Source organism: Pecten maximus, chromosome 14, assembly GCF_902652985.1.
Source record: "Pecten maximus chromosome 14, xPecMax1.1, whole genome shotgun sequence".
Taxonomy (NCBI): domain Eukaryota; kingdom Metazoa; phylum Mollusca; class Bivalvia; order Pectinida; family Pectinidae; genus Pecten; species Pecten maximus.
The window spans coordinates 5302654-5363601 of record NC_047028.1 but is presented as its reverse complement, the minus strand read 5'-3'; the positions used below and the strand labels follow the sequence as shown (position 1 = coordinate 5363601).

At 35.4% G+C, this 60948-nt stretch overlaps 2 protein-coding genes across 2 annotated transcripts; one reads left to right on the top strand and one right to left on the bottom strand.

Annotated features, from left to right (window-relative positions):
• Positions 1-343: 343 nt before the first annotated feature.
• On the top strand, positions 344-32434 carry LOC117342008. The gene is made up of 28 exons (XM_033903948.1): positions 344-1386; positions 6691-6970; positions 14650-14670; positions 15386-15501; positions 15750-15817; positions 16065-16109; positions 16484-16647; positions 16955-17068; positions 17394-17507; positions 17949-18062; positions 18340-18453; positions 19119-19232; positions 19977-20090; positions 20637-20750; positions 21492-21607; positions 21951-22021; positions 22138-22411; positions 22942-23012; positions 23394-23673; positions 24537-24604; positions 25109-25293; positions 25664-25776; positions 26431-26498; positions 26805-27037; positions 27258-27370; positions 28985-29052; positions 29387-29584; positions 29799-32434. The coding sequence occupies exons 1-27, from the start codon at positions 1285-1287 to the stop codon at positions 29565-29567; spliced, it is 3435 nt and encodes a 1144-aa protein (XP_033759839.1). The 5' UTR covers positions 344-1284; the 3' UTR covers positions 29568-29584; positions 29799-32434.
• Positions 32435-32866: 432 nt separating this feature from the next.
• LOC117342009 lies at positions 32867-53245 on the bottom strand. The gene is made up of 8 exons (XM_033903949.1): positions 52713-53245; positions 43842-44562; positions 43468-43488; positions 39374-39486; positions 38976-39043; positions 38190-38551; positions 36806-37144; positions 32867-36245 (listed from the first exon to the last, which is right to left on the bottom strand). The coding sequence occupies exons 1-8, from the start codon at positions 52836-52838 to the stop codon at positions 35863-35865; spliced, it is 2133 nt and encodes a 710-aa protein (XP_033759840.1). The 5' UTR covers positions 52839-53245; the 3' UTR covers positions 32867-35862.
• Positions 53246-60948: the final 7703 nt, after the last annotated feature.

Sequence of the window (60948 nt, the reverse complement as noted above, 5' to 3'; positions counted from 1 at the left end):
TATACGTAGATAATATATTATTTACATATATATGTATATAACGATTTCCAGACAAAGGCCTATCTCAACATTATGGTATATTAGAGAAAGTTCATTGCGGTGATAGAATGTTCTATTTTTGTAAAAACTCCAGTCAAACTGCTATCACTACATCCTACATAGACAGCCTTAGTCACCGAACCTACAGTACATTTAACCGCGCAGGCGCGAGGTCAATCCTTTTGTCCATTTTGACCCGCGGTCATTCAAAATGTGATTTTATCGTTGGAAGAGCGACAGACGATGTCGTAAACATGTTCATTTCGTCCAGCATTGATGGCCGAAAATAAAAACATCTCGCGCCGGACGTTGTCAGCACTCTGGTCAGTCGACCCACATCTGTCATATTCTACGACTGGACATCACATACCACGATGTCGACCAGGAAACGACAGTATCCCAGAATGTGATGAGGAATAACTGGACATTCATTGACACTCACGGAACCCAATTAGAGAGAGTTGCTAACAGGACAGATTTCGCAGATACTGTTTAATATTTCGTTAAATCGTAGAATATCTGGAAGTCCTGCTGTATGTCCTAACTTTACTTAGCTTATTGACGCGATATTGACGGATACCAAAAAAAACTATTTGTTGACCGATTTATTGACGTGTATTGAGTATCACCCATTGCTATTGTTCTGATGAATTAGTGTTATACGGCAGGTGTGGTAAGGTACATTGTACTAAAGCGTTGATGTGGTGTGTGTGATGGTCACAAGATTTTATTTAGAGCAGTGTGGTCAGTAGCCTATACCACTGTATTACCACATTGCACACTACCTGCGAAACATCTGTAACATTGGGATTTCGGCCAAATGAAACAGATGACAAAGTTTTGCTTCCAAATCCAAAAAGCAGCACGAGAAGGACAGTACACGAGTAAAACTCCCCGGATGTAGATCTTCCTCCTAAGTTACAGGACTATCTTAAGATATAGAATACCTTCGTAATGTTTAATTGATATATACAACTATATTACACAATCCTGGGGATTAATACGACAGTGTAATATATGTGTGAAGTATTTACAGGATACGTTTTCGTTATTCTCGATGTGTTTGTGACGTCGAATACAAAAGATACGGAGTTCCCTTACGGACTACAATTTCGGTTATAAACCAAACGTACAGTGAAGGTGAGGATGTCGTGCTGAATCTGTGGGGCTATAAGAGCAAAGTATCAAACAGTTTATCTGACTAAAGTTATACCCAACTGATATTCAACAAGACACAATCTGAAGATGAAGGAGTTCGAGGAGACAAGCGAAGGAAAGCTGGAGATGGACGCCGGGTCTGACTGGACAAGAAACATGAAGGATGACATTATCTTCAAATCTGATGGGGTAAGTTCGAGCACGGGTAAAATGATACAGAGGGACCTTCAATTAACACCGGGGTCGTCTTCAAATCTGATGGGGTAAGTTCGAACACGAGTAAAATGTTACAGAAGGACCGTCCATTACTAACGGGGTTGCCTTCTATATAATTATAAGTAAATAAGTATCAACCCTTTTACTACACGGTCTCTTCATGTTTATTGCAGTTTTACCAGTGAAATATCTCGAAGTTCGATCACAGATATTATCTACTATACGTACAAACCCTATGATATATTCAGATTTAGTGAAATTTTGCTATTGAAATATCTGGAATAATCAATGAAATTAAACAAAACATTATCAGTGGTTAGATAACTACGGCCCAATGGGGCAAGTCCGAGAACTGACATAATCTAATATACGTACCAACCCCTTTTTATTTTATGATACATTCCGATTTATTGAAATTTCATTATTGAAATATCTGGATTTATCAATGTGATAAAAAAAACCTTTAATATAGCTACTTTGAAATCTAATTACATTACATTCCACTTATCCTATTTATCTTCTACATCCTAATTACATTACATCCCACTTATCCTATTTATCTTCTACATCCTAACTACATTACATCCTATGTTTCTTCTACATCCTAATTACATTACATCCTATTTATCTTCTACATCCTAACTACATTACATCCTGTGTATCTTCTACATCATAACTACATTACATCCCACTTATCCTATGTTTCTTCTACATCCTAACTACATTACATCCTATTTATCTTCTACATCCTAACTACATTACATCCCACTTATCTTCTACATCCTAACTACATTACATCTCACCTATCCTATTTATATTCTTCATCCTAACTACATTACATCCTATTTATCTTCTACATCCTAACTACATTACATCTTATTTATCTTCTACATCCTACCTACATTACATCCCACTTATCCTATTTATCTCCTTCATCCTAACTACATTACATCATATTTATCTTCTACATCCTAACTACATTACATCCTATTTATCTTCTACATCCTAACTACATTACATCCTATTTATCTTCTACATCCTAACTACATTACATCCTATTTATCTTCTACATCCTACCTACATTACATCCCACTTATCCTATTTATCTCCTTCATCCTAACTACATTACATCATATTTATCTTCTACATCCTAACTACATTACATCCTATTTATCTTCTACATCCTAACTACATTACATCCTATTTATTTTCTACATCCTAGCTACATTACATCCCACTTATCCTATTTATCTTTTACATCCTAACTACATTACATCCCACTGATCCTATTTATTTTCTACATCCTAACTACATTACATCCCACTTATCCTATTTATATTCTACATCCTAACTACATTACAACATATTTATATTCTACATCCTAACTACATTACATTCCACTTATCCTATTTATATTCTACATCCTAACTACATTACAACATATTTATATTCTACATCCTAACTACATTACATCCGACTTATCCTATTTATATTCTACATCCTAACTACATTACATCCTATTTATTTTCTACATCCTAACTACATTACATCCCACTTATCCTATTTATATTCTACATCCTAACTACATTACAACATATTTATATTCTACATCCTAACTACATTACATCCCACTTATCCTATTTATCTCCTTCATCCTAACTACATTACATCATATTTATCTTCTACATCCTAACTACATTACATCCTATTTATCTTCTACATCCTAACTACATTACATCCTATTTATCTTCTACATCCTTACTACATTACATTCCACTTATCCTATGTATATTCTACATCCTAACTACATTACAACATATTTATCTTCTACATCCTAACTACATTACATCATATTTATCTTCTACATCCTACCTACATTACATCCCACTTATCCTATGTATCTTCTAGAACCTTACCTTTCTGACAAAGGTAATGAAACTATTTGTTATAATGTAACACTATATTATACACTATACAGAAAAGATTAAAATTGCATTAAAACAATAAAATGTGCTTCAACTGAATGGCTTCTTCTATCACAAGTAATAACACACATATCTTATAGTAGAAACAAATAAGTAGAACCAATATCATACTAAGGGCCGTGAAACATTGGACGCTACATGTGCGAGCTCATCGTAAGCCTTTATCGGTGTAGATTGGTGTGAATACGGAAGGGACAAGGCGGTATCCTGGGACAGTGAATTATTACATCCACTCTTAGATCAGTTTTATCATCTCTTATCATGCTCACATACAGTCGAATATGAATAACCTCGTGTTACAAATTTCCATTCTTGTTGGTGAAACATAATTTCTGGTGGAAAAATTTCAATGTCGCGATAGAGTAGTTGAGTAGATTATGAGTGAGTAGATTATGAGTGAATAAGGATTAAGAAAGTTTTTTAATTTCGGCTTTTTCAACCAAAACGCTTTCTTTTAAAATACGGGTCCGTTCCAACTAGGTGTAAATCGAAAACGGACTTTCCTTCTTCCATAGCTATTATAGTATCAAAACAGCAATTAGTCCTTGCTTGTTACTACAAAATGGCTAATATCTCGCCTCCACAACTTTACAATGCTTTAACAGATCAACCACAAAGGCATATAATGTTCAACTTGGTATTCATATTCATAAGCATTCACGTAATTCCTATTCTGGTCATAGACAATAGCAACACTCACAGCATAACCGGTGGAAACATTTACCTCTATTTCCCTGTGAGGCAGTGAGCGTTCATGTTGCGTATTACCCCAATTGTAATGTACACTAATATTTACGACAAAAGAGAAAATAAGAAAATATCTACAAAATACTTTCTATAGTGTGGACTCTCGTGCCCGCGACTGAAACGTCTCAAGCTCTTTCTCTTGGACACTTTGGAATAAAGTGGAAAGGATCAATCGTAAAATTACTTTATCGTGAATCAGTTCAAATCTTTTCACCTTGTGCATTGTTCTTGTTTAAAATAAAATAGAACCATACTTTCAATAACTGTCATTCTTTTCAATAAAGGTGTTTATTATGTTACATTGCGGAGGCTGTCCGCTCTTTTCGACAACAGTCGTCAGAGAAAATATGGCTGCGGCCTTGTATTGCTGGTAGACTACACTGTATACATGAGTACGGATCGTTTTTCTCTAGATGTCGTGGCTACTGATTTGCATTATTTCAGACGATACTAAAACCATATCGAATATTCCCACAAACACGAGGGCCGGCAAATGGCAGACAGCAAGTGGTGAGATTGAAGCGCTTAAATCTGTGCTATCACAAAGTCTTTATTTAAGTTTTTAACAAGTTTATTCGAATCATTTCACTCGGTAACCCATTTAGCCATTCAGTACCGATTAGAAAACAATATCTCCCCTAAACATTACAGCATATGGAAGTATTCTTTGTCATTTTTCGCCTAATATACAATGCATTTATTGAACGTGATTAATTTAGACCATTTTACACAACTTCGTTCTTGTTTCACCATGAAAATATACCCATTGCGTCAATCCCAACAAACCCAATTTAACTGAGAGAAATGAAATAAAACTCATGTTATGACATAGGTCTAATATCACCAAATATAAACAAATCATCGTCGTCTATTACCCTCAGGTCGGAAATATACATCTACGTCTCCGTTAGGTCTAAAGCCTACATCAGATAACCTGTTCTTGGTGTACTTGTCAAAGTGTCCGAATGCTGTTCTTACAGTATTTTAGTATATTTTAGATTATGTCTCAATTCGCACGACAAATAATAGATCGTAAAGATTGTGAAATATATTTAGGTGGACTTTCGTCCCCAACTGTGATATTAACAGGAGTATATTCGGGTAAGGCACTGTACCCGTAACAGTGTAAAGGAAATAAGTCTGACATATCTTGGCGGTAATCGTTAATTGATTACCAAATTCCTCATGCTAGGTATACAGTTATCTCCTTACCAACCCTGACGTTACGACATGTTGTGTACTCGTGTAGACTGTTCTGTCTTAAATCAGCCCAGACAATGTGACGTAAATAATGCCTTAGGTCAAAGTTCGATTTACACCTGTGATAGTATACATGTGATGCATGTCACATATTAAATAATTCTATACAAGACAAACAATTCCTATTGTGTTTCCTGGAGATACGTCCTATCTACACTGAAGGCGGGGCTGATTTCCGTGTGTGGATCTGATGATATCTACCATAGTTTGTAGATTGTTAGGAGATATGGTTCCTTCCTTTGTACAAACACCTGTACATCTGTGACCGAGCCGGATGGCTGTACACTCCAGGCCAGACTAAACGACCTTATCTGACCGTTACATTATCACGAATATTTTTTTTCAACAAAAATGTCACGAGAGAAATGTTACCTGTATTACCATTATTTCGGCAGGTAACAGCGCTGTTCCCACGGTTTGACACGTGTGTATATCATGGTACTATACCTGTCACTGACCCTAACATGTCATATCTGTAACTATAGGTATATTTTTTGGTATGTGATTTTCGTCCCATGAACTTGGGGAGGGGGGGGGGGGGGGTCATTTTTATATAATGCATCATAAGCACCTTATAGGACTTTAAAGAAGAGAATGGTACTGCGTTCTTATTACATGGTATAGGGACGCGTTTCAAGGGAGGGGGGGGGGGGGGGGGGGGTGGTATATATTATACATTATATAGTAAACAGTATTATGGTGTTTTGTAATCATTATTTCTAAAGAACAGAGAATGTCAGGATAAACTTGTGTAGGTAAGTTATATTACGTAACCTATAGCTGTCGGAGGACTAGGTTCTGTGGGACCAAACACCCAATGTACATACATGTATTACTACGCGCACAACTGCGAACAGTCTTGTTTTCATAAGAGGAGTTAGGTTTACAATATAAAGAACATTATACTATGGAAACTATATATAAACAGTGTTATTTTACATGTAGACCAATCGATATCGATGGCCGTTTCGTTGTCGTTGTTATACGATGCGTGTCTTGGACTCGTTTTTATGATTGCTTAATGACAATAGAGGATACTTTCACCTGCCATGTGTACATCGCCGTCATTTGATGATGTATGTACATGTGGCGGGTCATGTGCAGCTGTGTCCTCCTGCCACGACTCGCTGGGAGTATAACACAATTAATATACACTGGATCAGAGACTATATAAGTCTCTGACTGGATGTATATCAATAAGAATGTACCAATTTATTATCAATAATCTTATTTTTCAATACGTCCATCAGAATATCTGTAATACTGACATCATTCTTGTTGCCAGTCTCACCGCCGATTTGAAGATGACCTTGGAGGGTTTACCCTGACCCCCGTCCTACTGAAGGAGAGGATATACGACCACAACAGTATACATGACCCTGAGCTCTACGACGGGTTCTCCGGCTATGGCTTGTCTACTAGTAGCTCTCGGTCATTTCTCGGAAGGCCTCGGAAAGATCGGGGAACTCAAGGCCGCATCGGCCTTATCCTGGTGCTGTTGATTGGAGCTCTGCTGATATCCTTCGGCGTGGGACTCCTCGTCCATTACTGGTTAATGATGCAAGGTAAAGAAAACGTTAGGGCATCCAATCTAACAAAAGTGTCATACGGCTGGGTCATCATCTCGACATCAGTGTCTTATAGCAGGGTTATAATCCCAACACTAGTGTCATACGGCAGGTTTATAATCCCAACACTAGTGTTATACGACAGGTTTATAATCCCAACACTAGTGTTATACGACAGGTTTATAATCCCAACACTAGTGTCACACGGCAGGTTTATAATCCCAACACTAGTGTCATACGACAGGGTTATAATCCCAACACCAGTGTCATACGGCAGGTCTATAATCCCAACACCAGTGTCATACGGCAGGTTTATAATCATACGGCAGGTTTATAATCCCAACACTAGTGTCATACAGAAAGGTTTATAATCCCAACACCAGTGTCATACGTCAGGGTTATAATCCCAACACTAGTGTCATACGACAGGATTATAATCGCAACACTAGTGTCATACGACAGGGTTATAATCCCAACACTGGTGTCATACGACAGGTTTATAATCCCAACACCAGTGTCATACGACACCATTATAATCCCAACACTAGTGTTATACCGCAGGGTTATAATCCCAACACTAGTGTTATACGACAGGGTTATAATCCCAAAACTAGTGTCATACGACAGGTTTATAATCCCAACACTAGTGTCATACGGCAGGGCTATAATCCCAACACTAGTGTCATACGACAGGTTTATAATCCCAACACTAGTGTCATACGACAGGTTTATAATCCCAACACTAGTGTCACACGGCAGGGTTATAATCCCTACACCAGTGTCACACGAAAGGGTTATAATCCCAACACTAGTGTCACACGGCAGGGTTATAATCCCAACACTAGTGTCACACGGCAGGTTTATAATCCCAACACTAGTGTCATACGACAGGTTTATAATCCCAACACTAGTGTCATACGACAGGTTTATAATCCCAACACTAGTGTCATACGGCAGGTTTATAATCCCAACACCAGTGTCATATGTCAGGTTTATAATCCCAACACCAGTGTCACACGACAGGTTTATAATCCCAACACCAGTGTCATACGTCAGGTTTATAATCCCAACACTAGTGTCACACGGCAGGGTTATAATCCCAACACCAGTGTCATACGTCAGGTTTATAATCCCAACACCAGTGTCATACGGCAGGTTTATAATCCCAACACTAGTGTCATACGACAGGTTTATAATCCCAACAGTAGTGTCATACGGCAGGGTTATAATCCCAACACCAGTGTCATACGGCAGGTTTATAATCCCAACAGTAGTGTCATACGGCAGGTTTATAATCCCAACACTAGTGTCATACGGCAGGTTTATAATCCCAACACCAGTGTCATACGACAGGGTTATAATCCCAACACTAGTGTCATACGGCAGGTTTATAATCCCAACACTGGTGTCATACGGCAGGTTTATAATCCCAACACTGGTGTCATACGGCAGGTTTATAATCCCAACACTAGTGTCATACGACTGGTTTATAATCCCAACACTAGTGTCATACGGCAGGGTTATAATCCCAACACTGGTGTCACACGACAGGGTTATAATCCCAACACTAGTGTCATACGACAGGTTTATAATCCCAACACCAGTGTCATACGACACCATTATAATCCCAACACTAGTGTTATACGGCAGGGTTATAATCCCAACACCAGTGTTATACGACAGGGTTATAATCCCAAAACTAGTGTCATACGACAGGTTTATAATCCCAACACTAGTGTCATACGGCAGGGTTATAATCCCAACACTAGTGTCATACGACAGGTTTATAATCCCAACACTAGTGTCATACGACAGGGTTGTAATCCCAACACTAGTGTCACACGGTAGGGTTATAATCCCAACACTAGTGTCACACGGCAGGTTTATAACCCCAACACTAGTGTCATACGGCAGGTTTATAATCCCAACACCAGTGTCATACGTCAGGTTTATAATCCCAACACCAGTGTCACACGACAGGTTTAAAATCCGAACACTAGTGTCATACGGCAGGTTTATAATCCCAACACCAGTGTCATACGACAGGTTTATAATCCCAACAGTAGTGTCATACGGCAGGGTTATAATCCCAAGACTAGTGTCATACGGCAGGGTTATAATCCCAACACTAGTGTCATACGGCAGGTTTATAATCCCAACACTAGTGTTACACGGCAGGGTTATAATCCCTACAGTAGTGTCATACGGCAGGGTTATAATCCCAACAGTAGTGTCATACGGCAGGGTTATAATCCCAACAGTAGTGTCATACGGCAGGTTTATAATCCCAACAGTAGTGTCATACGGCAGGTTTATCATCCCAACACCAGTGTAACACGGCAGGTTTATAATCCCAACACTAGTGTCATACGACAGGGTTATAATCCCAACACTAGTGTCACACGGCAGGTTTATAATCCCAACACCAGTGTCATACGGCAGGGTTATAATCCCAACACTAGTGTCATACGGCAGGTTTATAATCCCAACACCAGTGTAACACGGCAGGTATATAATCCCAACACCAGTGTAACACGGCAGGTTTATAATCCCAACACTAGTATCATACGGCAGGTTTATAATCCCAACACCAGTGTAACACGGCAGGTTTATAATCCCAACACCAGTGTCATACGGCAGGTTTATAATCCCAACACTAGTGTCATACGGCAGGTTTATAATCCCAACACCAGTGTAACACGGCATGTTTATAATCCCAACACCAGTGTCATACGGCAGGTTTATAATCCCAACACTAGTGTCAAACGGCAGGTTTATAATCCCAACAGTAGTGTCATACGGCAGGGTTATAATCCCATCACCAGTGTCATACGGCAGGTTTATAATCCCAACACCAGTGTCATACGGCAGGTTTATAATCCCAACACCAGTGTCATACGACACCATTATAATCCCAACACTAGTGTTATACGGCAGGGTTATAATCCCAACACCAGTGTTATACGACAGGGTTATAATCCCAACACTAGTGTCATACGACAGGTTTATAATCCCAACACTAGTGTCATACGGCAGGGTTATAATCCCAACACTAGTGTCATACGACAGGTTTATAATCCCAACACTAGTGTCATACGACAGGTTTATAATCCCAACACTAGTGTCACACGGCAGGTTTATAATCCCAACACCAGTGTCATAGACAGGTTTATAATCCCAACACTAGTGTCATATGGCAGGTTTATAATCCCAACACTAGTGTAACACGACAGGGTTATAATCCCAACACTAGTGTCATACGACGGGGTTATAATCCCAACACTAGTGTCATACGGCAGGTTTATAATCCCAACACTAGTGTCATACGACAGGTTTATAATCCCAACACTAGTGTCATACGACAGGTTTATAATCCCAACACTAGTGTCATACGACAGGGTTATAATCCCAACACTAGTGTCACAGGACAGGGTTATAATCCCAACACTAGTGTCACAGGACAGGTTTATAATCCCAACACCAGTGTCATACGGCAGGTTTATAATCCCAACACTAGTGTCATACGACAGGGTTATAATCCCAACACCAGTGTCATACGACAGGGTTATAATCCCAACACTAGTGTCACACGACAGGTTTATAATCCCAACACAAGTGTCATACGACAGGTTTATAATCCCAACACTAGTGTCATATGGCAGGTTTATAATCCCAACACTAGTGTCATACGGCAGGTTTATAATCCCAACACTAGTGTCACACGACAGGTTTATAATCCCAACACAAGTGTCATACTACAGGTTTATAATCCCAACACAAGTGTCATACGGCAGGTTTATAATCCCAACACTAGTGTTATACGACAGGGTTATAATCCCAACACTAGTGTCATACGGCAGGTTTATAATCCCAACACCAGTGTCACACGGCAGGGTTATAATCCCAACAACAGTGTCACACGACAGGTTTATAATCCCAAAACTAGTGTCATACGACAGGGTTATAATCCCAACACTAGTGTCATACGACAGGGTTATAATCCCAACACTAGTGTCATACGGCAGGTTTATAATCCCAACACCAGTGTCATACGACAGGGTTATAATCCCAACACTAGTGTCATACGACAGGGTTATAATCCCAACACTAGTGTCATACGGCAGGTTTATAATCCCAACACTAGTTTCATACGGCAGGGTTATAATCCCAACACTAGTGTCATACGGCAGGGTTATAATCTCAACACTAGTGTCATACGACAGGTTTATAAACCCAACACCAGTGTCATACGACAGGTTTATAATCCCAACACTAGTGTCATACGACAGGTTTATAATCCCAACACCAATGTCATACGACAGGTTTATAATCCCAACACTAGTGTCATACGGCAGGTTTATAATCCCAACACCAATGTCATACGACAGGTTTATAATCCCAACACTAGTGTCATACGGCAGGGTTATAATCCCAACACTAGTGTCACACGACAGGTTTATAATCCCAACACCAATGTCATACGGCAGGTTTATAATCCCAACACCAATGTCATACGGCAGGTTTATAATCCCAACACTAGTGTCATACGGCAGGGTTATTATCCCAACACTAGTGTCACACGACAGGTTTATAATCCCAACACCAATGTCATACGGCAGGTTTATAATCCCAACACTAGTGTCATACGGCAGGGTTATAATCCCAACAGTAGTGTCATACGGCAGGGTTATAATCCCAACACCAGTGTCATACGGCAGGTTTATAATCCCAACACTAGTGTCATACGGCAGGGTTATAATCCCAACACTAGTGTCACACGACAGGTTTATAATCCCAACACCAATGTCATACGGCAGGTTTATAATCCCAACACTAGTGTCATACGACAGGTTTATAATCCCAACACTAGTGTCATACGGCAGGTTTATAATCCCAACACTAGTGTCATACGGCAGGGTTATAATCCCAACACCAGTGTAACACGGCAGGTATATAATCCTAACACCAGTGTAACACGGCAGGTTTATAATCCCAACACTAGTATCATACGGCAGGTTTATAATCCCAACACCAGTGTAACACGGCAGGTTTATAATCCCAACACCAGTGTCATACGGCAGGTTTATAATCCCAACACTAGTGTCATACGGCAGGTTTATAATCCCAACACCAGTGTAACACGGCATGTTTATAATCCCAACACCAGTGTCATACGGCAGGTTTATAATCCCAACACTAGTGTCAAACGGCAGGTTTATAATCCCAACAGTAGTGTCATACGGCAGGGTTATAATCCCATCACCAGTGTCATACGGCAGGTTTATAATCCCAACACCAGTGTCATACGGCAGGTTTATAATCCCAACACCAGTGTCATACGACACCATTATAATCCCAACACTAGTGTTATACGGCAGGGTTATAATCCCAACACCAGTGTTATACGACAGGGTTATAATCCCAAAACTAGTGTCATACGACAGGTTTATAATCCCAACACTAGTGTCATACGGCAGGGTTATAATCCCAACACTAGTGTCATACGACAGGTTTATAATCCCAACACTAGTGTCATACGACAGGTTTATAATCCCAACACTAGTGTCACACGTCAGGTTTATAATCCCAACACCAGTGTCATAGACAGGTTTATAATCCCAACACTAGTGTCATATGGCAGGTTTATAATCCCAACACTAGTGTAACACGACAGGGTTATAATCCCAACACTAGTGTCATACGACGGGGTTATAATCCCAACACTAGTGTCATACGGCAGGTTTATAATCCCAACACAAGTGTCATACGACAGGTTTATAATCCCAACACTAGTGTCATACGACAGGTTTATAATCCCAACACTAGTGTCATACGACAGGGTTATAATCCCAACACTAGTGTCACAGGACAGGGTTATAATCCCAACACTAGTGTCACAGGACAGGTTTATAATCCCAACACCAGTGTCATACGGCAGGTTTATAATCCCAACACTAGTGTCATACGACAGGGTTATAATCCCAACACCAGTGTCATACGACAGGGTTATAATCCCAACACTAGTGTCACACGACAGGTTTATAATCCCAACACAAGTGTCATACGACAGGTTTATAATCCCAACACTAGTGTCATATGGCAGGTTTATAATCCCAACACTAGTGTCATACGGCAGGTTTATAATCCCAACACTAGTGTCACATGACAGGTTTATAATCCCAACACAAGTGTCATACTACAGGTTTATAATCCCAACACAAGTGTCATACGGCAGGTTTATAATCCCAACACTAGTGTTATACGACAGGGTTATAATCCCAACACTAGTGTCATACGGCAGGTTTATAATCCCAACACCAGTGTCACACGGCAGGGTTATAATCCCAACAACAGTGTCACACGACAGGTTTATAATCCCAAAACTAGTGTCATACGACAGGGTTATAATCCCAACACTAGTGTCATACGACAGGGTTATAATCCCAACACTAGTGTCATACGGCAGGTTTATAATCCCAACACCAGTGTCATACGACAGGGTTATAATCCCAACACTAGTGTCATACGACAGGGTTATAATCCCAACACTAGTGTCATACGGCAGGTTTATAATCCCAACACTAGTTTCATACGTCAGGGTTATAATCCCAACACTAGTGTCATACGGCAGGGTTATAATCTCAACACTAGTGTCATACGACAGGTTTATAAACCCAACACCAGTGTCATACGACAGGTTTATAATCCCAACACTAGTGTCATACGACAGGTTTATAATCCCAACACCAATGTCATACGACAGGTTTATAATCCCAACACTAGTGTCATACGGCAGGTTTATAATCCCAACACCAATGTCATACGACAGGTTTATAATCCCAACACTAGTGTCATACGGCAGGGTTATAATCCCAACACTAGTGTCACACGACAGGTTTATAATCCCAACACCAATGTCATACGGCAGGTTTATAATCCCAACACCAATGTCATACGGCAGGTTTATAATCCCAACACTAGTGTCATACGGCAGGGTTATAATCCCAACACTAGTGTCACACGACAGGTTTATAATCCCAACACCAATGTCATACGGCAGGTTTATAATCCCAACACTAGTGTCATACGGCAGGGTTATAATCCCAACAGTAGTGTCATACGGCAGGGTTATAATCCCAACACCAGTGTCATACGGCAGGTTTATAATCCCAACACTAGTGTCATACGGCAGGGTTATAATCCCAACACTAGTGTCACACGACAGCTTTATAATCCCAACACCAATGTCATACGGCAGGTTTATAATCCCAACACTAGTGTCATACGACAGGTTTATAATCCCAACACTAGTGTCATACGGCAGGTTTATAATCCCAACACTAGTGTCATACGGCAGGGTTATAATCCAAACATCATGTCAGACAGTATGTGTATACCGCCAGCCTTATAGTATACATAAACAACAATTTAACCAGAATATAACTGGAGTGAGATCAATCTGTAAATGATGACTTGATCATAACAACATAGAAAGTATAATTAGCAAAGAATCTGTTTAGAGAGCAATATTGTCTAAATGTCCAAATATAAATAGATATACCATTGTCACGTGCTACTTAGCGTCCTTGTAAATCAAACTGACAACACAGCAACAATTCTAATAATCTGCCTTGTGATGACAAAATTGTATTTGTTTTTTAATTTTTATGTTACAGAAGAGAGTCATCATAGCCAGAGTAAGTACACATTTGATCTAAGTGTATGATATTTGCATGCTTTTTTAACCATCGCATCGTTAGTCCATGAAGGGCATAGGCCTTTTACCTGTTTCCTTTATAACTGCAAGCTTAAGCGTGAGAGGTAAGTTTTTTCAGGGAATTCATCTCTTCTCTTTCAAATAAACTGCCTTTATTCTGGCCTGTGCCTTAAGAGGTCACACCTGTTAAGAACGTTACGTGTTCTCTCCCCTGAACGAGACACGTAAACGTCATTTCCTGTTATCTGCTTGTCCTTCAGAACTGGAATGAATTTCTGTACCGGGAGCCAGAACCGACGTATCCTGGTGTTTGTACTGTATAATCATCAGACATATATCATGGCCATATGTCTGACAAGCCATTTCAATAAAAATGGCATTTGTTTCAATGGTACAAATACTAGTTTGACCTAAGAGTGTTGGCAGGATAATTAACTCGGAGAACTAGTCAACAACCATTACCGCTTGCAGCAGGGTAGCAAGTGTAAACACAAATGAAAAAGCCATGAAAAAAAGTTGTGAAGAATTGCAAAGTCGTAATATACAGAAATATCAGTATAAGTTAACGTGATGTGATGTTATGTCATTAAGAATGATATGTATTAGTACCCATGCGTCTCTGCGCTCACTCTACCAATCGACTACCCATCCTTAAGAGTTTCAGTGGTGTAAAACAGCTCTCTCTTTCCCTTCAGTTGAAGCCTACGCCGCCAAACTGTCAGTCCCCGTCCTGAACCAGACATACACACAGAAGTTCCAGGACGCTGCTTCGCCGGAATTCCGCGCAATCGCTCTCCCGTTTTGTAAAGAGGTATACTTCCTGTCTTTGTGCCAATAATACGGAGGTTATAATTACCAACCGTAGTTCTCCAGAAATACGGACGATATAACAAGCAATGACAATAACAGCTTGCGGCTGCTAAGGTAGTAAAGATGTAGCTATTTTACACGTTAAAAGATTCTAAACCATTGTATACAGAGGTATGTATTTATAAATCATTATTTAACGATGTATTCGTAATACATATGATATGAACAAAACGATAAAATCTGTTTTAGCTCGACAAATATTTTGAAAACAGTGGCTTGTCGCTGGATTACCATGGCTGTAAAGTGAGATCTATACGGTGAGTACTTTTATAGGTATGAATCAAAGACAATGTAAATCAGGATCAACTTACAATATTAATACACACAATATTGGCATGTTTATTTTACAAGAACGCCCAAATATGATATGAATAAGTAATTTAACATGTGGTTGAGGTTTTTAAGAAATGTAAAGATATTAAAGAAAGAAGTTATAATGATGAAAACCATGCCTGGAATAGTATTGTTAGGACCCTCTGTGATAATTTTATCGTTTCTGTTTAGACCCGAAGATAACCCGAGAACCTGTCAATGTTCAGGCGCGGTGAGGTAAGTAGGATAGAGGTTCAAATGACAAAGAAGACTGACAGTCGGTAACGAAGGTGATACCAGAATTCGTTTCATTGACATGAAAGGTGTTGCCGAATGTTGATTTTCGATTGATGTTACTGAGCGGTCTTGGAATTCGTTTCTGTCTTCCACATTAGGGGTTTATAACTCGTCAAAATATATGTTCTCTTACCTTGATTAATAACCTGATAAAAGTTAATGCTCACACAAATTTGAAATAAGGTTTCTTATTGAGAAGAAAACTCAAATGAGGTCATATATGTATGAATACAAAACTCAGTAGCTCCTTTTCATTTTTATGTGATACGTGTATTAAAATCTAAATACTACATTCACATCTGGTTCTTATATAGTGTGAGTGACTCGGCATTGACCCTTGACATTGACCTTTCAATGACTGACGCCACACACCGAGCACGCATACTGGACGTTCTTAGGTCAAATGCAGTCAAGGTCGATGTCTCTGGACTCAGATTTGCCTTCATAAACAACTTCCTGGTGGAAATCTCCAAGTTTGGTAAGTGTTTATTATAACAGATCATGTTTGGCTTGCTATGCTCAGGGAGTCCTGAAAACAATATTATCAATCGTTATTTTAGAAGATATAGTGAGAGGTCCCTGGGCTTGTTTCATAACGATGCAGATGGAAAATGATGATAATTTTTTTGATATGTACTCATATGGAGACCATTAAGGATATGTTCCAGAGGTTCTATACTTATCGTAACTTTTTTTTCTCAGTATTAATGTTTCTTTCGTACATTCATTGAACCCTTTATCATTATCAAATTAGAATTAGTTTGAAATCTATTTTAATTTATCAGATGGCGACGAGTGTCTGTCTGATCCCTGTTTCCATGGCGGCTCCTGTGTCGATAACATCCAATCCTTTAGCTGTGTGTGCAAAGACGGCTGGACCGGGCCCACGTGTCTATTAGGTACACTTAGTCTAGATTACACATTTACTTCACATCCGATTGACTTGATTTGCTTTTCCGATACAATACATAGTTGACATGCTACTTCATATGTAATTTGATATTTAAACGTATTACTTAGTTTATTGTTAATATGGTGCTAATTTCGTTTATAGGATCATGACGAGTTTCATTGACTATTCTATTTTCAATCCACTGCTATGTTCTGGTGGGTCTGCTATGATTTAGAATATACCTCTACGAATATAATATATAAACTACTGAATTATATCAATAAGTATCCTATCGCCATACATATTTGAAATATTTTGATAATTTTATTTAGACAAGAATGAGTGTGACGATACCCCATGCGCGAACGGCGGTATGTGTAACAATACCCAGGGTTCGTACACGTGCAGCTGTAGAGCCGGATGGACAGGACATGACTGTACAACAGGTACATGACAGGAAAATACCCACGTATTGATATTTGATTATTTCAGTATTGATAACCAATTATACCAAAGCCATAACTCCTTCTTACAAACCATTACAATAGAGAGGGGGGAAAAGAGGAAAAACAGAATGGAAATTTGTATTTCTCTGAATGAAATGTATGCCAGAATTTACTGTATCTTTATTATTTGCATCAATATCCTTTTATTCAATATATCAAAATACCTATATTTCTTGGTTTTTCTGCTCTCTACATACACGTGAGTGTACCATGCATATTACCTCTTTAAAATTCACCATGCATATTGCAAGAGCACGTGGGAATTTCTATTTTATCCCGTGTCATATTATTTGATAAACTATATATTACTTAAATATTCGTATATTCAATTATGCCAAAGAAAACAAAAACGTATCTGACATTTTGTTTACCGGAATGTAGACGTCGACGAATGTGTGATACTGCAGCCCTGTGCCCACGGAACCTGTATAAACAAGCAGGGATCATTCCAGTGTGTGTGTCCTACTACCTGGACTGGCGCTCTGTGCGACACAGGTAGATATTCATACATTTCGTAGTGTCTTACCTTTACATATATACATATCGTAAGGTCTGATCATTTTCTTCGGCTTCAATAATTGTAGAGGACTCTATGAGATGACAAGGGTGATCTCTGTACAAGATCCACCTGTCGTTGTTCACCCTTATAAAACATATAGAACGTTCCTGGTCAATTAATTAATAATCGACTTTTTCAATTAATTTTCTATGGACAATTTATCTAAAAACTAATGATATTTAAAGCGTTTTTACATTGTTTGTCAATTTTCAGATATGAACGAATGCGATTTAGATCCATGTCAGCACGGTGGAACATGTAGTAATTTGGATGGCAGTTTCGAATGTACATGTCCGAACGGTTGGGCGGGAAATGTTTGTGATGAAGGTATGTAACACAAAGTATTCAACTTACAATAAATATTATCTTTTTGTGAAGTAAAGTGTGCCAAAAACCGTTAGCATGGTATTTGGTAAATGATCAGGTAAGGATGTTTAACACGCATACTATCTGTTATGATAAACGGTTTAACAATCGTTAAGAATGATCAGCTATGAATGTTGTACCTTTATAGATATGAATGTTATACCTTTACAGATATAAATGTTATACCTTTACATATATAAATGTTATACCTTTACATATATAAATGTTGTACTTTACAGATATGAATGTTTTACCTTTATAGATATAAATGTTTTACCTTTACATATATAAATGTTATACCTTTACATATATAAATGTTGTACTTTACAGATATGAATGTTTTACCTTTACATATATAAATGTTTTACCTTTACATATATAAATGTTGTACCTTTACATATATAAATGTTTTACCTTTACATATATAAATGTTTTACCTTTACAGATATGAATGTTTTACCTTTACAGATATAAATGTTATACTTTACAGATATAAATGTTTTACCTTTACAGATATAAATGTTATACTTTACAGATATGAATGTTATACTTTACAGATATGAATGTTACACCTTTACAGATATGAATGTTACACCTTTACAGATATGAATGGTATACTTTTACAGATATTGACGAATGTTACTTCACTCCTTGTCAACACGGGGGAACGTGTCACAATATTGCTGGTACATACGCGTGCCGCTGTAGCCCGGGATGGTATGGACTTAACTGCGAGAACAGTAAGTCACCATACAATTTGTACTGATATGTTCTGTAGTTACCTTTGTATTGTAGTATCATGTATACCAGCTTATATTACAGAGTCGCGTGCTACCGCGTGCTTATCAGTGTAACGCTTTGGATTAATTATTTTGTTTATCTTGGAATCTTTATCGAAACACATAATTCTGTTATAACTCATTATATGTAACTCGACGGAGTCATTACAGTAATCTATATTTCCTACTGCTTAGATAATCTGGAAAATCAAATAAGGGTCTGCATTGGAACATTTCTCTCATTTATCTACATCCCCTATCTTCGTATCTTCGTTTTAACTTCCAATCCCTTCTTTCGTCTAACACCATCCCCCTATTTCGTGTATCACCATCTTCTCTTTCGTCTAACACTATTCCCCTATTTCATGTATCACCATCGTCTCTTTCGTCTAACACTATCCCCCTTTTTTGTCTAACGCCATCCCCATCTTTCGTCTAGTACCATTCTCCTCTCCTTGCGTTTATCGCCACCCCCTCCTTCGTCTATCGCAATCCTACTTTCGTTGCCGTGGTTTTCTTTCTTGATGTGATGTGTCGGATGTTGACCCTTCACAGATAATCAAAGAATAAACAATAGATATGGGATGGAAAATTATTAACAGTTTCAATTAGCCTGAATCAGATTCAAAGTGACTCGCAAAATAACATTCTTAGTTTCCCTTTGCAAACGTCATGAATCAGTCTGATAATATCTTTCCCCTGCAGATTGGAACGAGTGTTCACTTTACCCCTGCGTGAATAACGGGACATGCGTTGATACTGTGGGATCGTTCCAATGCCGGTGTGAGAGTGGCTGGGCGGGGCAGACATGCGCAGACAGTAAGTATCATCGATATGGTCAGTGTAACAGTAGGCATTGGTTAGGAAGCAATTGTTTTATGCTAAACCGTGCGGGTTGACCTAAGTGTAACTTTTCTGACAGAAAGTTTAGAAGGCGGAACTGCTGTAAAAAAAGTGCTGATCGTTTTAAGCGATGGAGTTTGCAAAACTGCGAATGGTGGATAAGATTTACCAAAGAATATAGGGAACATACGAGTGCTTTATGTGTGCGTTGTTGTCAAGGAAGCTGTAGTACACACTTACCGGAATAAGGCTCAGACTTTGCATTTTTAGGTATATCTTACAGGGTGTGGGGCTAGGGTCCATATTAACATGCTTTAGGACACGTGCGTCAAGGTTTTATGGGGAAAGGGGGGCGGGGCTTTTTCAGGGTATAGAGGGACATGTGGAACAGTGGAACAGGGTGTAGATGGGAGGACCATGTTTAACAGGGTGTAGAGGGGAAGGGCCTGTTGTTTACTAAACCATACATTTTAACTATTTGCATGTGTATTCTTTCTCAACGAAACAATCGATTTCTTCCAGATATTGATGAATGTCAGAGGAATCCGTGTATGAACGGAGCGACATGCGTGGACACTCCGGGGACATACACGTGCCAATGTCCTCCTGATTACACTGGCCCTGACTGTGGCAACGGTATGTTAACAAATATTAAACTGGACAGTGATTTATTTACAGGCCATGTTACCCGTACAAACTAGATTTATCGATTTGATCTCAATGGTATTGAAATTAAAGCTTTCATTCAGTTCTTAATCATTCGTTGCTAAGTCCTTTTAGCATGTCATCCAATCTTTATTCTGTCTGCTCGTGTTCCGCTATCATGTATAAACGTCATCATTGTACATTTCCGCAGTAGTTTATGGTCACTTCTCAAATAGTCTTCTTTGATAGGACATGTCCTGAACTAGTCTTTTTTATTATTCTTTCTATATATCGGAAAGATTTTGTAGTGTAACTGACCACGTGTTGCTTGGAACCGATTACATACTACTTGTATTTGAACAGATATACTAAATATCTCACCTTTCATATTTGTTACAACTAATTATACATTGTTATTCCGACTTGATTATTATATTTGATTTATCTCATAGATCAATTGTTCTAATTGTGTATATACGTGTACAGAAACAAAATTTACAAAATGGAAGTTCATATATGTTTAATAACTAGATGTAAACAATGTATTCACACGCCGACAAACCGTGTTTCGCCCGTCAGAACAAAAGCAGGGGGTCCATAATCTTCGTTGGGAAATAAAGTGATAAGCGTTATCAAATTCAATTTGGATGGAGACTATGTGATGATGTACAAATTCATGTATACACGTTTTTGTTTTTTTTTCTTCTCAAGTTTGAATTTTCTTAACTGCAGATTTCGTGGTTGCCTTTCAATACACCTCATTAGTTATAAACAGAACCTTCAGTGGCACTCTCCTGGATACACAATCACTAGACTTCCAAAAACTCGCCAAACCCTTTATTTTCCAAGTGAGTATCATTTCGCGATATACATGTACATGGATAATCCCCCATGATTAACGCTTACATGTCATCGTTGCTGGGTATTATAATTATGTGTATAATACGATAGGAATTCTGCAGCATAGGCTTTCATCATCTGTACACCTTTTCTTATGCAATAAAACATCATCCATCTTGGTCCTTGTCGAGTTTGTAACATTTAAACATAAAATTTAACTTTAAGAAATATGGTTCACAGCAAGATCATGTGTCTTGTGCTTACATTTATCTGTTTATTTATTTTGTATTTCCATGCATTGAAACACTTTGCATTCAAAAGCATTTTGTATATTTCCTGTTCTTCACCAAGGCGACAGTGTCTATGCTAGAAAACCCTCGACTATTCCCAAGCTTCAAAGAAGTAACTGTATCGACATTCAGGTTGGTTTAATTTCCTTTCTATAATTAGACAAAGACATTTAATCTTGTTCATTTGATTAATTCCTATCAACGTTATGTGGTACGTAATTACATGATCGTTTTTTTTTCTATTACAGAGACAGTCCCTTTTCAATTGATTGGGATATACATTTCTACGGAAATGTTTCTTATTCAGTCCGTCAGAAGGCACTGAATCACATCATGACGGGAAGTCCTCCGATTATATACAAAAACACTATCTGTACGCGGATTGGGGATCTGTTGGTGTTTCTGGATAATTATACCGCTACGGAAGTGAGGCTAGACCTACGAGTATTAAATCTGACGACAGATATCTCCGACAGCTCCTCCATTGAGTTTAAGTGGTACGCAAAGGAAGTCTGTGAAGATGTAAGTAATGTAGATTATGCGGAGCAAGATATCAGTCGTAGCTTTAAGGTTGCGAACATTTAAAAGTTTGCAGGTACATGTATGCGGGGTGTACCCTGTGACGAATAACATTTACAAAAACAACAATATTCCGAATAATAATGGAACCATAATTCAAACACATACTTGATAGATAGGGGTTGGGAAGGGCAAATATGGACAAAAATAAGTGTTTTGAGGCTTTCAAAAAAAAATATTGATAAGGCATGAGTTTGCAGGGAAAAAAACACAGGAAGAAGATTTCGAGAAGGAAAGATTTCTTCTGATTTATTGACGAACACCTCAATGAAAATGCAAGCTGTCACGTTCTCAAAACGAGTATTGGGGTGATGAAAACGGAATTCCAGGCATATGAACGATTATCGACCACTTTAAGTTTATGCGAGCCTACTCTTCATCAGCGTGCCTCTATCAAAACCCCGTCAGCTGTCATAGCTTCGACACCTAATGCTCATATCATCGTTACGTCCTATTTTCAATTTCTTTTGCAGATTGTGAATATAATGAGGAACAATTTGACTGCATTTCCCGAGTTCAGAAAATGTGAACTTGTTCGCATTATGTGAGTAGCGAATGATCGAGTTATCAAAACTTGTCATTGTACCATAGTTTGACAGATTAACAATTTATTTTTGTAAAGTCACTCACTATAATAAATATCGTATTCATGTCCCTTCTCATGCATGCTTTGTCATTTCAAATACATCAAATTGATTTAACAATTCTTTGCTTATATAAGCTCTCTCTTTTGCTTATAGAAAACATACGTTCAATACTTGAAGACGTGTTATGATTTGATCATTTCAAAAGATTGTATAGACATTTTCGAATATGGGCAGTAGCATGTTTCCACGTGGTCCGTTTAGGAAGTGTATGAGTCTGATTATTTAAAATATGAGTACCTTTTTACCTATTCATATGCTGATTAAATATATTTCTGCAGAAATGATTCAGTAACACTAGACATAAGGCTGACGTTTGAAGGTGATTTCCCAGTAGATGAACTCCGAACGAACGTTAAACAGTACATCGTTGGATCATCACAATTAGTTGAGCATCAATACTCCATTGTGTACACCCTCGGAACTCTTCTTGTACATTACAAGGATGTGACGTCACAAATATATATGACGTTTCAAGTTATGAACCTGACATGGTCTTCTGATCTCCTCGATGTGACGTCTCGGACTTTCAAACATCATGCTGACTTTTTCGAGGCCGATGTAAGTAACGGTCGATGTTAAAACATGAAGTCGTAGTGTATAAACTGAAAGTAGGAATGTGGACACTGTTTTGATGATATATATGTAACCCTGGTAAATACTAGCCGCAATATACCGCCCGGCTAGAGAGATCTTCTCTTTAGCTCGATCGGTTGAGTGTAAGACTAGTAAGCCAGAGGTCCCGGGTTCGATCCCTAGCGGAGGCAGTGATTTAAATTTAATTAATCATGCGCTCTGTTACACATAGGCAAAACGCTAGTTGATATATATACGATAAAATTGTTTCGATGATATATACAGGCTAAACGCTACTTGATATATATACGATAAAATTGTTTCGATGATATATAGGCTAAACGTTACGATAAAATTGTTTCGATGATATATAGGCTAAACGCTACTTGATATATATACGATAAATTAGAAATATATATTTGCAATGTTAAAGTCATGATATACGATCATTACGTGAAACGTATATGTCAACTTTTCAGGGCAACGACTCTCAAGGTGAATTAAAAAAAACACCTTACATTAATTGGTTTACATTCATTGGTATTTCCGATATAGTTGCAATTAACTAGATATCGTACAATAATTACCTACCGGTTTAAACATAAAACAGCCGCAGGTTTTTCTCCGGGTACTCCGGCTTTCCTCCACCTCCAAAACCTGGCACGTCCTTAAATGACCCTGGCTGTTATTTGGACGTTAAACAAAAACAAATCAGATGATATAACATTGTTATCTTATCAGACATACGAATGGTGTTGCTGTTGTTGCTGCTGTGAATATCATTGTATTTCGTGTCGTGGTTAGTTTGAATGTATTGAATTGCTATTCTTATGCTTTATTACATTCAGATGATGACGTTGCTAGGATCCGATTCACGATCATATCCTTTCAAACAAGTGGACAGTCTATTTTTTCTGTAAGTATTATTATACATTGTAAAGAGACAATGCAGTAAACAAATGAGACATAATTAATCATGGACGGAGAGAAACATGAAAACAGAGGGACACAGCAACAAGGCAATACAGTGGGGCATACAGGCACACTAAAACAGAGCGTAGGGGTGGGGGTGCTTACTCACAAAGACATCTTGGAAAAAATGCAAATGGTAAAAGATGGATAATTTTATACAGCAGAACAAAGGGGCGTAAGTAAAACATTGAAACAGGTAGACAAAGTGAAACTTAAGTAAAGACGAAACAAAGTGACAAAACAGTGAAGTGTGACAAATGATAAAACAGTTAAGAGGGACAAAGTAAGATAAAGTTAGAAAATGAAACAACACCACAGATGATCAAATTTCAAAATAATTAGATAAAACCGGAAAATCCTAATTCTAATGAATATAATATTCACAGGTCGTCCTTATGGAATGAAAAGATAATAAACACGTTTAATGTTTGTATTGTTCTATTTGTAGTAATAATCCAGTTACGGTTACCAGTGTATTGACCTTTAAAGGCAACCATTCAGAGGAAGCACTACTGGCGAACACGTCGGATGTTATATTTCAAAATACTCCTCAATACTCCTATAACGGAAAGATAGTTAACCTTATTGGTGATGTACTCGTATACTTTTCAACCTGGGACAGCATACTCCATGGTAAGTATGGTAAACAGGACTTAATTTTACAACAAAATGCGATATTCGACCAAAAGATATTTAAGGAAAGATAACTCTTGCAAAGACATTGTATTTATTTTGTAAAGAAATAGTATCTAATGGTATATTAAAGTAAACAAGAGTCATTACCTTTACGTTTAAGAGAGAAAATTACAAAAAGGTTTAGGTACACGGACTAAAATTACGATTGAAATTAAGTAAGCTGATTTCTGTACGCATGGTGCTATATTCATTGTGATTTCGTTGGTGTAGCTTGATATGTTAGTGACGATATTGTGTTAGGCGTAAACCACCAAGTACGTAGAACATTGGTATATGTAAGAATATATTGTTGATTATTATATTACAGACGCCTGGCTAGCAAATATGACGCTGTCAATCCATGATTTCATGTATGAGCCTGATCTGGCCGACAAGTCGTCTCAAAACTTTGAGGACTTCCAAAGCGTCTTCTGTAACGACGTATGTATTGGGGAATGTTTTACAATGGCGCTAGTTTCAAATCCCAAATTACAGCTTATATTTCATTGAAAACTTGAGCTATAGTTCTAGTTGTTCTACAGCATTGTAAAGCCCATTCACTTTTTTTTCCAAAATAGCCACAAACATATTTTTTTAAGCATATATGTATAATCCAACCTGCAGATCTGCTTCAAATATTGTACAAATGACCTCACATTCAATTGCGAAGATGCTTTCATTTCAGTAGTGAATACGAATGATATATCTAAATCTGTATTACATGTGACTACAGTTCAACATAAAAATGAATTTTGATAACAGGATTTTTTTTACAATCATATAATGCTAGTGGCAATAAACATCGTGTTAGGAAGTGATGCATTATCAGTTTGTAAATGTAAACTGTCCGATTCCAATAGACAAATACTGATTAGGTATTCACTTATGGTTTTGAGTTCGCCCAAAAAGTATTGTGAAGAATGCGTTCAGAGGAGTTCTGTTAAATTCCTGTGCTGTTATATAGGTGAATATTTCTGAATGAGTTCAATGTTTTTTTGCCATGTCAGTTGAATAATCGGTTTTCGATCCCAGAGATATGTATCCAGATTAAAGTCGTAGTTATTAATAATTATCCTATAAATATTGTACCTACAGATTGATGCCTTTATGACGGCTAGTGAATTTGCCAGTCGATATTACCGGTGTTTCATCACAGATATTGCGTAAGTATTAACATTCCCATACGGCGGGTTTTACAGACAGGCTAGCATTTGTTCCGAAACACAAATTTGCATTAAGCTTTATTCTACATAACATTAAATACCAGTGTGTGAAATGTATCCAAACAGTTAATTATCAGATATACATAATACAATAGTAGTTGATTGGAAGAGCATACATAGGGCGGTATTATTAGTCTTCAAGACGCTCATACTACACAGAATTTCAAAAGGTTTTTATAGATATAAAGTGGTAATTTTACATAAACAATACATAATACATAACAGTTTGCATTTAACGATTTTCAGGAATACCAATCCGGCGACACTGACATTTAAGATGGTTTTTAATGGAACTGACGGGATCCCCGACAGCTCTCTGAGTACAACCCTAAACACTAGTGCTCAGCACATCACTGTAGCCGGGCAGGATACTCTGTATATAGGGAGTAACGTTTTCTCCTTCGGGGATGTACAGAGAGTTGCTGTCAACATATCAGACTATACTACCACGACCGTCCCCACGACAACTGTCCTGTCTGGTACGTACAATAGATCGGGCTAATAACATCATCATTTTAAAAGATACATTGATAAATATAACTTATGTATATGCTTTACACATGCATTAGCATCTGAATAGCTGTTCCCTTTGTATTTTTCTTAAGTTATAAAATTTGCTTTGTGGTTTAATTGGGCTGTTCAATATTGGTTTCATTTTTGAATAATGTGTCACCAAGAAAAATATTCATTTCATTTCAGTAAATATTTTGTTGAACGTGTCTTTCACTGTGCTGAACTTAAACTACACAAGCGACCTCGCTGACCCGACATCAATTGCGTTTCGCAACATACAGAAACCTTTCTGTGACTTTGTAAGTTTTTTTTATATTAATAGTTTAAAATGTCAACTCATTGAACCGCACAACTACTGTAGTTAAACACTTGTGATGGTATAGTATCAACAGTACTATATTTATGTATATGACATTTACAGTGTTGATGGACGGATACTAATGTAATCACTACTAAGATGAACCGGTCAGTTACACATTATATATAATCTAATATGACTGATCTTTCGGTCTGTATAATATATGACGATGTTCATTTCATTTCAACAAATTTTATTGACATGATGTTAATATCAATTGGATCGAATAACAGGCAAGCCTATATAAATTCTTTCCATGGTGGATTGAGTGATCGAATATAATTACAATCTTTTAAATTAATTGGTCTAAATATTTTGAAATGAAATACATAATATAAACAAAGGAATTAAGGGAAGTAACTATTTTTCAACACAAGATAAACACAGAATATGTTACATAAAACACTTGCACACACACATACACACTTTAATATAAATATAAACAAATATAACAGTGATTCAGTTCCGAATGAAATAAATAAACAATTGTAGACATCAAAGTTAATTAATATAGAGACAGTAACAGGTGGCTAGACCAAAAGTCCATGTGCCTATATTGCACAGGTCATCACCACCTGAACTGTATAGGAATTTTCTATGCATATAATTTATGTAATTTTAATAATACTGTATTTAATGACTTTATTCACACACTGATTTAATATATAGAAAACAGGAACTAAAATCAATGCAAGTATATTTTAATACATAAATAAATATCAGCTATGTTCAACTGGGTTCATATATATATATATATATGATATTTAACTTAAGTTAAAAATTATTAATTTCATTAAGAAGTAGTATTTTTCAAGATGAACAGTATGATGGCTTTCTAGATGAGATTTTCCTATAAAATTTTGGACATCATTAAGTATTACTCTGTTAATATTTCCATCACAACTAGGACATCCATTTAAAATAATGTTAATACAAATATGGTTATGGTCAATATTAAAATTATTGAGGGAAGTAAACAAATTTATCCGCAAATCATTATGTAGAGGACAATCTAGAATAAAATGAGAAACTGTTTCACGGTCATCTGAACAATTACATAAAGGATTGTCTGTTAAATGGTCATGGTTTCAATCAAAATTTAGATCACTGCAATAATTTCTAAGCTGAGTTAAAATTATGTTCGCCCTTCTGTTTCCTTCAGTTTTAAAGATTTTAACAGATTCAATTTCCAATGTACAATGTATTGTTATTTAGTTTATGTTTCAAGCTTGCAAGTGAGGGATAATCAGAGTAGTTATGACGATGTTATACGCTGTTTTACAGTGTACTTCTATCAATATATATTACATGTATGTAAAGTATATCTCATCCTTCCTTAATAATACAGTTGCAATAAGTTAACTTCATCTGTCTTCTCCTACAAATATCTATTTTATACGATCGAACTTCTGAAATCTGGATGTGTACAAATTATTTTAGGTAGATCTGTAGATCAAGTACCTATCTGGCCGCATCATTGATATTTATGTTGAAGTACTTAAAGATCCCTATTGACTTGCTGTATCATCATATCGTGATTTATATTTATTTTCAGTTTGACAAGTTATGTGAAAACAGATACCCTGATCAGAAGTATGACGGCTGTAAAATTAACTATTTCACGTAGGTATCTTCTATATACGTATTGTAAAATAATTATACTTTATAAAATGATTTTGTCATGAATTCGGATTTTATCAATAAATTAATTATACCAAACACTTGATAAATGACATCCTTTCGTCAACCATTAAACAGATTACGGGCAGTAAACAAAAAATCGCCTGTTTAATTTATCTTAAGCTATGTAAAAAGACTGCCAAAGAAAGTGTGCAATCCCTGTTTGGATAAATTTGCTAATGGAATAATCATTCCACATACATGTACTTTCATTTTCATTGATGTAAACTCTCTCTGTCTTTACGAGTTTGTATGATTTTATCATTTTTGTCCTCAGAACCAACCCAGACATGGTCAACTTTGACCTTTCCTTCAATGGAGTACCAGACCCTGTGATTCGGAACAACACGTTCATGGCTTTGGTTGAGAACGCACCAAGACGGGACCTTAACAATCAAATTGCGATCATGCTCGGTCCTTTAGCTATATTTGAACAGACGTTGATCACTGGCGGCTGATGAAGATGGATGTCAAGGTATAGGTTTGCTGTTTTTCTGGCTGTAAATGTATCTCTGTCCCCTCTGGGTATCACCTGCAATATCTGGAGGTGTTTGTTTTTTCGTTAATACCTGACCTGGTAATCTGATTGTCATTATATCATCGTAATTATGTATGCTCATTTGTACCTAAATGTCTGTAATTTGCTAATATTGATAAGCATTACATATTTGTATTGTTTTATTTTTTAGGATGATGACGCGAAACTCACAAGTCATACATCTTCATCCTTTATGAGACACATCCCTGTGTTGGTGTTGGAACATATGTCACTATCATTTGACATACTGATTTGGGCGAAGCATCTCTATATTTAATGAGACAAATATCTAGATTTTGTTGGTAACGATGCCGTCGTCGTTTGATATGCTGCCATGGAATAAGCATATTTTTTAGTCATAGTTCATTTTTTCTTTAATTAGCTGCTGCATTCTTACTATGATCATTTGACAGTAATGCTATTGAATTGTGTAGGGTAGACAACTCTGTGTCGATGAAACATATGATGTCGAAGATATTACGTGATGTCATTATTAAAGTACACAATAGTGTGGAGTCCATCGCCAATGGTGCGACTACTACACCCATAGAATGAGTGAGAGTGATTACTTCATACTGACAATTTGTTATATACTGTGCTGTTCTGGGACATTTGACACCTAGGCTATCGTATTTAAATATTCCGGAAGCGTTATAGTTGTGAATGAACGTATCAGCGAATGATCGATCTATCATGATCAGTGTCGTTTATAACCGCATTTCAAGTTTGGGAGGCCATTTTGATTTGTAAGCATTTTACGTTTGTTTATTATTTATGTGTAATAATGATATATTGTTGTATTATCCTTGGGATATTTATATTTATATTGTAATTCATCATCCAAATATTTATACTGTGTTTGTAGTGTTTGGCATCCTCTGTCTTATGTATACTTTATGTATACCGTATTTGTAGCTCATCTGTTAATTTTGTATCATCCACATGATAACCATATAATGTATGTCATACTCAAAATACATATTATGTAGGTCAAGGGATTGATTTTTTGTCATTTCTCTTGTTTATTTATAGTGTTAATAATTCACAGGTTTTATACATGATATATGTTTGTTATCCGCAGGAAATCTTATCCATATTTATTATGTACAGGGTCCACACATACAGACTATCTGTATCTAGGGTATGAATTATCCGCGGAATATCGAATGGCATGCTTAAGTCTTAGGATCTACGATATTCTCATGGAAATACGAAATTGACTCTCAAAATGAATACATCAATTAAAAGATACCTTACCTTACACTGTCAAAATCGTCATAACGGAGATAGTGACGACTGTTTGCCGCCAATTCCTTAGTGTAGTAGCGATTATGATATCTAACGATTTTAATTATACAAAAAACACATTACTCACGTAATATTCAAGGTAATGAAAGTTTCATGCGTTTTTTCTTCGCACTTTACTTAGTTGAAAATAAACTGATGTTTTGCATGGAAATATCGTAGATCGTATTTGTTGAAAGTATATATTGCATTGAATGTAATAAACTATCGTCATAAATACCTGGAAGGACACATTTCTCTTTCTCCTTCTAAAGAAGATATTACGTTCCATGTTAGTTCCTGTTTGATCGACGACTGATGAAATTCGCCAGTTTCATTTATCTATTTATATGATATATGTAGAGGTTTTCTTCTCGTTACTGTTTGGAAAGCATGCTTTAACATTGATTTCGACTCCGAATTAGACACAAATTTCTGTTTTATTGTACCTGTATCATATAGATATGACTATGCTGTCGGGACCTTTTGTTGTAAATCTTGTCTGTATCTATATGTGTAATAAGTGCTAGTACATGTGTCGGTAACAACCCTAGTGCTATTGGTCCAATACTTGTATATATGTTTTAGTTACTCTGGGTGCGCTCAATTTCGACAGTAATATCCAATTGTCAGCCCAAAAAATGTTAAAATATTTATAGATACTATTTCTTGTCACCGGGTGGCCATGATGGTATTATGGTTAATAACAACAGTAGTTTACATTTAATGGTATTTATAACATCTTGTTTAAATGAAGTTTAATTAAATTAAGATGTATCGTTAACTTCGGTGGTATTATTAGCAATTAAATACTACCGTTTGAAAGAAAACAACTATATTCCGCCATTTTCGTATTTCTAATCCATAATTTATTTGAGTTACATATATAATCATGCACTAATTAACATTTTTGTACTTAATATACTATTTCAACAGAATAATGAATATTTATCACTATCAATTATTCTTTTTAATACAATTTTGTCGATAATGTGTTTAAAATTTACTATGATGTAACATTTATAAGTAAGATATTTGAAACTATTTTGTTTTGTTTTATATCAACATTAACTGTAAGCTAACTGACATTGTGGTATTATCAATTCAATCGCGGATGTTTCCTTGAGCAATATTCATAGATCGGTTAATAGAGAAAGGAATTCAAACTGACGAACTTCTCATAATCATTTATAATTAACTTTTCACTTTAAAATTGATAAAAAGCATGCAAAAAGAGCATAATTAATTCAGTTATTTTACACTATATTGCCGAGAACGGTGATTTGTGCGTCTAGCGGGAAATTGGCTCAAATGTTTTGGATATAAAACTGCTGGAAAATCCTTAAAGTTTGAATGTTGACTTGTCCGCTCCCGACATATTTACAAACTTGTTTGATATCTTCCATGTCATATTAACAGGCATGTAGGATTATATTTGTATTCCATTTGTCTGCCTTTTATTAGGGAAAGATGCTCATTAAAAACATTTGACAACACTATGCTTATACGTGTATTCATTCTTTTGTACATATTTGTCGTAAAATATCAGTGGTATAACAAACATCATGACACAATGTGAATACAGCATGGAGGATGCAGTCTTTAATAATCTGTGTGGTGAACGTCACGATATACCTTCCACCCGTAAACAACTTCACTATTTATCAATTCGTTGCTATGTTACATTATTATGTATACAGTTGTGCTGACGATCAATAAATTTTATAGCTACCTACATGTAGGTCTCTGTGCATATTTTCCCTTAGTTCATATTTTGTCATTAAACATAATTGAATCTGAATAGTACAATAATTAATTCAAATCAACGGTAAACATTTGTAAATAATTATCCAACAGCCGGGGGTCAACCATATTTTTTTTTTCATAAATGTGCTTGTAAATGTCGCGGCCAGTGTAAAGACAAAGGACACCACGTACTTTATATTAAATTTATTGGTGTTCGCACAAATCGTATTTATCATATAGATACACTTTGGTTTGCGCTCGATATGTTTGGCACGTGAGCCTCCTGTACTGCCATAGACATTCATTTGTCAAAGAAAAGCAATACGCTATCCCTTATTGTCGAACCAAGTTGTTAGATTAAAGTACCTGTACAGTACCTACTCATTGCAGTTGAGCCTCGTCGTAATTGTTTGTTGATGGTTTACAATGATAATATAATTAAAACAGGAATACTAATTATCGATATACAATATGTATATACCACCATAAATGTAGTGTAGTTTATGATATCAGAAATAGATAATGGTGTACAACATTAATATGTGTATAAACAAAATTAACCTTTTTGAAATCAATACAATACTCTAGAACTGGTATGTAATGTACACATGTACTTAACAATAAGGTCGGTTACCTATTGTATATAATCAATTAGAAATAGAACAAATGTTTGTAAATTTACATTTCTTAAAATATAAACATTTGTACAGTAATACAGTATTTTTTATCATTATTTAATGTTACAAGGCACAAATTGTAACAATACAATAGAAATGTGAACGATTTCTATCATGTAAGTGTAAAATAGTAATACGTGTGCTGGATAATAGACAATCATTAAATACACATTAGTACGGTGTAGACATCAGTTTCAAATGCTGATATTGAATATTGGATTACGTGATTACACCAGTCAAGTTGCTGGGGAAATGATTGAAGACAATGGTTAATAAGTATGATATAATTAAGAATACATCCATCGTGTGATGTGTCATAATACATTTGTCTAACTCAATTATATTCGTTTTAAATCATAAACTAAAACATTAACATTGATAGATCACCGTTACAGGTATATTTTTTTCTTATTGAAGACAGCTTACATTACTACAGGCTAGCTAAATACTTAGGTTACATTTGATGGATATAATACATTTTGTTCGAATGTTAACATAGGAAATGTGTTAGGAAGTCGTGGGTGTGACCAATGTTTGTAATGTAGTTGCCTCTGCACATCCTGACATACGATGTCACGTGGGATCACGATTGCCATAAACAGCACGCTAGTTTTTATTTAAGCTGATTTCATTCATATATTCACAGTTCAAGCCCAGCCCATGTCATATAGGCAGTCGGACAAACTTAACTATAAATCATATTACTCAATGTTAAATGTGTGAACCAGTAAATGTTTTTGTCATAATCAATATTTAACGTATAACAATTTGGAATAAAGAATAGTAATCAATACATTTGGTGTATATAGGTAATATCTGCATAAAAGAGTAGAACTAATGCTTTGCTATGCCTATGTTAAGGACTCATTAAGGTCTTAAACATTTGGCATATATATATACATGGTCTTTATATAAGAGTGCAAATATTGGTAAAATATATATACAAATACGTATGTGATATAATACAACCTAAATATATTGTGTTGCCTTTAAATGACTGTATAAGTATGATAATTTTAGGACAGGCGATACAACAACTATGTATAAGTATGAACAATGTACATTATGCTACATTGGCTCCTTTACTAGCATTCCTTAAATGGCACAAAGACATAACGACAAAGTTTGGTTTAACGTTATCTGTGGGATTGTCAATAATGAAAGGGTATACAAATACTGCACAAAATTACATCACAAAGACAAAATAGTAAGTAGTGAGGCTAAAACGGATAGAATCTTTAACAACAACAAAGCTACAGTTATTACGTAGGATAAGTTATTGTCCCTTGATGCAGTTTATTCATTTATATGACGTTACATTTTGTATATAGTCTGTCATCCATACACCGTGTATTAAATACATATATCATCAAACAAGCACATTGTGGTATCACACCTAATACAATTACACAAGTCCATGTATGTACATTCTAAATAATGTCATTAACAAGAACTCGGTGTTGATAAAGTGTTTTAAAATCTGGTTAATTGATTTTTAAACATTCTTCCAAAAGTTTGCATAATACTAAAAAATAAGCAAACAACAACTGATATAAAGACGTTATGTTAATCATGTCTATATTGTTAGAGAACGTCTTCGTAACACATTATTATATTTGCAATATAATCACTCGTTTATTACTGCGTTTGAATATAACTGAGATTACTTAAGATTAAAAAAGTTAACTCATGGATGTATATATCTAATCATCACAGCTAAATATTGCTCGAAAGTAACCCTTGATGATACGTCAAAACCTTCATTGCAGGATTTATGTAAAATCAATCGATCGCGAATACATGTCCCTTACTAGGGAGCCCGGATGCAAAAACGTTTCCGAGTTCCATGACTAAATACGGAAATAACAAAGGCAATTAATTAACTGGTTGATTAGCACGTATATCTAACTGGTGTGTCTTTTGTTTAATGGGTAGTATGTAGGTAATTAATATGACGTTTAATGTGTGGTCTATGAGGGGGAAAGTACCAGTTACAGGCGGGCAACGCTATTAATCAAACTCCACCCTAGTTAGACGAATAAAACAACATTTTAGAGCAATGAATGACGTTTCACCTCCGAATGTCACTAATGTCCCTTTTCGCGCACGTAATGGCGAAAAAAACTACCATATGGGACACAGACCAGATGGCATTCCTGACGGGTGGTGATAACATTTAATGCACAACACGTTGGATAGTGAATCAACATGAATATCGTAGGTGACATTTTAAGTGACGTGGACAGCAACAATACCTAGTACATTCTTATTCACGAAAAGCATTATGTCTGAATAAATACAAATAATTGTATCCGTTTGATCTTGATCAGCTTTGGGTTTTAAGATGAAAAATCCATTATCTTAGAATGGTCTCCGTCGTTCTGGATATCACCACTTTATACATACATATTTGTATAGCTTTACACTGGGTTATTGACTATTCGACATCTACATAACGATGCTAACGTATGCTGGCGTGATAATCTTATCCCTTATGTGTATTAAACATTATGCTGGTTTCATAGCGTTTGGACAAATGCTCGACGGAGTTCTAAAAACACACGAATTTATCACCGGGTCCCACACAAGACCAACATTGCAGGATTGTATCACCTCACTCCCCGACTCACACTGAATGTATTTTGAACAGTTGTACGGGTGTGGAAAATATCCTCGGACAATTCCGTCACAGGGAACAAGATCAGGACACAACAGTTCTAAGTTCCGCGGGAAAATGCATGCCATGGCTTCGGGGTCGTACACCAGATCAGTCGCACACTTCTGGACCACGCCCTTATTAGGACTGATGCACTGTATAAATTTAAGACAATTGTCAGGGTGTGGAAAAAGTTTCCCAGGTGGTCCCGTCTTACAAGGTGTTCGCGAGTAAGCTGTAAGATACAAAATACCATGTATGTATACTGCGTGCTCATGTAACAAATGAGTTTATAAGGTGTTTGAGAGTAAGCTGTAATCTATAAAATACCACATATATATACTGTGTTCTCATTAAAAAAGTGAGTTTATAAGGTGTTCGAGAGTAAGCTGTAATCTATAAAATACCACATATATATACTGTGTTCTCATTAAAAAAGTGAGTTTATAAGGTGTTCGAGAGTAAGCTGTAATCTATAAAATACCACATATATATACTGCGTTATCATTAAACAAGTAAGTTTATAAGGTGTTCGAGAGTAAGCTGTAAGATATGAAATGCCTCGTCTGTATGTTGTGTGCTGATTAAACAAATGCGTTTAAAGGTGATAAATCAAATGACGGCAATGGAAGAGACCACAACAATAACTACTCATAAAAGGCGAAATATGTTATGTCTATCCACAGCTATTGGGAACTGAAATAACTGAAAAGTAAGCGCTATTTAACCAGACATGGAGAGCATTAAAATAACTTAATGTGACCATTGTTCAAGTACGATAATTAAAGAACCTACCAGGTCGGGATGGGTATATTGATGACCCAATTGAACTGTTCGAACTCGTGTCGCCATTTTTGGTGGCAGGTGTCGTCGTCTGTATGGCACTAGAAGTGGCGATCGTGGTTTTTGCGGAGGAAGAACTAGTCAGGGGAGCTGGCGGGGCAGCAGCTGCATCCGGGCAAACAAGGTCTGCTCTGTCCTCTACACAAACGGCGGAAGTGACGTCGAATAATAAATTTCCTGTACATACTTGGAGTCGCGATTGACCGTGTTCACATTGGAAATATTTATTACAAGCTATGGGATGGGGATAGAAAGAACCATCCTTAAAGGCGCATGGCGTCCACGCTAAATCTGTAACGTAACAAATGAGATCATGTAGAAACATACAATAGAGGACTGGAGGTTCCACACTAACAGCACGAAAAGTTAACAATTAGCATGTTAAGACATTATACATGACGAGAAAACGACAGAAGGGTCCCGAAAATAAACTATGCCAAAGATAACCTACAGTATCATTGTAACGTTTTATGTGCTAGTCCATACGTCCTAAGTGTTGTGAGTGGACCAACATGCTAACATATTGGCCTAGTAGTGCACCCGTTGTATATGCTAACGTTTGTTTATGCATATATTTTTTTCAGTCACTTCGTAGACTTGGGGATGTTCTTAGAGTTTTACAAGTAAATGAGGCGGTCTCATTGACACTTTTGCATAAATGTATGCTTACACATCATTCCATTCCTAAATAAAGGGGGTATTCATTTGTAGAATTAAGGAACATTTCTTTAAATATTTCTTTAATAAGTATATGCATGCTTTACTGCATTATAAAAAAATCAACATAAGTATATTACATATGTTTATCAATCACATAACAAATATTTACACTTATAAAATGGAGTCGCTAATCAGGTCCAGCTTATACAGCGTACCATTTAATTGTTATTGGCACAAAATGGTATCGTAACATTTAAATTAAATCACCGTACGAACATGTGTATAGGGACTACACCACGAAATATATTCCAGATAAATAGTACAGACTTATGATTAACATCTTCTTGTGTACACTTAGAACAGACGTATGATTAACATGCTCACCTGAACATTAAGAGCAGACTTATGATTAACATCTTCACCTGAACATTAACAGCAGACATAGTATTAACATCTCTACGTGTACATTAAGAGCAAACCTATGACAAACATCTTTGCTTGTACATTTAGAGCTAAATTGCGAACAATTCCGTCACTACTCGTATTGAAGTTAGCGTCTAGCGTTTTGTGTAGAAAAACAATAGTTTTGACCTTGTGGTCACGTATTTGCTTAATGTACTGCTCGACGTATTGCTATTCAATCAGTATTGTGAGATATGATTACTGCAATCGTTACCTGTTTTTGACGGTGCCCTAGTAGTTGTCGTTCTGCGAGTTGTAGTTGTTGTCGACGGTGTAGTTGTAATCTGCACCTTACTGGAGCTTCTATCGCCTGACGATCTGCTTTTACTTTCGCTCTCTTTTAAATTAGAATCCCCTTCAGGTGAGGAATTACTCAATTTACTAAACGAAACAGGCGTCCGTTTATGCTCTATTGTGATCTTAACGTTTTCTAATTCTATTTCAAACTTATCTTCAACAACTTCGCCTTGTCCAGATTTATCCACTTTCGGTGCGGCGGTTTCTATTACTGATATAATATCCTTGGTTGTTGCATCTTTCTCCATGAAGAATAACGTAAAGTTGATATGCTCGTTTCTATGATAAAATAAACAGTGTTATCGGAAGTATGGCATTCAACATTTATAACATATGGTTTTGGTATTGGGCAATATATGTGTTTACACAAAATACGTCAGTATCGATTGACATTTGATTATTTCAACTTAGACGACTGGTCAACGATCAACAATATCATGCTTAAAGCAGTTACGATGTATGTATTACTTAGACTATTGATTAAGTAAAAAGCAACTGCCGTTCCTCACAATACATACATTGATCATATCAAGGTAACCTTATGTTGCCTGATGGTAAGATGGAAGTTGAAATTGGTTAAACCAATCATACATGTATCTAGGGTTAAGTTCAAATCTGATCAAAGAATAACACTTTGTTTAGACAATCCTTTACATCAATTTTAGATTTGACTTTCTCGTCACAAAAACTAAATCGTGCTTACTTGATTGATATTACTTCACATCCTCTGTAAGTGGTTTTGAAATGACTACGCTGGTAATATCGATCCATCTGAAATTTATCAATTGATGTAGGATCATGTTCTAACTGTTTGAGGGTAAATATCATGGTATAAATGAAGATATAGTTAGGTTGCCCAACAGGACGAAAGACTTTCCTCACGAGACTGTAAGCGAATATGTGGTATTCTCATATATATATGGGTTAGGTCAAGCATTTTTACAAGAAAACATGTCGTATTACAGAGTGTTCTTTTATTAAATCAGGGATTTAGTCGGTAAAGCTTATATGTCCAAAATTATAGAGGTACTGGTGTTGAATATAATTCAGCTAAAAATACAGCACAGCAAGAGGTTCATTGTAGATACTCTTGAAGCTTACCTGTTGGCAGTAGTCTAACGCCAGACCTTTAAAATCAGACTGCATCATTTCATCCAGTGATTTTCCATATCTCGTATTCTTTATTTTTACAGCTAAATTGGCACGTAGCATTTCTGAAAATATTTGTTTAAATGTAAACATATAGAAGTTTTCTGAGAATGTAACTATACCCCTATCGTTCCCTGCTGTACTTTTTGTGTTAAAAACTTGTCATATGCCAATTAAGGATCATGGCGATATGCCCAATGAATGCCAGGTACATTTTGTAGAAGTCCTTCAAAATCGGTCCGTTAATTTGACCGCTAGAATGAATAGAGTATTCTCATGTTCACCAATACTGACCTTGCGATATCCCATATACTATGACAAACATTGTACCTATATACATTTCATTCGTCCTAGATAAATGTCAAAGACCGGGAATCAACTTCGTTTAAGGTCGTATCCCCCATTAATAAACGTTCTAAAATATCTTGATTCAAATTGACGGGGTTCTCCAATTATCAACAACAGTTTTGGAAAGACGATGTCAATCTTAACCTAAGAACCTATATCTAATTCAACACAAAACAAGTCAAAGTAAGTCACCCTTTTAATGCCCGTCACTGACCCCTGGTGACGCTAACACTTGTGCTCATAGGAAGACGAGAAACGTTTACAACGACAAGGCAAAGATCACTTCAGAAGTTTTATTAATGCTATAACATGTATTAAGTGCGTATTTAATGATACTGCTGGTGTAAGTTCGACAACACCTTTGACTAATATTATTAATTTTGTTTACAGATTGGAACATGAAGTAAACAATACAAAAGATGACGTCCACCACTGAACTTGAAATATTACATAAGATTATCTTTCTACGTTATTTGTATTTTATATATTCACGACATTTTCCACAAAACTAGTAAATTATTACGCACATATGGACAGACTTCATTCACGGAACTATTTAAGTATTAGTAAATTCTCCTCCACAAAGCTATGAAAATATTATATAAGTATAAATTCCTCTGCCAACATGATTAACAGTCTGTGCCCATTACTCCATTAAGAGAACTGTTACTTGAAAGCTATTAGCAGGGCTTATACAAATACAATCTAACTGTTAGATGTCCCGACTATACGTGTTTCTACTCCATTCACTTTATTGAATTTAATAAGCATGACTTCCTCCATCACGCTGTAGAACAACTATTCATCTTCACCTGTGGCATTTACCTTATAATTAAAAACACTGATGATTTAATATCTTTCCTCATCGAGGTCACGTGAAGTGACAATGTCGACACGCCTAGAGTCGAGGTAACAGGATAACATATATATCATCACATTCCAGTATATTTAACCTTAGACGTGTACTAGTATTGTGTAATAGGATGACACGTTTACGTATATTTGTATCGAATTAATTTAAATCATATGTATACCGTTATATCCAAGTAGTTACTTTTACTTTTATTTTCCGTATTGTATCAAATTACACTGTAGTACCAATCTTAAAACAGATATAGTAAAAAAAACATTTCATGATGAATCTGGTCAAACCTTTTCTCCTTTCGTATTGTATAAAAGTACAGTATACCATAATGGAATCTTGTCATTATTATGTTATATCGCGGAGACATATCCACTGAATTGAAAACAAATTAACAATTTTGTCGCTATTGATAAACATATTTTCGTTCAGTTATTTGTTGAAATTGAAAAAGTGGGTTTTATATATCATGTTACGAATACAAGAATGCATGCATGATATTACTTATTCATTACACTGTTTAAAGTGTTACGGAGGCTCTCTCTCCTGATTATGTCGTAACGACTTGGTTACAATCCCTACTTTATTTCAGACGATACTGAAAAGATACTGGCCAGCGGGACATTACAGAATTGCGAGAGCCTACATATGGCAGGCAGAGAGTAATTAAAAGCTGACTTTGTTTGACGGCACTACTTATTCAATTCTGAAACAAGTTTATTTGATTCTGAAGAAGCGACACACAAGATGTTGATTACATGTATTTGCTGTCATTACGTTTTCCATATCTTCTCGTTCAAACGAGAGTCACGTGGGATTTCTATTGCTTCTTTTCATTTATCCAACGTTCATACTTATTCGTGTTCCGGTTCATAGTACCATAAACGAAACGACATTAACTAGGGTTACTGATATACTGCCTAATATATATATATATATCGATTTAGATACTACAAATCACGTGTTATAAGTGTTTAGATACAGCTGCACGTATATGCTAGATTACATCAGAAAACATTGTAATTAGATATCGCTATATACTTTAAATAAAGCTTTAATAAATGGGCGCTGTAGTTTATGATATATTCTATTGCATCCCAATAAGTGTATACTGTTATTTATGTATTATATAACGCGAGGAACACGAAAACGAAAATCGTGATTCTAACTACAAATCGATAGAACCAGGGCAAAAGTTGGAATAAGGTGGATTAAGGTTCTAGTATACATGTACACCAAATCAACGATTATCACATATAGCGTGCCTTGAGAATCTTACGCTCCAGAATACGGTATATAAAATGAAATGATTAAACTCGTTCAATGATTTGATATGTCACTCGCATAAAGGTAAGTACAATATCGTCTTATTGCACTCGTTTGATTAGTTCTATATGACATAGCCACTAATGTTAGATCCTCTGTTTTCAGAGGAATCACGTGACAAATGTGAAATAGCAATTTGGAATTGTTACTTGTCAATAATATATAGAGGATAAAATACATAAAAACATTTTTATCAATTTGTGTCAAACAGAAATTACAGTAAGATCAATTATGAATTAATGAAGCGAGACAAACTGTATACAATATTTCAGGAGAAATGTACATGTCATCGACAGGCGCTGGTGGAATACCGTTATACAATGACGAATTCCGATGTAATTCCAGTGACATACACCTTTATAAGGACAGTGGTGAGGTGACTAGCCGCGGTATATGACATCTGAACGTAGTGTGTCATCTGACGGGCATTATACAGGCGGAACGACAGTTTTAGCGTTTTTGGTATGAGGAAAATAATGTTATTCTGCTCAAAATACTCTGGGAACATTATCGAAGTATACAGATGGTTGGGAAGTAGTGACCTTATTGATATCACGAATAGGCTATATGGTATCGTTGTACTATCAACAAGCAAGGACAATATATGGTTTTTACAATAAACGACCAAAATTGTGTATAATATTTTTTATAAATAATACCAAAACGAGTGGTGTCTCTAAGTGACAAAAGGGGAACGTTGATGTGCCTATTGTCTTCAATTAAATGTGGCATTCACTCACAACTGGCATAAACAGGGGATGCGTGCAGTATTTTGACAACGTGTCCGTTGACGATTGGCGTAAACATATGCTACATGAATACGTATTTCATTTAGGTTTGTAATGGGACATTTTCCATTATCTTCCGGAAAATATTATGAGGTATGACGTCTATGTCATTTTAAGGCTGTTGAAACTGTCCTGTGGTTTCCAGTAAACGAAGAGGACATCAAATCTCATATCTTGTTGATTGCAAATTACTCGCAACACTATTTTTGGTTTTGACCTGCACCCTCTGATTGCAGTACATAGATAATACAACATGTGTTATGATACTATAACACTGTTTGATCATGTGACCACTTTTGTGACGTCAAGTACTATAGTTGATAGTATTTGCGGGGATTTTAATTTGCTATAGTTGCCATCGAATGCTTTTGGTTACGCTAAAATACATAAATGAATGAACCGCCTAATGATTACCAGGCATGTTTTAATACCCGCGAGAAAGACCCGACTGGGACAATCACGAAATACTAGTTGTAAACTTAACAACTATATAGTAACATATAATTGGTACGGCATAGACTTTTCTGTTCTAGGTACATTACAGATCGACGTTAGTCAAATAACAAAGAATAACCTCGCCACACCCTATTGGAATGTAAATGAAAATTGTTTCTGCTGGTAAACATGAATCACTGTCGGCTTTATTTTCAGCAACATTAATGTGTGTTATAGGGTCATAACATCAGTTTCTAATATAGCGATTGCGTATGTTAAAAACTTACCTATTTCATCTTCGTGTGTTTCTGCAAAGAGTAAATCATACATCGATAAATGAAAAATAAATCACGTCGCAAAGAATAAACATTATTGTATGTGTATTCATCATTAACAACTGTTATTGTTCAATATTTAATGTTGTTTCTACATCATTTACATTTTACAAAATCATGATAAGCCTTAAATATATATACATTGTTGTTACACAAAAAAAAAGATATCATAACTATACATTCAGCTATGCTAAAATTTGACAACAGTTATATCAAAATATCAACAATAATTCGCATAAATGTTCGTAGCGTTTGCGAAAACTGAAATATATATCATTATCTAAATAACATTTTATATATTATATATTTCATACATTGTAACTTACTTTTTAATTCTATAGCAAAGTAAATAGCAGCCCCTAGACTTGCAGCTAAAATAAGCATTATCATCACCCCCATACAGGGCCTCAATGTCTTCCGTAAACGGGTACTAAATGAATCGGGTACGGGTTGTATAAAGGCAAAAGGGTCCGTGTGATCTGCCGAACAGACACTCGCTAACTTGGCCTGTGACGTTTGTGACTTAGAGCGATTACTCCTGTGCGTATGGTTGCTCCGTGCACTTCGACCACTATGTAAACTCCCGATGCTTTCCGCAGTAGAATGAACTCTCGGAATGCGTTGTCCTGTTCTGTCTAAATCCGTCCGTGATGATTCCTTGGACAATTCACGTATATGTTTACTTGAGTGAGTTTTTGACACTTCACTTTCACGTCTACTTGCAGGCTGAGATACCCTACTTTTATCACTGCGGTTGTCAGTCGCTGATTCGCGTCTTTTGCCTACATACAAATGATGATGTGGATTAGAACTTTTCCGACGATCTCTTCTTTTTGTATGAGTTTCGAACTCTGACATTTCACTCAAAGAAGTTGTGCTGTAACCTGAGGTCTCATCCAACTGTCGCCTTCTTTTCTTTTTTCGTCTTTCTTCCTCCGCCACTGTACAATCAGGCGAAATTGTCCGAATGCAGGGAAACTCTTTGTCCGCTGACGGTCCATCACAGTAATCATTAGAGAAATTATTGTTGGAGTGATGCAATGATCTCTGAAATAGAAGAAGTCATTTAATAAGAGACAGCGTGCGTAATAAAAACCTAGTGCAAAACAACAGCTGGAGAAGAGATGTTTAGAATACTAGATAGGTAACGGATTATATTGAATCAAAGAAATTAAAATAATGCGTTGTAATGATATCAAATAACTAAAGCTTTGATGAACTGAGGTAACTCTGTATTTTTGTATTTTTGTTATAAAGAGAATGGTATATCATAATTAAATAGCTATATATTCCTGTTACGTCCATATATAAACACAAGTCTAGGCGGTGTTTCTTGGTAAAGGAGCCTTGAATTGTTATGACTGATGATAGCTTACACCTGTGTGCTAAAACATGGCATTCCAACAGAAATTGAGTACAAAATCACAGGGAAGCATACTTAAACAGCCTGGGGTAGCGTATTGAATATGAAACTCGGGGTTATATGTTATAAATGTATACAACTTTTATGGGAGATTGATAAATAACAGCATCCTATAACAGAATCAATGTATCAAAATGGAAGTAAATGGTCCCCCCCCCCCCCCCCCCCCTTTATATGGAATTGACTTTTCTCATCCTAGAGTGAAGCTACATGTGAAGCACGTGCATTTAATTATTAATGTGTGATCAGGGGATTTACGGGCGTAGTACTCGCGAATTTAATCCGCTAATGTTGGCTTTGATAAACACTTACATGTATAATATCGATCTATTTGATCGGAATTTTGAATTGGTTACTAGTAACTGATACATTATCGGGTGGGAATCTTGAGAATTCCTAAAACTTCAGATGCTACATAGTTCAATGACATTTAATAGTATCTGATTATATTCATTGAAGCTATATATATATATTTCATTTTCAATTTATTCTTTCATCTAATATTTTATGATTTTTTTTCCATTATGCTTAGTGCTTTTATACGATTCTCGGTCGTCGCTGTGAGCATTAGCTGGGCATTGGAAATATCTAGTTTAGTATGCGGAGATTAAGTTAAGGAGTTAATTTAGTAGATTTAAGTTAAGATAATACATTGTAGATCTGAGTATGGATCTGAGTGTAGATAATAGATCTAAGTGTAGAGAATAAGTCTTAGTTTAGATAATAGTAGTAGAACATAGATCTTATTGTATATAACGATTATAAGTTATGGTGTATATCTATTGCTAGGTTTGTGGTTGGATTAAAACAAACACAGTAGATCTTGATCTAGACCCTTATATAACATCTAGTGTTCACATAAATCATCATACCTGTCGGCTGTAAATATATCTAATAATTCAACTATTATTACCGACAAATCAACAGAGTAAATAACACTGAATAAACAAAACTTTAATTATTCTAAATATAGACCAGGACGAAATATAAATAAAACATAAATAAACATGTGAGACTCTTGAAAACACTCAATAAAACCATGTTTTCCGAAAGGATAAGCGTCTTCTGCTTCATCAACTTTATGACACTAGCCAGGTATTTAAAAGAAAAAATCGGGTATAATTCCATTCTCAGAATGACAATTAGAGCGGTGACAACAAACACAATCTAGCACTCCCTGTCACAGTACAAAACGAAATATAGCTTTATCACCATACTAACACAGCATGTCATCACAAAAAAACAAATAAATCATATAAAAAAACCTGTATGTAACAATATGTTTTTGTCTGATATCTTTATTCGGTAAAATTAATGTTCCCTTCACAGACTCGCACAAATATACTAAAATGATGCGCAGACAATAAAGCCTGTCCTACAGTGGTTATATTTAGACTATACTTTACCTGGAGCAATGTTAAAGTCGTGGTTTGCCTGTCAGTGATTCGGATATCCACTTAGTACACAATGTCATTTCCAGGAATGTATAACATTAACCGTTCTCTTCTGGTATATATTGTTTTCTTTCCTTTATTCAAGAATACATTTCCTTGTAATTAAGTTTTTAAATGGCAAATTGTGAATTGATTAGCTGCAGATACTTTCATATTCAGATTAAAAGAACAATATAAACGCAACATCACATCCTTGTACCGGCTTAGTTATCATAAATCCATAATTAGCGTATAGTTTATAGATACCGTACATATTCGTAACTGTTAAGATAAAGGTCATGTCAGTGGTTAATATGCGGTATATTTTCTTCTCAAGTTGCTATGTGCAGCCAAGAACACACAGTAATTTACTTTACAATGTAAAATCGACGGCACATAAGTAAAGCATGAAATAGAATGTAACAAAGAAATCACTGACCAGATACAACGGCAATAAGACATGGATCCGGAGGGATAAGCGTCTTACGCAGTAAAAAGAGCGACTTCATAATCCAAATGATGTGACTTTCTACAAGTACGGGATATCTTTATTACAATACGAACATATCAAACCTCGGTCGGAGTATATGCACTTACAGCATGAACCCTTCCAAGAAAATCCCTAACTCTTCGTCAAAACTGAATAACAGAGACCGAGGCCAATCTAAAACTAAAGTCAGCATGAACCCTTCCAAGAAAATCCCTAACTCTTCGTCAAAAATGAATAACAGGGACCGAGGACAATTTAAAACTGAAGTCAGCATGAAATTTTCCAAGAAAAACTAAATAATAAAGGACCGAGGACAATCTAAAACTAAAGTCAATACATTAAGTCATGTTGAACTTTTTCTGGAAACTATCAACTCAAATTCGAAACAAAAGGAACAAAGGAAGAGATAATGTCCATATAAGAAGGAAGTTTTCATATAAAATATCCTAAGAAATATTTTGCCATTAAATTGGAATGGAATGGCGTAGATACGCACCAGTAAGAACAGTGACGACATATCGGACTCCATCACGATATCACAGACGCTTAACTCACACGTATATGCACAGGAAAGGCATACAGGTACAAAACGATGACTTGACAACGGAAATCATGGAGTCATCATTATTATGTGGGAGGGATACAGTCGTGTGGCCATCAAACGCCAATACCTGTCAGCTCTGAGAGGGGGTCACGCCTATCCCTCTATCGATTTACGAGGTAAATGAGACAATTCCTATCTACTGGTAAATGCCACTCCTTATAATCGAACGTTGACAAGCATGCCTATTCAATCTCACAATCGATTGTTAATTAGCTCGTACAACACTTAGGTCACACGGGGCATATACATAACACTTTGTAACATTTTCATTTTCTTATAAAAACACTATGTACATGAATATAATTATAAGATAAAAAATACTATCTTGCGGTCATTAAACTTTAGATGAGGGCATACACATTATTTTACATGTACAGCCATGAGACTTTACATGTTGGTAATTAAGATATTGTGTCATACAGCCAATAAAATGTGTATATTGGTATAATTGTTGTCTTGAAGCCTCAGTACTGTGCATGTTGGTATAATAATTGTCTTTCAGTCCAAATATTGTTAGTATAATAATTGTATTACACACTCGATACTGCTGTGCATGTTGGTATAATACTTGTCTTGAAGCCCCGAAACTGTAAATGATGGTATAATAATTATCTGAACGCCCCGATACTATACATGTTGGTATAATAAGTGTCTTGAAACCTCGATACTGTACATGACCTCGACACTGTACATGTTGGTATGGTATGTTGTCCTGAAGCCTCGATACTGTATTACATGTTGGTATAATAAGTGTCTTGAAACCTCAATACTGTACATGACCTCGATACTGTACATGTTGGTATACATGAGTGTATACTGCCATACACCCTGATGCAGTACATGTTTGTATTAATATTGTTAACTAACCTACATTCCACAAGGAATTGCCAATACTAAAAGTTTCCATTAACCGACCGAAACGGTTATTGTTTCTGATTTTCCACTTCCTTTGAACTTTGTTGGAATTTATCGAGTACTCTATTGCATGTCTTCTGAAGAACAAATGCACTTGTTCACTGTTTGGTAATACATTGATTTTTTTCTGAATATTTCACGTGCCGATCTCTGAATGGATATGCTTGTATTGTATTTTCTTCCATGTTATCTTTTTATTATGTAACGTAGCACGTATTTGCCTAACTTATCGATAATTGAGTAATTTGTTCTTGTAGATATCCATGAAATATCTATCAAACTACAGTTGGTAGACGAAAGTACATGCATACTGAATTTAGAGTAATATCATTACAAATATTCCATATTGACATACAGTATTGGGGCTATAAGACAATATGATATCAACATGTGCAGTATCAGGTCCGTATCACTTAATGTATAGCCTTCAAATAATATGAAACACAGTATTCTAACGAACTTCCAATACCAGAGGGAAAAGTCTAGGTTGGTTGATGGAAACATTGGGATATTTTTACGATTGATATCATGATCAGTTTGTGAATTTGCGAATATATATTGCGATAAGGTTAGTCTATTTAATGTGTATGACTGTTTATGGTCAGCTAACGGTTATCAGCTAACGTTCAACCTTCCACGACGGCTACCGGGAAACGTTCAAATTCCCACAATGGTTATCAGTAAACGTTTAACCTTCATAACAACAAGTTACATACAAAAAATGTACGTAATCGGGCGAAACATTGTATAAGAGCGGAATACCCTATTCAAAAGAATAGAGTAAAATACAAACTGATATTCCGATATGGGGCTAGGTACGCCGAAAGGGCAAAAAGAAAGGGCAAAAAAGATATAGGACAAACGTTAGATAAATTTCAACAAGGTTATCAAAAATCACTTATTTGATTGGAATAGTAAGTTTGGGGAAGTTATGCTTTGATCAGTTTCGATTGAGTATACATTGATGTGTCACAGCTTAACAAAATTATTCAGTGTCAGAAAATTTGTAATTGTTATAATAACATGATTTGAAATATCGCATTGCCTTGTTCAATATGTAGTAAGACATGCTCGATGTTTGTTGATGTATCTAGTGGTTCCGTTTTCACCAACCCTAACTTTCATTTTATGAATGCGACTTAACCCTGAATAGACCTAGATTTACCGGCTCCCGTCGATGAAACAGAGGACGCTTACTCCACCGGAACACTGGGTCGTATTCTCCTTGTATGTTTTCACTTTTAAAATCTGTGGTTGTTTACATTTGTTTTTTTATTTCGAGTTTTTTGGTTTCATTCGCATGTTGTTGAAAAGATATTATATTTACACTTCACATTTAACGCCTTACTGTTCCTGCGTTCTAAATCAACCTTCAACACTTAATAAATCACATAAAATGGGTAGACCATGTACCCAAATTGGTACACTATGTCAAATATACAAATATACAAACTATAGTAGTAAATATAAAACAATCTATGGCTGTTTACATTTTGTTTTTTTTATTTCGAGTTTAATAATTTTGGTTTCATTCGCATGTTGTTGAAAAGATACTATATTTACACTTCACATTTAACGCCTTACTGTTCCTGGGTTTTAAATCAACCTTCAACACTTAATAAATCACATAAAATGGGTAGACCATGTACCCAAATTGGTACACTATGTCAAATATACAAATATACAAACTATAGTAGTAAATATCACCAGATAAAAGGATCCAGCTCTCAAGTACATTACGATGTCAGTTCTAGTTGACAACAGTTTCGACATGCCCAGAATGGTGATATTTATTTTAATATTAGCATACGATACACCAATTGCAGACGGACAGGACGAATATCTATAATAAGGATTCCCTCCTACCAATGTACTTTGAGATGTTTCTTACAGAGACAAAGAAGAGGAGGAGTATCCATGGAGTGGATAGAAAATTGTGTAAAAACATTGTTTATATTCACCACTCAAGAACTTGAGCCAACTACAATGAATAGGATAGCATATCTTATATATACACAAGGCGGGATTTACAAGATTAAAATCGAAAGTTATACTAAACGGAAAAAGTACATATTGACAAAGAGACGTCTCTATAAGTTATTAAATGAAAATATTTGTCAAGATGCTTATTTCAGTGTTGAAAATATGTCTTGAAAGCTTTCTGCAGTAGTATGCGATGTTTATATTCTCTACTATACGTCCTCTGAGCAGGATAACATATCAATATGATGTTTGAAAATAAATTTTGGTTGATTTTGGTTTTTTGGTTTTGATTGTTGTTTTTTTCAAAAGAACTGACGGAGCAATGCATTGGTCTGTTTTCATGATTAAATTTCCCCTCGAAAACTGATGTTTTTGACATTGTAATGGGATAACTTATGACAAAAAAATCGACAAGCGTTCTTATCTGGCAAATATATTGTTCATTTTGTTTAATAAGTTACGGGTAAAACATCACGTGACGTTGTAAGGGCCATCAGGTATGTTGTATGATTGTTTTATTTTGGTGTGTTGTCTTTATGCCTGTATAATTCAATTGATCATTCCTAACAAATGAAACGCTCAACGCTCATAAAATGAAATGAATAAAACTGAGATTAAAAATGTAAAAGATTAAACATGCAAATCAAATAATAGTTAAAGTAATACTAGTTTACATGAGGCAATTGGTTGTGTTTAATCACGAGAGAACTGGACATACCACATACCATGATGGTCGTGCCATGCAGATACACATGGCCGAATGCTTGACCCCGTTATCACTAGTGGTCAACTGTTATTCAGCTATGTCGGAAACATGTGTACACGTCCGTATTTTGTTCTCAGATCATGGCCTGCCCTTAGGACAATACAAACGCATTTAGTAAGGACACAAACTCAGAACAGATATTTTATCAGATTTGACCTCGATTTACAATTTTCAAATGAAATCTTTCGGCATCATTTGTCATTGGGACACAGAAGGTTTCTAAATACACACGCTAAACACAAAGGTAGCTCGATGTCGTTTGACCTTTACAGCACGTACACAAATGGCCCATTGTTTTGTACGAAATACATATGATAATTCACTTCACGAAATTATAATTCAACAGCACGCAGACCTAATTAAAATATGTATCATTTAAGCTTTCTATTTTAAAGCCCATTTCCTATTTGATTTCCTTGTAGGGTTAGAACAATTAAACCAGTAATACATCCTAATTATTAAAGTAGATAGTTGCGGATGTATCATATGATACTATTATATAGGAGTATATGATCGTGTGTAGGATGCTTTAACATTGTGATATGTAAATTTGTAATTCTGTCATAGACAGCGCCGGCTTAAAATGCCTAGTGACAGGCAAACATGTATAGACTGCGAATACATTTGCATTGTTTTACCATTTACCGGTATAATCAGGAAATAAATTAATATTTATGAGAATGTTTTGTTGTTATAATTGGATATTTTGCACTTGGTTGTCTGGGTGTTAATCTAAGCCTATATATCTATCATTACATACAATATCGTTATAGTTTATTTGATTTTATAAAATTTAAGGTGTGTCTATTAATTTTGTAATGATCCTGTCATGTAAATGTATGTTTTTGCTGTAAATATGGTGAATTAATGATAGTATATGATGTGTATATAGTCTCTGTATTAATGGTACATTGTACTTACTATTTACTTTTGTAGGTATTTCGATAAAAATAATCCAAAGGGGAATTGTTTATAAAGAACATGTTCCTCCCGACAAAACCTGTGTGTATTTATCTTCATGAGATATACGTAAAGAGGCTCTCAGTACACATTCACTGAATCAATCATGATAATTCACCATTACACTTGCTTAATTCACAGTTACAATTGACCATTACACTTACTTAATTCATAGGTATAATTCACCATTAAACTTACTTAATTCACAGTTATAATCTACTATTACTCTTACTTAATTCAACATTAAAATTCACCATTAAACTTACTTGATTCACCAGTAAATTCACCTTTACACTTACTTAATTTACAATTATAATTTACCAATACACAGGTAATGAGGGTATTTCTCAAAAAAGAGATTGGAGTATAGCTGAGGAAAAACAATATTAGCAATCGGTTGATAATGGTGACCACAACATCGTCCTTATATCTATACAATACACATCTCTTGGTGTTTTGTGTAATTTTGTCCTTCAAGAAAATCCTGCTGATTAAGGCGAACATCTAAGTGATTATCGAATGAACTACCATATACTGGCATGTTTACACTGGCCATACTTATCCCAATTATCTGTTCAAACAAGTTGAACAAATGTCATCAGCTAACTGGGATCCTAACTTACCAGATCCTGGTCGGACAAACTGCCATAACCCCAAGAAGTTTCGGTATGTTTTGATGGAATGACACAAGATGAACGTCGTTGATCTGGTTCGTCGTCAAAACGTTTTACCCAGGCTGGTGTTTCCATTGTCCTTTTGTCTTAATTACATAAGCCAAGGAACTGCTTCCGTCCTTGTTCATATTTAACAATTCTGCCTTCTGTGAATCTGTAAAACATCCATCCACTGTGTATGGAATCACGGGCCATAGTATCCATTGTATAATCCCAGCTGTCATAACACTTATCACATGTTATCAGCGAAGATATAATGATTAAGGTCTTTAAAAGACCTTAAGCATTATGTCCCAATCAAATCCGTTAAAACACGAGTAGTTATATTTTCATAATACTGTTAAATTCCCGTTGTCTCCACTGACAACATCTCATTACTCAGTCGAACTTAGTATGGTCAACCATTCAGAGAATAACATACCTAGAAGCATTGTCTCACTACCAGATTCAGTCATGCAGAACAAGCCGGGGCCCCGAAAACGTGCGATAGAGCTAATTAACCTTCGGGGCATGAACGATAGCGCACTATGACGGTATATCTGTACAGGTAAAAGTTGTATATACCTAGAGGCTAGTAGGCGTTAATAGAACTCATGTCACCTGTTCTATTAACAGTCATAGGTCATCAACGGTGATCATACATTTGTAGATTTGTCCAATAATTGTTAGAGGCTTACTAATTGATACAACGTAACATTTGCAGTACACACAATATACGGGCCTTAAATATCTCTACGCCTTAATGATCACCCAAGATATTCCCTTTGTTGGCTGATTTGGTAAAGTTCTTCCGATACATACCAGTTAGCGACCTGGTATCTATCTTTTATTCCAGAAATAAATAGTATGATAAAATTGGAACATTTAACTACAATTTGAAAAATTAAACAAAGTTGTTGTTGTTTTTGTTTTTTGGGGGAGGGGGTGAAAGCAACAGAAGCTATAATTAGTCTAAAACATAAATGTCATTCGAAAATAAGCGCATAATTATAGCATAGATTTTCTAAATACAAAATAATAAAGTTTTGTAAGCTCGGATTAAGTACAAATTTTATTTACAATATATCTTAATACTTTTTTTTATAAACTTATAAAGAAAACGTTTGATTTCAATATTGCTTTATGAATCTATGTGTACACTGGTCAAAACAATGACGTTATATTGACGAGTATTGCACACAAAAAAAAGCTGGATAGCTTCTATCTTTATACCGTAATCAACTTTATCATATAGATGATTTTTTCTTCCAACACTCATCAATGCTTAATTTAGATTTAAAGAGTTGTTCAAAAGACACACAAGATAAAGAGTTAGGTAAAGAAGAACCAAAACGAATTACACTACATAATACAGCTGTTTTGTCCTTCAAGGAACATAGTTTACACCAAATCATAGAATACAGGAAAATGTTTAATTACCGAAGGATTCCAATGGTGTGAATTCCATTGTCTTAACATTATACGGACACCTTTACGAACAACCTAATTTACGTTAAACATACAGCTGTATGTATGTTTTTTACACATACAGCTGTAGGTATGTTTTTTACACATACAGCTGTATGTATGTTTTTTACACAGCTGTAGGTATGTTTTTACACATACAGCTGTAGGTATATTTTTTACACATACAGCTGTATGTATGTTTTTACACATGCAGCTGTATGTATGTTTTTACACATACAGCTGTAGGTATGTTTTTTACACATACAGTTGTAGGTATGTTTTTTTTTACACATACAGCTGTAGGTATGTTTTTTACACATACAGCTGTAGGTATGTTTTTTACACATACAGCTGTAGGTATGTTTTTTACACATACAGCTGTATGTATGTTTTTTACACATACAGCTGTTTGTATGTTTTTACACATACAGCTGTAGGTATGTTTTTTACACATACAGTTGTAGGTATGTTTTTTTTTACACATACAGCTGTAGGTATGTTTTTTACACATGAAGCTGTAGGTATGTTTTTTACACATGCAGCTGTAGGTATGTTTTTACACATACAGCTGTAGGTATGTTTTTACACATACAGCTGTAGGTATGTTTTTACACATACAGCTGTAGGTATGTTTTTTACACATACAGCTGTAGGTATGTTTTTACACATACAGCTGTAGGTATGTTTTTACACATACAGCTGTAGGTATGTTTTTTACACATACAGTTGTAGGTATGTTTTTTTTACACATACAGCTGTAGGTATGTTTTTTACACATGAAGCTGTAGGTATGTTTTTTACACATGCAGCTGTAGGTATGTTTTTTACACAGCTGTAGGTATGTTTTTACACATACAGCTGTAGGTATATTTTTTACACATACAGCTGTATGTATGTTTTTACACATGCAGCTGTATGTATGTTTTTTACACATACAGCTGTATGTATGTTTTTACACATACAGCTGTATGTATGTTTTTACACATACAGCTGTATGTATGTTTTTACACATACAGCTGTATGTATGTTTTTACACATACAGCTGTATGTATGTTTTTACACATGCAGCTGTAGGTATGTTTTTTACACATACAGCTGTATGTATGTTTTTACACATACAGCTGTAGGTATGTTTTTTACACATGCAGCTGTAGGTAACACTATTATACATAGTTTTGGATTATCTGATGTAATGAACAGTCAACGCTCGACTAAATGTAAACTTCGTGATATTAAGCGGATATTGGATAATTGAGACCAGATAGATTGGAGAAATGATCTTTTTAATGATAGTAACCGTGTAAAATTGCGTACCTACCGCCTATATAAAATGAAATTAGTACAAGTTTTTATGTTAAAAATATTAGAAATAGATCACACAGAAGAATTTTATCTAATTTTAGAAGTGGTTCTCTGCTATTAGCTATAGAAATGGGTAGATACGCCAGGCCAATAATTCCTTTACAAGAAAGGAAATGTATATATTGTACATCAAATCATGTTGAGGATGAGACTCACTTTTTTATTGATTGCGATTTTTACTCTGACTTGAGACTTTTAGTTTTTAATAAAGCAGAAGCTAATTTACAGAATTTTAATGCTTTAAACAGCAAAGACAAATTCATATTTCTTATGAAAGAAGATACTTTGCAAAATATTGTCGCCAGGTTATTGTTTGATATGTACCAAAGAAGACAAAACTTTATCAATAAGTCTTAATATTAATTGACTCTCAAGATTTTACTGTAGTAGTGTCTCATAAGCCAAATATGGCTGGGAGTTGATGCATTTTAACGTTTTTAGTGAAATGAAGCTTGTATTTTATGTATATTTTATGTATCAATACGTGACACTTTAATAAACATATCTGAATCTGAATATGGTATGTTTTTTACACATACAGCTGTAGGTATGGTTTTTACTTTGATACGTCTGGGTCACAACATTCCTCGCCCCAGTGATTTTTACTTAATGACAGATTGACAGCTGAGACGAGTTAGTGCTGAACCACAGTCGTTAATTATATCACGAAAGAGAGAGATTTCAAAGGCTTTGCCTGTTACCCAATTCCATTTTTATATAAGACGTTTATAATAAGATATTCTGAAATGAAAGGAATGTTATAGCACTAATGGGTCCTTCCTCTGATATATGTATACATTATCTTGAGGGAGTCCTATATATACATGCCTTCTACCTTACCGGGAAAACTTTATCAAGTCTCCCCATTGAAATATCATGTCGGACGACCTTGCCTAGACCAAGTCTAATGGCGAAAACACAACACGTTGTCCAATAAGACAACATAAATAAGTAGATACAAATTATGTAGTGATATATACATAAAAATACGGACATTGTAAAGTAAAGAACTAATCGCCTATGAATTATTTTGTTTCTGTTATAGATAATCTTTGTATAATTATGTTATATCGGAATTGATATATATATAAATATTATATATAATAGTGTTTTGTGATCAATGCGTGCGTGCGTGCGTGCGTGCGTGTTTATTATAGACATACTCGAACTCACGATCTATGCCACTCCGTCGCCTTACCAGCAATACCCGCAGCGTATACCACTGCACTGCTCCCAAATTCTTCAAAAGAATGTTTCATTGGCGTAATGATTATCGGCCCGATATATATGTCCTATCGTCTGTTATTAAAATACCGTCCTTCTAAAATACTGTGTTTCTACATTATATAATCCTGACTGGTATACTCTGTCATGGCGTAAGAATGTGTCATAAATTTAGGAAGACACATGTGTATCAACACCATATTGTGTAATTTAGTGTTTGGGTGGTGGTAACGAAATGTTGGAGACATACAGTCTTATAGGGCTCATTCCATTCCTTATAACTATGACTCATGTGATCAATAGAGGTTACACAACTAGTGGTTGTTTTATATGGTATTTGTTTCACTCGAGTTAGTTATTTTTCAAAAATTACAAAACAATGAGCTTTAGCGAGTTTGAAAAATAACTAACGAGAGTGAAAGCAATACCATATACAACAACCTAGAATGTATATGACCTGTTTCTACCACAAAAGAAAAGTTATTTTAAGAAGTGACCTGTTTTGGGTCAACGTGTATTCTTTTCACAATATCAGCTGTGGTGTAAGGATATGACCTAATTTGAAATGCAACTAATTAATATGCAAAACTGACAAATTAGGAAATTATATGGAAATATTACATTTTATTACAAATAATAAAAAAGAATAATTAGGCTTATTTTTTCACAGCATCAAATTGATCAAAAAATATCTATTTTCAAGAATATAACAAATCAACTGTGAACTTCTTCCTATGCGTTATCATTTCCAGGTCATCGTGAAGCGGCTTTCAAGTATTAGCCAAACAAATTGCATTGAACCACGTGATTAAATATAGTCCCGGTCATAGGTCACTGTGTCAACACATTTCGAGTATATTCCACGTGTGGTATAAACTGAATGTAATTTAATTGTTGTCATGATTATTTCATGCCTTGTGAGTTGAATACCACCCACATATTGTGGTAAAATACAATTTACTTTATAATAAACTTTATACAATATCGCGAGTCAAGCGAGATCCTCTATTCATAGTGTGTTTTCATTCACTATTTTGTCAGTACATACCCTACACTACAGGGAAATGTCATGTTTACTACTCCGTACCATTTATACTATATTAATATACTCACTATTCTGTCTTTACATACCCTATACTACAGGTATATGTCCTATTTATACTGTATTAATATACTCACTATTCTATCAGTACATACCCTATTTCTACAGGTATATGTCCTATTTATACTGTATTAATATACTCACCTTTCTGTCAGTACATACCCTATACTACAGGTATATGTCCTATTTATACTGTATTAATATACTCACTATTCTGTCAGTACATACCCTATACTACAGGTATATGTCCTATTTATACTGTATTAATATACTCACTATTCTGTCAGTACATACCCTATACTACAGGTATATGTCCTATTTATACTGTATTAATATACTCACTATTCTGTCAGTACATACCCTATACTACAGGTATATGTCCTATTTATACTGTATTAATATACTCACTATTCTGTCAGTACATACCCTATACTACAGGTATATGTCCTATTTATACTGTATTAATATACTCACTATTCTGTCAGTACATACCCTATACTACAGGTATATGTCCTATTTATACTGTATTAATATACTCACTATTCTGTCAGTACATACCCTATACTACAGGTATATGTCCTATTTATACTGTATTAATATACTCACTATTCTGTCAGTACATACCCTATACTACAGGTATATGTCCTATTTATACTGTATTAATATACTCACTATTCTGTCAGTACATACCCTATACTACAGGTATATGTCCTATTTATACTGTATTAATATACTCACTATTCTGTCAGTACATACCCTATACTACAGGTATATGTCCTATTTATACTGTATTAATATACTCACTATTCTGTCAGTACATACCCTATACTACAGGTATATGTCCTATTTATACTGTATTAATATACTCACTATTCTGTCAGTACATACCCTATACTACAGGTAATGTCCTATTATACTGTATTAATATACTCACTATTCTGTCAGTACATACCCTATACTACAGGTATATGTCCTATTTATACTGTATTAATATACTCACTATTCTGTCAGTACATACCCTATACTACAGGTATATGTCCTATTTATACTGTATTAATATACTCACTATTCTGTCAGTACATACCCTATACTACAGGTATAATGTCCTATTTATACTGTATTAATATACTCACTATTCTGTCAGTACATACCCTATACTACAGGTATATGTCCTATTTATACTGTATTATTGTACTGTATTAATATACTCACTATTCTGTCAGTACATACCCTATACTACAGGTATATGTCCTATTTATACTGTATTAATATACTCACTATTCTGTCAGTACATACCCTATACTACAGGTATATGTCCTATTTATACTGTATTAATATACTCACTATTCTGTCAGTACATACCCTATACTACAGGTATATGTACTAGTTATACTGTATTAATATACTCACTATTCTGTCAGTACATACCCTATACTACAGGTATATGTCCTATTTATACTGTATTAATATACTCACTATTCTGTCAGTACATACCCTATACTACAGGTATATGTCCTATTTATACTGTATTAATATACTCACTATTCTGTCAGTACATACCCTATACTACAGGTAAATGTCCTATTGATACTGTATTAATATACTTACTATTCTGTCAGTACATACCCTATACTACAGGTATATGTCCTATTTATACTGTATTAATATACTCACTATTCTGTCAGTACATACCCTATACTACAGGTATATGTCCTATTTATACTGTATTAATATACTCGCTATCCTGTCAGTACATACCCTATACTACAGGTATATGTCCTATTTATACTGTATTAATATACTCACTATTCTGTCAGTACATACCCTATACTACTAGACAGGATATGTCCTATTTATACTGTATTAATATACTCACTATTCTGTCAGTACATACCCTATACTACAGGTATATGTCCTATTTATACTGTATTAATATACTCGCTATTCTGTCAGTACATACCCTATACTACAGGTAAATGTCCTATTTATACTGTATTAATATACTCACTATTCTGTCAGTACATACCCTATACTACAGGTATATGTCCTATTTATACTGTATTAATATACTCACTATTCTGTCAGTACATACCCTATACTACAGGTATATGTCCTATTTATACTGTATTAATATACTCACTATTCTGTCAGTACATACCCTATACTACATGTATATGTCCTATTTATACTGTATTAATATACTCACTATTCTGTCAGTACATACCCTATACTACAGGTATATGTCCTATTTATACTGTATTAATATACTCACTATTCTGTCAGTACATACCCTATACTACAGGTAAATGTCCTATTGATACTGTATTAATATACTCACTATTCTGTCAGTACATACCCTATACTACAGGTATATGTCCTATCTATACTGTATTAATATACTCACTATTCTGTCAGTACATACCCTATACTACAGGTATATGTCCTATTTATACTGTATTAATATACTCACTATTCTGTCAGTACATACCCTATACTACAGGTATATGTCCTATTTATACTGTATTAATATACTCACTATTCTGTCAGTACATACCCTATACTACAGGTATAATGTCCTATTTATACTGTATTAATATACTCACTATTCTGTCAGTACATACCCTATACTACAGGTATAATGTCCTATTTATACTGTATTAATATACTCACTATTCTGTCAGTACATACCCTATACTACAGGGTATATGTCCTATTTATACGTATTAATATACTCACTATTCTGTCAGTACATACCCTATACTACAGGTATAATGTCCTATTTATACTGTATTAATATACTCACTATTCTGTCAGTACATACCCTATACTACAGGTATATGTCCTATTTATACTGTATTAATATACTCACTATTCTGTCAGTACATACCCTATACTACAGGTATATGTCCTATTTATACTGTATTAATATACTCACTATTCTGTCAGTACATACCCTATACTACAGGTATATGTCCTATTTATACTGTATTAATATACTCACTATTCTGTCAGTACATACCCTATACTACAGGTATATGTCCTATTTATACT

Excerpts from the sequence above, each read along its gene's own strand:
- LOC117342008 (XM_033903948.1), top strand. The coding sequence starts at position 1,285 with ATGAAGGAGTTCGAGGAGACAAGCGAAGGAAAGCTGGAGATGGACGCC. Across the intron at positions 17,069-17,393 it reads CGGGCCCACGTGTCTATTAG|ACAAGAATGAGTGTGACGAT; the intron begins GTACACTTAGTC and ends AATTTTATTTAG. Across the intron at positions 26,499-26,804 it reads TGTTTCATCACAGATATTGC|GAATACCAATCCGGCGACAC; the intron begins GTAAGTATTAAC and ends AACGATTTTCAG.
- LOC117342009 (XM_033903949.1), bottom strand. The coding sequence starts at position 52,838 with ATGGAAACACCAGCCTGGGTAAAACGTTTTGACGACGAACCAGATCAA. Across the intron at positions 43,489-43,841 it reads CTTTGCTATAGAATTAAAAA|AAACACACGAAGATGAAATA; the intron begins GTAAGTTACAAT and ends TACTCTTTGCAG. Across the intron at positions 36,246-36,805 it reads AATATACCCATCCCGACCTG|CTTACTCGCGAACACCTTGT; the intron begins GTAGGTTCTTTA and ends TGTATCTTACAG.